The following is a 72,089-nucleotide window of genomic DNA, read 5'->3' as shown; positions in this document are numbered from 1 at the left end:
TATCACAAAGTACTCGGGGGAGACGAGACCGGAGCTGTGGCTCGCGGACTACCGGCTGGCCTGCCAACTGGGTGGAACGGACGATGACAACCTCATCATCCGCAACCTCCCCCTGTTCCTCTCCGACACCGCTCGCGCCTGGTTGGAGCACCTGCCTTCGGGGCAGATCTCCAACTGGGACGACCTGGTCCAAGCCTTCGCCGGCAATTTCCAGGGCACGTACGTGCGCCCTGGGAATTCCTGGGACCTCCGAAGCTGCCGACAGCAGCCGGGAGAGTCTCTCCGGGACTACATCCGGCGATTCTCGAAGCAGCGCACCGAGCTGCCCAACATCACCGACTCGGATGTCATCGGCGCGTTCCTCGCCGGCACCACCTGCCGCGACCTGGTGAGCAAGCTGGGTCGCAAGACCCCCACCAGGGCGAGCGAGCTAATGGACATCGCCACCAAGTTCGCCTCTGGCCAGGAGGCGGTCGAGGCTATCTTCCGGAAGGACAAGCAGCCCCAGAGCCGCCCACCGGAAGATGCCCCCGAGGCGTCAACTCAGCGCGGCGCCAAGAAGAAGGGCAAGAAGAAGTCGCAAGCGAAACGCGACGCCGCCGACGCGGACCTTGTCGCCGCCGTCGAGTACAAGAACCCTCGGAAACCCCCCGGAGGTGCCAACCTCTTCGACAAGATGCTCAAGGAGCCGTGCCCCTATCACCAGGGGCCCGTTAAGCACACCCTTGAGGAGTGCGTCATGCTTCGACGCCACTTCCACAGGGCCGGGCCACCCGCGGAGGGTGGCAGGGCCCACGACGACGACAAGAAGGAAGATCACCAGGCAGGAGAGTTCCCCGAGGTCCGCGACTGCTTCATGATCTACGGTGGGCAAGCGGCGAACGCCTCGGCTCGGCACCGCAAGCAAGAGCGCCGGGAGGTCTGTTCGGTGAAGGTGGCGGCGCCAGTCTACCTAGACTGGTCCGACAAGCCCATCACCTTCGACTAGGCCGACCACCCCGACCACGTGCCGAGCTCGGGGAAATACCCGCTCGTCGTCGACCCCATCATCGGCAACGTCAGGCTCACCAAGGTCCTCATGGACGGAGGCAGCAGCCTCAACATCATCTACGCCGAGACCCTCGGGCTCCTGCGTGTTGATCTGTCCTCGGTCCGGGCAGGCGCTGCGCCTTTCCACGGGATCATTCCCGGGAAGCGCGTTCAGCCCCTCGGACAACTCGACCTTCCCGTCTGCTTCGGAGCACCCTCCAACTTCCGAAGGGAGACCCTCACGTTCGAGGTGGTTGGGTTCCGAGGAACCTACCACGCGGTACTGGGGAGGCCATGCTACGCGAAGTTCATGGCCGTCCCCAACTACACTTACCTCAAGCTCAAGATGCCGGGCCCCAACGGGGTCATCACCGTCGGCCCCACGTACCAACACGCGTTCGAATGCGACGTGGAGTGCGTGGAGTACGCCGAGGCCCTCACCGAGTCCGAGGCCCTCATCGCCGACCTGGAGAGCCTCTCTAAGGAGGTGCTAGACGTGAAGCGTCATGCCGGCAACTTCGAGCCAGCGGAGACGGTTAAGTCCGTCCCCCTCGACCCCAGCAGCGACGCCTCCAAGCAAGTCCGGATCGGCTTCGAGCTCGATCCCAAATAGGAAGCAGTGCTCGTCGACTTCCTCCGCGCGAACGCCGACGTCTTCGCGTGGAGTCCCTCGGACATGCCCGACATACCGAGGGATGTCGCCGAGCACTCGCTGGATATCCAAGCCGGAGCCCGACCCGTCAAGCAGCCTCTGCGCCGATTCGATGAAGAAAAGCGCAGAGCCATAGGCGAGGAGATCCACAAGCTAATGGCGGCAGGGTTCATCAAAGAGGTATTCCATCCCGAATGGCTTGCCAACCCTGTGCTTGTGAGAAAGAAAGGAGGGAAATGGCGGATGTGTGTAGACTACACTGGTCTAAACAAAGCATGTCCGAAGGTTCCCTACCCTCTGCCTCGCATCGATCAAATCGTTGATTCCACTGCTGGGTGCGAAACCCTGTCTTTCCTCGATGCCTACTCAGGGTATCACCAAATCAGGATGAAGGAGTCCGACCAGCTCGCGACTTCTTTTATCACGCCCTTCGGCATGTACTGCTATGTCACCATGCCGTTCGGCATCGTAGACAAGTTCTACGGGCTCGAGCTCAACCACATCGCCCGGCGCTACAACGAGACTGCGGACGAGCTGGCTAAGATAGCCTCGGGGCGAACAACGGTTCCCCCGGACGTCTTCTCCCGAGACCTGCATCAACCCTCCATCAAGATCGACGACACGCCCGAGCCCGAGGCACCCTCGGCCCAGCCCGAGGTACCCTTGGCTCAGTCCGAGGCATCCTCGGCACGGCTCGAGGCACCCTCAGCTTGGCCTGAGGCACCCTCGGCACCCGAGGGTGAGGCACTGCGCGTCGAGGAGGAGCGAAGCAGGGTCACGCCTAATCAAAACTGGCAGACCCCGTACCTGCAATACCTCCACCGAGGAGAGCTGCCCCTCGACCGAGCCGAAGCTCGGCGGTTGGCGCGACGCGCCAAGTAGTTCGTCTTGCTGGGAGACGGGAAGGAGCTCTACCACCGCAGCCCCTCAGGCATCCTCCAGCGATGCATTTCCATCGCCGAAGGTCAGGAACTCCTGCAAGAGATACACTCGGGGGCTTGCGGCCATCACGCAGCACCTCGAGCCCTTGTCGGAAACGCTTTCCGGCAAGGTTTCTACTGGCCGACGGCGGTGGCCGACGCCACTAGAATTGTCTGCACCTGCGAAGGGCGTCAGTTCTACGCAAGGCAGACCCACCTGCCTGCTCAGGCTCTGCAGACCATACCCATCACCTGGCCTTTTGCCGTGTGGGGTCTGGACCTCGTCGACCCCTTGCAGAAGGCACCCGGGGGCTACACGCACCTGTTGGTCGCCATCGACAAATTCTCCAAGTGGATCGAGGTCCGACCCCTAAACAGCATTAGGTCCGAGCAGGCAGTGGCGTTCTTCACCAACATCATCCATCGTTTCGGGGTCCCGAACTCTATCATCACCGACAACGGCACCCAGTTCACCGACAGAAAGTTCCTGGACTTCAGCGAGGATCACCACATCCGAGTGGACTGGGCCGCCGTGGCTCACCCCATGACGAATGGGCAAGTAGAGCGTGCCAACGGCATGATTCTACAAGGACTCAAGCCTCGGATCTACAACAACCTCAACAAGTTCGGCAAGCGATGGATGAAGGAACTCCCCTCGGTGGTCTGGAGCCTGAGGACAACGCCGAGCCGAGCCACGGGCTTCACGCCGTTCTTTCTAGTCTATGGGGCCGAGGCCATCTTGCCCACAGACTTAGAATACGGTTCCCCGAGGACGAAGGCCTATGCCGACCAAAGCAACCAAGCTAGTCGAGAAGACTCGTTGGACCAGCTGGAAGAGGCTCGGGACAAGGCCTTACTACACTCGGCACAGTACCAGCAGTCCCTGCGACGCTACCACGCCCGAGGGGTCCGGTCCCGAGACCTCCAGGTGGGCGACCTGGTGCTTCGGCTGTGACAGGACACCCGAGGGCGCACAAGCTCATGCCTCCCTGGGAAGGGCCGTTCGTCATCGCCAAAGTTCTGAAGCCCGGAACGTACAAGCTGGCCAACAGCCAAGGCGAGGTCTACAGCAACGCTTGGAACATCCAACAGCTACGTCGCTTCTATCCTTAAGATGTTTTCAAGTTGTTCATATACCTCGCTCCCACACAAAGTTTAGTCGTCAAGGAAGGGTCAGCCTTGCCTCGGCAAAGCCCGACCCTCCCTCGAGGGCTAAAAGGGGGGGAACCCCCTCTGCGTCGAATTTTTTCCTCGAAAAAAGATCCTTTCTACCCGAATGTCTTTCGTGCTTTTCGACTACTTCAAAAGCGGATCCTGAAAACGACGGAGTACACGTAAGCAGCCAAGGCTGACCGAGCCGAGGGACTCCTACGCCTCCGGGATACGGATACCTCACTCATCACCTTCTGCGATAAGTAACTCACGCTCGGATAAGTGATTCCGCGGACCGAACAAGTCTTCACGTTCGAAAGCTCCTCTGCCGAAGCGGTTCTTCGGGCCTTCTCGACTGCGTCGGTGACAGAACCCCATGGACAGGCAAGAGCGCACGTAAGCAGCAAGGCCGACCGAGCCGAGGGATTCCTACGCCTCCGGGATACGGATACCTCACTCATCACCTTCCGTGAAAAGCAACTCTCGCTCGCACAAACAATTCTGTTACCGACGAAAAAGTCAAGATACTCGAAACAAGAGGAAAAGAAGCGCAGCTTTACAACACGGCGAGGGTGTGTTTGGGCCTCGGCGGCCGCAGAAAACACACACTACAAGACAATCCGATCCTGCAGGCTCGGATCTTGACGGTTGAAGGGAGCAGCAGTACCCTCGGCGTCGGCTACACCTTCGGCGAGGTCCGACCTAGCCTCGGACGGCGACGCGGTCTGAGGATCTACACTCTGAAGGACGACATCATCATCTCGCCCGGGCCATCGTTGCCAGGGTCTTCTCCGAGAATCCGGCCCGAGCAGGCGGCTCGACTGGTCACCCCGAGGCCTCGGCCAGCTATCCTCTGAGGACATCAGCCCGGCCCGAGGCCTCGGCAGATCAATTCCGGCGTCGGTCCCGCTAACGGACGACCCGGCCAGGCTCCGGCCGACCAAGTCTTCTTTTCGAGCCAACTCTGCCTCTGTCCATGCTGACACCGCTACCCCTGGCCTCGGCTCATCGAAGAGCGGCCGAGGGGTTCCCTTAACTAAGCAAGAGAAGCCTCGGACAGCAAGGCCGACCGAGCCGAGGGATTCCTACGCCTCCGGGATATGGATACCTCACTCGTCACCTTCGCACGGGGCGACTCACGCTTGGTTAAGCGGTTCAGACAACCAACAGGCGAGTCTTAGTGCTCGAAAATGAGGAAAAAACACGGCTCCGCGCCAAAAATACATACATGTTCAGGCCCCGACAGCCACAATGAACAAAAGATCGACACTCAAGGTGCCATTACAAACGGAACTCCGGTTCCACCTCCGCAGGTACAAACAACCCCACTCGATGGGGGGGGGGGGCCTGCGGAGCAGCAGAAGACCGACGAACGGCACACCGTCGCCTGCTCCAGCAGCGGCGACGACGACAACTTCTGCTCCGGGGGGCTGAACAGCGGCAGCGATGACCTCAGGGCGGATGCTGCTACTAGGGGGCCCCCGCCCATGCCCAAACTCGTGAGGCAAGGACGGGCAGAAGGCCGTAGAGTTGGAGGTCGGCCCGTAGGCGGCCCCGGCTATCTCGTCGGCGGAAGAGCCTCTTCCAGCTGTCGTGGCGGAAGCCGGCACCGAGAGCGGCTCCGAAGCCACTCGGGTCCGAGAGCCAGGCATGCGGCAGCTGCCAGCGCCACGGACAACAACCGCCCTCCCCCCCGATCACTGAGGGAAGGAGCGGGCCACCGCCCACGCGGGGGCCGACCCCAACTCGACACTCTCCCCTCCCCAGCACTGGTGATGAAAATCCTTGAGGCTGAGGGAGGGGCAGACGCCGCAGCCCGGCTCGCTTTCCCCCGCCATCAAACTAGAGGTCACCGTCTTGGGTGACCGCCGGCGGAGGGGTGCAGCCAGGCTGCATGATGAAAATCCTTGAAGCCGAACGATGGCTGAAAGGTACCAACTCCCACGGAGTTGCGTTCCTCCAACGACAAGGCGGAAGGACTGCGGGCATCCCCCCTCCGGGGGCTTGGAAGGTGGAAAGACACGATGCATGAGGGAGCGCGAAGACATGGTCGCCTTTCAAGGAGGTCACCCTCCTTTTAAAGGCGACTCTCCCTACTTGCGTGCCCAGCCGTCACGGGCTGAGTCTTCTCCAGCACGCTCCAAGGTCCTCCCCTACGGCGCGGGGGCTGGGCCCCACGCGTCATGCAAGCCGGCCCAGGGCGAAAGAAGCCAAACCGCCGCGCGCGGTGCATGCAACCGTCCAGCGGTTACAAGCGTCCCTCCACTTTCGCCCAGACCAGCGGGTGAAAGGGCGGACAGCCATGTAGGCGGCATGCAACCGCGCCAAGTGGGCGCACTTCTCCGACTTCCAGCGCGCCCAGCATGGAGGCCCAGGCCCACGTGTCATGCGACCAGCGCGCCGGATGCTGTGTGCGAGCAACTGCACCGCCACCCGCGCCACTGCCACGCCTCCTCGACTGCAGAACCAGTATCGCGACTCGAGGCAACCCTACGCACGACCCAGCGGCGCCAGCCTGGCGCGACGGTCAATGCGGCCAAAAATGGGCCGGCAGTAATGGCGGTGGCAGACGAGCAGGAGCAGCGGTCACGTCGTCAGCCAAGCTTACGTCCCATCCGGGGGCAGCGAGAGAACCCTCTCTCACGGCGGGAAAGACGACGCGCCCGTGTCCCGTTCCTCGAACGGCTCGCGCACGCGCAACGGCTACCCCACGAACCGCACGCCTCGTCGCATTAACTCCGCGGCGGGACAGGCGGCGCCCCTGGCAGGAGAAGCGAGCAACGCTTCGCCTTCGCCATAATGACCGCGTCAAAAAAGGTACGCCACGTCGTTCAATTTCGTATCCTTTTCCTTTTCCTCTTTCTCTCTCTTACAACAGGGACCGGGAAAGGGGGATACCCCGAAAAGGATCCTTCTCTGTGAAGGAACCAGGCTCCGAGCCTCCCTATTGATCAGAGGTTCGAAGGCTGGCCCCTCGAAGGGTTCAACAGCCGCCTCAGAGCGCGTGGGCTCCACACCCACTACTAGTCAGAGGTTCGAAGGTCGGCCCCTCGGAAGGGTTCAACGACCGCCTCAGGCTACTCGGGCTCCGCGCCCACTACTGATAAGGGGTTCCAAGGCTGGCCCTCGAAGGGTTCACAACCGCCTCAGACACAGAGCGAGGGATGACCATGGGTACGTTCGATACATAACCAAGGCTCGGGCTGCGCTCCCGAGGTACCCTAGGACATTTCCGAGACCAGCGGGAACGATCTTGTAACGAAATCCCATCAGAGGGAGGCATCGAGCCCTCGGACCCCGTCGACAGGGGACCGGGTCCGGCAGATCACCCACAGGTACTTTTGGGCGCGCCTCTGGGCCTCTAGCCGACCCCTAGCAAACGGGGCATGGACGTCCGCTCGGATTACCCGCCAGCAGCTCACCGGAGACACCATGTTCGGCGCCCACCGAGGGCAACATGGCGCTTTCCCCCCTCCTCCTTGCGGAAAGGCGACGCAGGGGAGTATGTAAAAAAGTCGAGTCTGTCCCTGACCGTCCTCTCGCCCTGTGCAGAGACTCGGGGGCTGCTCTAGCAAACCCGGCTCCGGCCAAACCGTTGACAGCGTCAACATACCAGCCCGAGAACTTGGGACCCGACCGTGCACCCGGGCTACGGCCAGTTCGCATGAGGGAACGACCAGACCAGCCAAAGCATTGCGCGAGGCATTAAGACCTCGGAGGAGTCAAACTACTCCTCCGAGGCCTCGGGGGCTACACCCGGCGGGTGCGCTCGCGCGCACCCACCGGAACAAAACGCAACCGAGAAAGGCTGGTCCCCTTGCAAAAAAGTGCGACGAAAGCCTCCAAGCGAGTGCTAACACTCCCTTCTAGGCTCGGGGGCTACTGTCGGGGACCATAATTAGGGGTACCCTCAAGTCTCCTAATTCTCAGCTGGTAACCCCCATCAGCATAAAGCTGCAAAGGCCTGATGGGTGCGATTAAGTCAGGGATCGTTCCATTCGAGGGACTCGATCACGCCTCGCCCGAGCCTAGCCTCGGACAAGGGCAGCCGACCCCGGGGATCTCCGTCTCGCCCGAGGCCCCCCTTCAGTGACGAACATATTTCCGGCTCGCCCGAGGCCCTGTCTTCGCCAAGAAGCAACCCTGACTAAATCGCCGCGCCGACCGACCAAATCACAGGAGCATTTAATGCAAAGGTGGCCTGACACCTTTATCCTGACGCGTGCCCTTCAGTCGACAGAGCCGAAGTGACCGCTGTCACTTCGCCGCTCCACTGACCGGCCTGACAGAAAGACAGTGCCGCCTGCGCCGCTCCGACTGCGGTGCCACTTGACAGAGTGAGGCTGACAGGCAGTCAGGCCCGGCCGCAGGCACCATAGGAAACTCCGCTCCGCCCGACCCAGGGCTCGGACTTGGGCTCAGCCCCTGAAGACGGCGAACTCCGCTCCGCCCGACCCAGGGCTCGGACTCGGGCTAAGCCCCTGAAGATGGCGAACTCCGCTCCGCCCGACCCAGGGCTCGGACTTGGGCTCAGCCCCAGAAGACGACGAACTCCGCTTCGCCCGACCCCAGGGCTCGGACTCAGCCCTAGCCTCAACTGACAGTCTCCGCCTCGCCCGACCCAGAGGCTCGGACTCGACCACGGCCACGAAAGACAGACTCGACCTCGACCTCGGAGGAGCATCCACATCGCCCAACCTAGGGCGCGGGCCGGCCACGTCAACACGAGGCGCCATCATTACCCTACCCCAAGCTGACTCAGGCTACGGGGAACAAGACCGGCGTCCCATCTGGCTCGCTCCGCCAGATAGGCAATGATGGCGCCCCGCACACTCCCTGACGACGGCAGCTCTCCGCCCCCTTACGGAAGCAAGAGGACGTCAGCAAGGACTCGACAGCCCCGACAGCTGTCCTTCCGCCAGGCTCTGGCGCTCCTCCGACGGCCACGACATCACACGAACCGAGTGCCAAAACCTCTCCGGCTGCCACGATGGCATGTACTTAGGGCGCTAGCTCCCCTCCGCTAGACACGTAGCACTCTGCTACACCCCCATTGTACACCTGGATCCTCTCCTTACGCCTATAAAAGGAAGGACCAGGGCCCTTTTACAGAGGGTGGGCCGCACGGGGACGAGGACGAGACAGGCGCTCGCGTGAGGCCGCTCGCTCCCTCTCCCGCGTGGACGCTTGTAACCCCCTACTGCAAGCGCACCCGACCTGGGCGCGGGACGAACACGAAGGCCGCGGGATTTCCACTTCTCTCACGCCCGCCTCCGGTGACCTCACTTCCCCCCTTCGCGCTCGGCCTCGCGCCGACCCATCTGGGCTGGGGCACGCGGCGACATTTCACTCGTCGGCCCAGGGACCCCCCGGTCTCGAAACGCCGACACTTAGCAATTAAACTAGCATTATCATCTCTAAGATTGGTAATTGAATCATCACATACATTGAACTCTCAACCTTAGCAATTAATCTAGCATTTTCATTTTTAAGGTTTGAGATAACATCATGGCAAGTGCTTAGCTCATTAGTTATTTTTTCATATTTTTCAACTTCTAGAGCATAGGCATTTTTAACTTTAACATGCTTTTTGTTTTCTTTAATTAGGAAGTCCTCTTGGCTATCCAAGAGTTCATCCTTCTCATGAATGGCACTAATTAATTCATTTAATTTTTCTTTTTGTTGCATGTTTAAGCTGGCAAAAAGAGTAAGCAAGTTATCCTCATCATCACTAGAGTTATCCTCATCACTAGAGGTTGCATATTTAGTGGAGGATCTTGATTTTACCTTCTTTTTCTTGCCGTCCTTTGCCATGAGGCGCTTGTGGCCGACGTTGGGGAAGAGAAGCCCTTTGGTGATGGCGATGTTTGCGGCGTCCTCGTCGGAGGAGGAGTCGGTGGAGCTCTCGTCGGAGTCCCACTCCGGGCAAACATGGGCATCACCACCCTTCTTCTTGTAGTACCTCTTCTTTTCTCTTCTCTTTCCCTTCTTGTCGTCGCCCCTGTCACTATCACTAGATAATGGACATTTTGCAATAAAATGATCGTGCTTACCACACTTGTAGCAAACTTTCTTGGAGCGGGGCTTGTAGTCCTTCCCCCTCCTTTGCTTGAGGATTTGGCGGAAGCTCTTGATGATAAGCGTCATATCCTCATTGTCGAGCTTGGAGGCGTTGATGGGAACCCTACTGGGTGTAGAGTCTTCTTTCTTCTCCTCCGTTGCCTTGAATGCAACGGGTTGCACATTGGGTGTGGAGGAGGCGCCTTGCTCGATGATTTTCTTGGAGCCTTTGATCATCAATTCAAAGCTCACAAATTTTCCTATTACTTCCTCGGGAGACATTAGTTTATATCTTGGATCACCACAAATTAATTGAACTTAAGTAGGGTTAAGAAATACGAGTGATCTAAGAATAACCTTGACCATCTCATGGTCATCCCATTTGGTGCTCCCGAGGTTGTGCACTTGGTTCACCAATGTTTTGAGCCGGTTGTACATTGCTTGTGGCTCCTCCCCTTGGTGAAGCATGAAGCGACCGAGCTCCCCCTTGATCGTTTCCCTCTTGGTGATCTTGGTCACCTCGTCTCCTTCGTGCGCGGTTTTGAGTACGTCCCAAATCTCCTTTGCACTCTTCAACCCTTGCACCTTATTATACTCCTCTCGACTTAGAGAGGTGAGGAGTATAGTAGTTGCTTGAGAGTTGAAGTGCTCGATTTGGGCCACCTCGTCCTCATCATAATCTTCATCCCCTACGGATGGTACCTGTACTCCAAACTCAACAACATCCCATATACTTTTGTGGAGTGAGGTTAGGTGATATCTCATCATATCACTCCACCTAGAATAATCTTCACTGTCAAACGTCAGTGGTTTGCCTAATGGGACCGAAAGTAATGGAGTATGTCTAGGAATGCGAGGGTAGCGTAGGGGGATCTTACTATACTTCTTGCGCTCTTGGCGCTTAGAAGTGACGGACACGGCGTCGGATCCCGATGTAGAGGACGATGAAGAGTCAGTCTCGTAGTAGACCACTTTCTTCATTTTCTTCTTCTTCTCGCCACTCTTGTGCGTCCTAATGCGTGAAGGGGATCCTTCCTTCTTTTTGTTGCCGGACTCCCTTGATGGAGCCTTCCCGTGGCTTGTGGTGGGCTTCTCGCCGGTCACCATCTCCTTCTTGGCGTGATCTCCCGACATCACTTCGAGCGGTTAGGCTCTAATGAAGTACCGGGCTCTAATACCAATTGAAAGTCGCCTAGAGGGGGGTGAATAGGCAAATCTGAAATTTACAAACTTTAAGCACAACTACAAGCCGGGGTTAGCGTTAGAAATATAAACGAGTCCGAAAGAGAGGGTGAAAACAAATCACAAGCGAATAAGAGGGGATGACACGGTGATTTGTTTTACTGAGGTTCGGTTCTTGCAAACCTACTTCCCGTTGAGGTGGTCACAAAGACCGGGTCTCTTTCAACCCTTTCCCTCTCTCAAACGGTCACCTAGACCGAGTGAGCCTTTCTCTTCAATCAAATAGGACACTAAGTCCACTACAAGGACCACCACAACTTGGTGTCTCTTGTTTTGATTACAAGTGAATTTAGCACAAGAAATAGAGGAATAAGAAAAGCAATCCAAGCGCAAGAGCTCAAATGAACACAAAAGTCTCTCTCTCTAGTCATTAATTTGGTTGGAGTGATTCCGGACTTGGGAGAGGATTTGATCTCTTTGTTGTGTCTTGTATTGAATGTTATAGCTCTTGTATGAGGTGTGAAGGCTGAAAACTTGGATGCAATGAATGGTGGGTGGTTGGGGTATTTATAGCCCCAACCACCAAACTAGTTGTTTGGTGGAGGCTGCTGTCGCATGGCGCACCGGGCAGTCCGGTGCGCCACCGGACACTGTCCGGTGCGCCAGCCACGTCACCCGGCCGTTGGGTTCTGACCGTTGGAGCTTCTGACAGCTGGGCCACCGGACAGTCCGGTGGTGCACCGGACAGTCACTGTTCACTGTCCGGTGCGCCTTCTGGCTCTGCTCTGACTTCTGCGCAAACTGTAGCGCATTAACTGCTCGTTGCAGACGACCGTTGGCGCTTTGTGGCCGTTACTCCGAGCGCACCGGACAGTCCGGTGTTACACTGGACAATCCGGTGAATTATAGCGGAGTACTTCCCAGAATTCCCGAAGGTGACAAGTTCAGACTGGAATTCCCTGGTGCACCGGACACTGTCCGGTGGCACACCAGACAGTCCGGTGCGCCAGACCAGGGCACATTTCGGTTGTATTTTGCTCTCTTTGTTTGAACCCTTTCTTGGTCTTTTTATTGGTTTATTGTGAACCTTTGGCACCTATAAAACTTATAATCTGGAGCAAACTAGTTAGTCCAATTATTTGTGTTGGGCAATTCAACCACCAAAATCAATTAGGAAAAGGTGTAAGCCTATTTCCCTTTCAGTTGGGAACGTCCTCTGTCATAGATATCGAGGAAGAATCGAGCTCAGGCGAGGCGGAGGTCCGTCCGAGGTTGCAACCAAGCCTTGTCTTGAGATTTGATGGCATGTGCCACGGTCGATGGAGTGGCCTTCCATGGGATTCACGGGGGCGCAGGTAGCCGAGGCCGAGTTCAGGCGAGGTGGAGCCTACGCCCGAGGTTGAGTTCTGCGTTAGGCGAGGTGGAACTTGCGCCCAAGGTCTTGGTCTGCATCTTATTGTATTATGCGTTCCGTCAAGGGCTGTCTGGCGGCGTGCACATGCATAATTATATTGGTGAATCTTTGAAAATACGGTGGTCCTGTTGAAAGATTGACCCACAACCGAACGTGAGGTAGGTGTGCGCATTGAATGCAGTTGTCTCCCAACGGCCCTCAGGCAAGCTTTGTCGTTATCGCCTGAGGCGGGCTCGGGCGAGGCAAATATGGCTGTCCTTGGGCGAGGGAGCCTCGGCCGAGACAGAGATTCTCCAGAGCTTACGTCCTGTCCGAGACAAGCCTCGAGCGAGGCGGAGTTTTGGGAAGACCCCTAAAGGGGACCTCGGGCGAGGAGGAACTTTGGGAAGACCCCTGAGGGGGATCTCGGACGAGGCGGAGTTTTAGTACCTTGACAGAGTCCTTAGGATTTTAAGCGCATTTTAGGGGTGTAATCTAGGTACCCCTAACTATCATACATGACAATCTTCATCCTCCTTGTCTTGTTTTTCAACTCCCCTTGATCATTGCCACCATCTTGATCTTCTTATCTCTCATCTTAGGTTGGGGGTTGACCTTGAGTGGAGAATGATTGATCTTGATCTTGTGGTCGCACCTCTCCAATGGATATGTTCCTCAATGTGGTGCTTGAAGCCTTCTCGTCATCTATCTCATCAAGATCAATGGCAAGGAGTTCATACAAAGTCTTCTTAAGGAGTCGGTGAAGATATAACCCATTGATGGCATGGCAACCGTGTTGATTGCTTCTGCCCAAAACCAATCCGATGCCTTTTATTCTTCAAGCATGGTTCTTGCCATATTGATCAAAGTTTTATTCTTCATTTCCACCATGTCATTCTATTATGGTGTATAAGGAGAGGACAACTCATGCTTGATCTATTCCTCCTCAAGGTATTCTTGAACTCTGTTCCATTATCGCTTCTAATCTTCTTGATTCTTAAGTTGAACTCATTTTGAGGTCTTCTCAAGAATCTCTTTAGCGTGCCTTAGGTCTCATTTTTGTCCTACAAAAAGAATACCCAAGTGAAGAGAGTATAGTCATCAACAATAAATAGACCATACTTAATGTTGGTTACTTGTTTTTGATTTTTATGAACCAAAAATAAGGCAACATATTGTTAGACATTAAGGACCTTCGTCCTTCAAAGGATTATCTTCTCTTGAAGATAATAATTCTTGGACGAAGGTGATGTTGGATATGTAACTTCACTTACAACCTACCCTTTCGGAGGAAGATTGTTTACAAGTGAAGTTCTCTTTGCTATGGCCTTCATGGCTGGGGCCTTCATGACGAAGGTCTCTTTGCTATGGTCGATACCCTTGTTAAGTATCTTGTGCAACATGTCACATTTCCTCAGCTGCTTCGTCAATTTTCTTTTGTAGCTCAGACAAGTGAAGCATCTTCTCCCTTCTCTTCTCCACTTGTTCGTGTATGGCTGCAAGGTTGCTGATCTCTTGATCCAGCTCCTCATCTTGTGGGGTTGGGCTAGAAGCCTTCCTTTTCTGGCTTCGGGCTTCTCTTAGGAGGATTCTGTCCTGATTGGTATCCAGAGGAGCAAGAATAGTCCATGGCACCGTTGTCTTCTTCGGCGGCATGACGAAGGTGGTCGTTGACGAGTTCACCGAAGGTGGACGCCAATGTTGGTCACTTGTTCTCAATTGCTATGCACAATAAAAAACAAGGCAATACAATATTAAAAAGATAATCAACCTTTGCCCTTAAGCAGTCATCCCTTCACGATAACTTATTCGAAGACGAAGGTTAAGAGTTACTTGAGTAAATCATGACTTAGTAGTATAAGTAGATAAGTATGTAAAGAGTGTAAAGGAGTTTAAACACGATAATTCATCTCAGATATATCAATAACACATTTATCCTCTTTCATATAATGAATTCACAGTCGTATCTTCGGCTTTACAAAGTGAGTTAAGACAAAGGCGCTCTAGAGAAAAGGTTACACATATCAATTATCCAACCCTTCCAAAGGTACCTTATGTAGGGCACCGTTCATCTATTTATAGAGAAACGTACAACCTCGTACGAAATTACATTTACACCCATAAGGATTACACAAAGGATTTACAAATATACAAGGGCAATATTGCCCTTTGCTTTCAGCATTCAGGATGACTCTTTCTCCTTACATTGTCGTCTTGTGTTGCCATGGCGAAGATAGTTTCGTCGCCCCTCCAATGTCCTGTATCGAAGATGTTATGGTGTCGAAGCTTCTGCAATACTTGGCAATCAATGGGTAAACGTGTTTTTGAGGACCTTCGGGAGACGAAGGCCCCCAACAATTAGTACACATTTATTAAACAACAAAAACATACAAGTGAAAAACTAAGTACGTTAAAATGACCGCATGTGTAGAAACAACGAGCAATGTGTCTGAATGTTTGGATTAAAATACCCAAGCCTACCTGCCACAGTCACAAATTAGGCATAGGAAGATCAGAAGAAATAGGGACATCCTTGCTAGACGCATCGAGATATAACTCTCGAGGATGACCTGTCTTATGTCACAACATGTCCCGATACATGTCTTCTATCTACGAAACAATTTTATATTAACACTACTAGACAAATACCAGAAATGACTTAAACTTATAAATAACATGACACTCATAGTTTCAGAACTCTAAAGATTTTAAGCCCACGGTTCACAAACTATCAAATAAACTGTAATCACCATATCAACCATATATCTTAGAAATCATAACTAATAGCAATATGTTCACCAAGCACAACTAATTAATCAAAAACCCAAGTAAACCATACTACACAATATACATAACAAATGAATCAGTGAGACAACATACCTTAGTCTTCAAGCTATATGGACCGAATCGAAGTTTTCAAACTCGAATACGAAGATTGAAACAACTCTCCACGGTATGGATGAAGAGAGAAACGAGGGAGATGAATGGCCGGGCGTAGCTCTCGGCTAGGGAAGGGGAGATTTATAGCACTTCATAGCTCGCGCGCCATAGATCTTGGCGCTAAGCTCAGTGTTAAGATCTGTGGCGTCGAGATAGATGTCACGTCGGCTGCCACCTTGGTCTGATCGCGCCAGCGAAGCAGGTACCTCGACGCCTTGGGACACACCGAGACATGTTACCTCGGCGCCATGTCCTATGCCGCCGATAAAAGGGTCAAAGTTTGAGAATACTTAAAAAGGCTAATGTTTGGCACCAAAAAGAGCCAGCGGACGGTCCGGCCATAGAGCCGGACGGTCCGCGGTCCGGACAGTCCGTGCCTGTGGGTCGGACGGTCCGCGCCTGCGCAGAATAGATTAGGGTTCCGAGTTTTGTGCTATGTTTGTTAGCTATATTCGCGGAATTAGCTCGGAATCTGGTCGTGTAAAGGTGAAAGGGAAATAGGCTTTAAACCTTTTCCTAAATGATTTTGGTGGTTGAATGTCCAACACAAATAATTGGACTAACTAGTTTGCTCTAGATTGCATGTTCTACAGGTGTCAAAGATTCAACACAAACCAATAGAAAGAACAAGACAGGGTTCAAAACAAAGGAGCAAAAAGAAACCGAAGTGCTCCCTGGTCTGGCGCACCGGACTGTCCGGTGTGCCACCGGACAATGTCCGGTGCACCAGGGAGGATTACCTTCAAACTCTTCACCTTCGGGTTTCTCAGGCGCAACCCCACTATAATTCACCGGACTGTCCGGTGCACCACCGGACAGTGTCCGGTGCTCCAGAGAGAAGCGGCTCCGAACTAGCCAGCTTCGGGAAAACGGGAGGCCGCTCCGCTATAATTCACCGGACTGTCCGGTGTAGCACCGGACTGTCTGGTGTGCCAGCGGAACAACGGCTACTTCACGCCAACGGTCGACTCTGACAGTGAACAGTGCGAAACAGTACACGCGGCAGAAGTCAGAGCAGAGGATCAGAGGGGCACCGGACTATCCGGTGTGCACCGGACTGTCCGGTGCCACATGAGGACAAAGCCTCCAACGGTCGACCAACTCCAACCCCAACGGATAGGATGACGTGGCTGGCGCACCGGACACTGTCCGGTGTGCACCGGACTGTCCGGTGCGCCCATCGCCAGCAGCCTTCTCCAACGGCTACATTTTGGTTGGTGGCTATAAATACCACCCCAACCGGCCACTTCAATGTGGGGGAGTCCAAGCAACATTCCAAGTCATCTAGTTGACATACTCAAGCCGTCCCAACCACATACATTCATTGATCCATCCTATACACAAGATCTAGACCACTACAACCAACACAAGCGCCACAAAAGAGAAAGTAAGCGAAAGAGAGCTACTCATTTGAGTTTAGCACTAGTGCCTTGTGAGATTCATTGAGAGATAGTGTGTGCTACATCTTTGTGTTCATTTGTGCGTGGAGTTTTGACTCCCATTGAACTTCCTCCAAAGTTTTGGAGGCTTGTACAAGCTAGCAAGAGACACCAAAGAGTGTGGTGGTCCTTGTGGGATCGAGAGTGATCCTTGAGAAGAAGAAGAGCTCGCCGATCCTTGGGTGATCGGTGGAGAGAGGGAAAGGGTTGAAAAAGACCCGTCCTTAAGTGGACTCCTCAACGGGGACTAGGCCTTCGAGGGCCGAACCTCGGTAAAACAAATCACCCGTGTCATTTGTGTGTTATTGCTTGTGATTTGTTTGTTTTCTCTTCTCTAAGTTTTCTTGCGCTATTCTTTGTCAATATCATTTGGTGTTGCTTCAAGTTAAATTCTCATTTAGTGAAGCAATACTTCGCAAGAAAGAAACTTAACTTATTGCTCTTCTCATCTAAGCCTTCTTGCTTTACTATCCATATACCTAGTAGTTGTGTTGATTATTAATTCCGCATTATTTCAAAGCAACATTCTTTACAAGCAAAGGACTTAGCTTTTATACTCCGATATTTGTTTATCTTGTTCTAACCACTAATCAAGGGATCTAGTTGGGGGATAAAGTTATAATTTTTAGGTTTCGCCTATCCACCCCCCCTCTAGGTGACTTTCAATTGGTACCAGAGCTAGGCACTTCATCTTGAGTCTAACAACTCGAAGTGATGGCTCGTAGAAGATCCCAAAAGAACAAGAAGACTCCTCTATCAAACGCAACTCAAAAGGAGGTAACTCTTGAAGTATTATTTGATGATTGTTCTAATTATGACTCATGGTCCTCTAGTGTGATAAATGCTTTTAGAACCATAGATCCACGATTAGAACAAATTATAGACAAGAGTATTTTTTCCTCTAATTTCAATGGAAAAATTAATTCCGAGGAGGATCAAAGATGTTATCAATTAAATTATCTAGCTTTTGACATCTTAACTAATTCTCTTAGTAAAGAAGATTATCGTGCCTTCATATCAAATTATGACGAATCAATCCATGATGCGTATGATATTTGGACTAGAATTAGAAGCAAATTTGATGAGTCCTATTATGATAGTTCATTTTGTGCTTCTACTTCCTTTGGTACTTGTGATACTAACCCTTGCAAGGAGGAAGATGAAAATGAACGATGGAGACCAAACGATGAATCCACCTCTCCAAAAGGTTTGTCTTTCCATTTTGATTCCCACATGTGTTGTGTGGCAAAACGACTATAGGAGATTAGCGCGTGCATTTGACAAATCTAGCATTGCAAATTTTTCATCACACGAGGTAGAATTAGGGGGTAATACGCGTAATACATCTGCTGTAGGTTGTCACAACCAGTCACAACCCCTTTATGGGATGCCGATGGACACGTACTCTGAGCAACCGCAAATCGGCAGCAAAACAGCCGATCTGCACATGTCTGGACCATCCGCGCGTGATCGCGGACCGTCCGGGCCAGCCACGGCCGGACCTATTTTTAACGAAGTACCCAGACACGCACCCAAGCCACCACATATGACACAGAACCCAAACTACCCAGTCGGACGGTCCGCATACAACGACGGACGGTCCGCATATAACCACGGACGGTCCGGGTACGTATCAGGACTGTCCGCGCATGAGTCTTTTGAGGAGGATTATTACCTGAATCCTCGCCCGTCCCAGCAACACTTCCCATCACACTATGCAATGCACCGGCCCATTAATTCAGGATCCAGAGCCCAGGAAAGCTTTCCGGCCCCACCTAGAAGACCGGAAAGAAACGATCAAACCTATGAGCCATATATGGCAAATGGAAACACACCACGTAGCTCAAACCAATGGGGGGAAAGACAACATACTAACATACAACCAACCCCACCTATGTTTGACCAGAGAGCTGGTGGTCTTGCACCGGCTGCCATTGATATAGTGAGGGAAGAAATAGTCGGGGCGTTCCGAGATAAGCTCGGAGTAAGCATGGTCCCTGGGGGGCAATCATATCGGAAACCTTATGACAGTCGATTTGATCACCACCCGTACCCACAGGGAACTAGAATACCCGAATTCGCAAAATTTTCGGGTGATCAAGGGAAAACACGCGTGAACATATAGGCCAGTTCTTAGCACAATTGGGAGAATTGGCCGACACAGAGGCATTTCGCGTGCGTTTATTTTTATTATCTCTAACAGGAACCGCGTTTGCATGGTATGCCACTTTACCTCCTAATTCCATATCATCATGGGGGGATCTAGAACAAAAATTTTATGATCATTTTTTCTTCGGTGACTATGAGTTGGATTTGGTAGATTTAGTGTCATTACGACAAACAAAAGACGAATCGGTTAATGATTACATCCGGAGATTCCGCGATACAAGAAACCGATGCTTTCAAATTCATTTAGCAGAAAAATAGCTAGTAGGATTAGCCTTTAATGGTCTACGATATTATTTAAAAGAAAGATTAGAACGCATCCAATTTTTTACACTAGCACAGTTACACCAGAGGGCTTTGGCTTGCGAAAGCCGGAGCAAAGAAACTGCTAAAACAATGCGTCACAACGTACATATAGTAGAATGCGACCAAAGTAGCTCAGATGACGAATCAGCAGAAGTGTATGCTGCTGAAATGGTTTGGCCAAAACAGGCCAAATCTTCGGCTTGTTCCTCCTTACAGCCGGTTCAAAAGAAACGGCAAGAGGAGGTTAAGTTCACGTTTAATGTTGGTAAGTGTGATAAAATATTTGACGAATTACTCAAAAATGACAATATTAAAATAAATCATATTGTTCCATCCGCCGACGAGCTAAAACGTCGTGCGTACTGCAAGTGGCATAACTCATTTTCTCATGCCACTAATGATTGTAATGTATTTCGGCGACAGATTCAATCGGCCATTAACGAAGGACGATTGAAATTTCAGGAAATGCAGGTGGATACAGAGCCCTTTCCGATGAACATGATCGACTTCGAGGGCAAGAAAGTCCTGGTTCGGCCAAATACAGCCGATAAAGGCAAAGGCAAAGAAACAATCATCGGCAATGCTAAAAAGGCCGATGGGGATGGTAAAGTTTCATGCAGGAAAGTGGTGGCCGAGAAGACTCCCGATGGAGGGGAGACCCTGAAGGTGACCATCACAGCCTCTAGCACTGGGGGACAAGCGCAGACAGGGAGACAGATGCGGGAACCCGTGCTACGCATCGCGGACAGTCCGCCACCCAAACGCGGACGGTCCGACGCTTATCCGGATGGTCCGGAGGACTCCAGCGAACGGTCCGGCCATGCTCAGGACTCGCAGCGACCATGTACCTTCAAACCACGACGACCAGAGATTGGTACGTGGAAAACAAATACATTTAAAGCAGCTGGTCGGCTGATCAAGCCTGGCCCGACTTTCGATCAATTGTTGTCTAAATACGTAAAAAAGAAGGTCGGCCCCAGTAACCGGCCAACAAAGCGACCCCGCTCACCCATTCATGAGCAACGTCAGGTCAGGCCGATTGGATCACCCCACCAATCGGAAGAAATGAAAGGTCATACTGTACAATTGAGACCTAACATACCGACATGGACACCTCCACCCCCTTATCCATCTATGCCATATCCATACACATACTTACCTCCACCATATGTTCCAAATCAAATGTGGGGCATGCCACCATATCCATTTGGCATGCCACAGTACCACGCCTGGGGGGCACCCCAAACATCCGTTTTTGACAGGTTGGCGCCACCAGTACAAGACCGATTGAGCGCTGCTGAATCCTGTCACCAGGCACAGGCCCAACAAGATTGCCAGACTACTCGGCCTCCTAGGCCGACCAATCCGGCAGGGGGGTATATGCCTGTAGCAACTCAAAGAACAACAAAAAAGGACATCATCAAAATAGGCACTGCAGATGTTGTCACACAGGGAGACAATAAAGGGCCGATGATTTTTGGTAAATCGGCCAACACAACCAAAAAGGATACAGTTACCATCAAAACAGCCGATCCAAAATACTCCATGCCTCGATGGTGCCCAGCGGGATTGACACGATCCCAAAAGAGAAAATTACAGCGCCTAAGAGTAAAGGAGAGCCAGGAGAAAGAGGCGGAAAAGATATTCAATGACACACATCCACTATACCCGCCACCGCAAAAGAAATGGAGACCAAAGGTCGTTGAGGAAAAACAAACGGCCACAGAAATAGAAAATCAAACAACACCTGCGCAGCACCTTGCAGGTATGGCAGATAGCACGGCCAACAAGGCTGGACAATCTGCACCAGGCGCGGACCGTCCGGCCTCTGCGCGCGGACCGTCCGTCCTTCACCAGGAAGCGTCTGGACAACCTGCACCAGGCGCGGACCGTCCGGCCTCTGCGCGCGGACCGTCCGGCCTTCACCAGGAAGCGTCTGGACAACCTGCACCAGGCGCGGACCGTCCGGCCCCCGCGCGCGGACCGTCCGCCGTTCACCAGGAAGCCTACAACGACACGACAACATCAATGGAGGAGGACGACCTGCTGGGAGAAGACCTGGTCGACTACGAGGCTTCTCCAGAACGCTCAGGTATGGATGTAAATATTATTACATTTTCCGCCGATTGTACTATTATCGGCGACGATGAACCTGTTGTTGCCCAGTTTGATTTTGGTCCTAAAGAAGCCGCCTTTACTAAACCAAAAGAATCGGTAAATCATTTAAAGCCGCTCTTCGTGCGTGACCACATTGATGGGATACCGATTGCTAAGATGTTGGTAGATGGAGGGGGGCTGTAAATCTAATGCCTTATTCATTGTACAGAAAATTAGGTAAACAAGATGACGAACTTGTCAAGACCAACATGACCCTCAGCGGTGTTGGAACTGATAGTTCGATCAAAGCCAGGGGAGTCACGTCCGTTGAATTAACCATCGGGACTAAGACCCTTGCTGCTGCATTCTTTGTCGCTGATGTAGAAGGAAATTACAGTTTAATCCTAGGCAGAGATTGGATTCACGCCAATCAATGTATACCTTCTACATTACATCAAATGCTAATACAATGGGTAGGCGATGACATAGAACAAGTACATGCTGATGTATCGGCCTGCATCGCTGTGGTCGATGCCCCTGTACTCTGGACTTATGAGACTGCTACATGTCTCATAGGAGTAGATTTTTCTGATTATCAATTCATAAGTATAGATAAGAAAGGTTTCATTCCTGTAATGCTAGAGCTGATGGAGAATCGGCTAAATCTTAAATAAAGTTTAAATGATGAATACACACAAAGTTGTTGAGTCTCTGGTCACGGACAGTTCGGCTTCCAAGGCCGGATGGTCTGATCTTTCACAAAAGGGTTCGGACTTTAAGACCGAACATATATCACAGCAAAAGGACAATATTACGGATGATCCGGTCCCCGAGACCGGAAAGTCCGCCGTCACACAAAGATCTTCTAATTCCTCTGTAGGGAACATGATAGAGGAATTCAGAGATCTTGATAAGCTAGGACAGGGGTTTACATCGGCCGATCCTTTGGAGGAGATTGACATAGGAGATGGTAAAACTCCAAGGCCGACTTTTGTAAACAAGACCCTGGAGACCGATCCTAGAGATGAGATGATCGGTCTATTGAAGGAATATTCAGATTGCTTTGCTTGGAATTATACTGAGATGCTTGGATTAAGCCGGGAGATCGTAGAGCATCGACTGCCTATTAAATCTGGTTTTAGACCATTCAAGCAAAGAGCTAGAACATTTCGTCCAGATCTTCTCCCACGCATCAAGGACGAAATCCACCGGCTGCTAGAAGCTGATTTTATCAGACCTTGCAGATACGCAGAGTGGGTCTCCAATATTGTGCCGGTGGAGAAGGAGTCAGGTAAACTTAGAGTATGCATTGATTTTCGCAATTTAAATAGAGCAACTCCTAAAGACGAATATCCCATGCCCATAGCCGACACATTAATCAATAATGCATTAGGAAATAGAATTATTAGCTTCCTTGATGGTAATGCCGGATATAATCAGATTTTCATGGCCGAAGAAGATGCGTCTAAAACGGCCTTTATATGTCCAGGCTTCATTGGTTTATTTGAGTGGGTTGTCATGACATTTGGACTGAAAAATGTTGGTGCTACTTATCAAAGGGCTATGAATTTGATCTTCCATGAATTGTTAGGAAACACTGTGGAAGTTTACATTGATGATATTGTAGTCAAATCGGCTGAGTTTAGTTCTCATATAGCTGATTTGCACAAAGCCTTTGATAAAATGCGTTAGTATGGTTTGAAAATGAACCCACGTAAATGTGCTTTTGTAGTGTCGACTGGTAAGTTTTTAGGATCTGTCATACATGAACATGGTATAGAGATAGACCCTGACCGAATCAAGTCTATTCGGAATGTGGGACCTCCGACCTGTAAGGTCGAGGTACAGAGGTTTCTCGGCAAGGTGAATTATTTACGAAGGTTTATTTCTAACCTAGCCGGGAAGATTGATGCGTTCACCCCTATTCTTCGGCTTAAGAATGATGCTGAATTCGCTTGGGGGCAGAACAACAAGAAGCATTTGATCTCATCAAAAAATACTTATCTTCGGCTCCCGTATTAAAAGCACCACGAGCAGGAGTACCATTCCGATTATACATTGCAGCTGAGGATAAGGTCATTGGGGCTGTTCTGACACAAGAAACTGAGGGGAAGGAGCATGTGGTGACATATCTAAGCCGGAGATTGGTGGATACTGAAACAAGGTACACTTTTATTGAAAAGTTATGCTTATGTTTGTTTTATGCATGCACCAAATGTAAATGTTATTTACTGTCTAGTCATTGCACTATTTCTAGTCAAGCCGATGTGATCAAATACATGTTGCATAACCCAATTATGAGTGGTAGAATTGGTAAGTGGGCTTATGCACTCATAGAATATGACTTGGCCTATGAACCGTTGAAATCTATGAAAGACCAAGTCGTAGCGGATTTCATTGTAGAACATCGGGTTAATGATATTCATAAACTAGACATGTCATACCTCACTATTACTCCTTGGACTTTATATTTTGATGGATCGGTTTGCAATGAAGGGCAAGGAATTGACATTGTGCTTGTTTCACCAAGTAATGTCTCCTTTGACTTCTCTAGCCGATTGAAAACTTATTGCACTAATAATCAAGCTGAATATGAGGCCCTCCTATTCGGCTTAGAACTTTTAAATGGTATGGGAGTAAAACATGTGAAGGTATTTGGTGATTCTCAGCTGGTTGTCCAACAAGTGTTAGAAGAATATCAATGTTTTGATGGTACTCTAAATAGTTACCTTGAGAGATGTTGGAACATAATCCATTCTTTTGACGAATTCAATATTCGGCATATCTCTAGAGTTGAGAATCATAGAGCTAACAATTTGGCACAAGATGCATCAGGTTATCGGATAAAGAGAGGGAAATTTCACAAAACTGAAAATCTGATAACCAGTGCAGAGCCAAATTCCCAGGTCGCGGACCGTCCTCGTGATGACGCCGGACCGTCCGGGGTTACCAGAAATGTTCTCTTAATCGATTCGGCTGACAATGAAGCCGATGCAAGTGATTGGAGGACACCTATACTTAATTATTTACGAAATCCCAATATCAGGACAGATAAGAACATTCGGCGAACAACTTTCAAGTATGTTTTGATGAGTGATGAACTTTATCGCCAAACAGTCAATGACGTCCTGCTTAAGTGCTTGGGCCCAGATGATGCTATATTAGCCATGGCCGAAGTACATGAAGGAATTTGTGGTACTCATCAATCAGCTCTAAAGATGAAGTGGTTGTTGCGAAGGTCTGGTTTTTATTGGCCTAGTATGATAGCTGATTGTTTCAAGTACTACAAGGGTTGCCAAGTGTGTCAAAAATTCGGCGACCTACAGTTGGTCCCTGCAGCCGAATTACATCCTATCATCAAGCCTTGGCCGTTCAGAGAATGGGGATTAGACTTTATTGGAGAAATTCATCCTTCATCTTCAAAGGGGCATCAGTTTGTGTTAGTTGCCACTGACTATTTCACCAAATGGACTGAAGCCGTTGCTCTAAAGAACATGACGCACAAGGAGGTAATTGAGTTCATAACTGAGCATATTATTCACAGATTCGGCATTCCCCAGACCTTGACTACAGATCAAGGAACTTCTTTTATGTCAAAGGAGGTACGTGAGTTTGCTGAATTATATAAGATTAAATTGCTTAATTCATCTCCATATTATGCTCAGGCCAATGGACAGGCCGAGTCTAGTAATAAGACATTGATTAACTTGATAAAAAAGAAGATATCAGAGAATCCTAAGCATTGGCATAAGATTTTGTCCGAAGCTTTATGGGCTCACAGGATATCTAAACATAGTGCTACTAAAGTGTCTCCTTTTGAGCTTGTCTATGGGCAGGAAGCAGTGTTGCCTGTGGAAATAAGTTTGAATGCTGTCAGGTTCGCCAAACAAAATGATCTAACCATCACTGATTATTACAATTCAATGATGGATAATATTGATGAGGTGACCGACAAGAGGGTGATAGCTTTAGAAGCAATAGAAAAGGACAAGATCATGGTAGCCAGGGCCTACAACAAAAAGGTCAAAGCAAAGTCATTTCAAGTAGGGGACCTGGTGTGGAAGACCATCCTGCCTCTAAGGAATAAAGACCGGAAGTTTGGAAAATGGTCGCCAAGCTGGGAAGGTCCTTATAAAGTAAAACAGGTTATATCTGGTAACGCCTATTTGCTACAAACATTACAAGACAAGGATTTACCTAAAGCTTTGAATGGGCGTTTCCTCAAGCAGTACCATCCTAGTATGTGGCAAGATGCTTAAAGAAAACCGATGTGATCACATCGAGTTAAGATGCTTTTGGTTTGCCTAGCTCCACCAAAAGGCAGGGGGGCATATGTTTGGCACCAAAAAGAGCCAGCGGACGGTCCGGCCCTGGAGCCGGACGGTCCGCGGTCCTGACAGTCCGCGCCTGCGCAGAATAGATTAGGGTTCCGAGTTTTGTGCTATGTTTGTTAGCTATATTCGCGGAATTAGCTCGAAATCTGGTCGTGTAAAGGGTCAAGCCCCCCTCCTCTATAAAAAGAGATGTCTACGGCCGATTTGTAATCATCAATCGAATCAATACAACTTCTATTTCACATTTTATCCTAGGAGTAGTTCTAGTCTAGTTTAGGTTTAGCCTCTTGATCCCCAAATTCTTCGTCTCTCTTCGACTCTACGCCGATTAGAGGAGTCTAGGTCGGCCGGCCCGAGCCTAGACAACCCCTAGGATTTCTCCTCCCTGACGGGGTCCCTCTCGGGAGCGAGATCCAGGCGCCGCCGGCGATCTTCCGCCGCCCCTGTGCACGCGCGGACCGTCCGGCCCCAGGCCGCGGACCGTCCGCACTTGACCAGAGAGCACCGCCGCCGGTTTTTCTTGAGTATTTGACGCTCCGAAAAGGCGTCAACAACTAAAATAAAAAAAAATTGGTATATGCAGGCGATATCGACCGCCATTGCAAGTTTGCAACATGTCTAAGGCTATCTCGATTAGCTTACTTATCTCTATACTGATATTTAAAGCCTACTCTATGATTAATATAATATATAGTGCAAAACAATATTTTGGATCAACTGATGATATTGAAATATAGAATTTCTTTGTTCCTTCCATCGCAACATATCCGAACGTCTCCCGTCTCCGTGAGAATCCACCCCACTTCCACAGCGCACCTGTTACTGCTGCACTTGCTGCTTTGCACACGCACTACTGCACTGCACTAGCCGCGCCTCGCAGGTCGCGTCAAGCAAGCGCAGGTGCAGTCCTCATCGCGAAGGGGCCAGATATGCTGCTCTCTGCGTTTCTCGGCGATTGCTTGTTCAGCTACCCGCCGCCGCCTCTTCTACCCGCAACAACGGCTGCCCCGAGACCGAGCACGCGTCTCCCGGTTCCCTTTCCTGCTCGCCTCAGGCCCGCGTCCCTCGTCGCCCGACGGCTGACGGCGGAGGCGGGGGAGGCGCTGAGCGCGTTATCCGCCGCGGAGGGCGACGACGAATACGAAGCGGAGCTCCAGGAGGAAGGGTTTCCGAGCTGGGCGGGCGGCGGCGAGGAGGAGGACTACGACCACGACCCCGAAATCGGAGACATTATGGGGGACTACTTCGACGACCCCAAGAAGGGCCAAACCCGCGTGGGAATGAATGGCTTTCCTCGTCTCCGTTCTGACGAATGAATGGCTTTCCTCGTCTTATTCCCTTGCTTCACTCACGCCCTCTGCGCTCGTGCAGATGGAGGATAGGATAAGAAAGAAACGCCACAAGATCGTGCAAACCAAGACCGGCTCTCCAAACCCCATGAAGGTCGTCTTCAACAAGTAATGTGCTTCTCTGACGCTGCCGTATATTTGTACCGTGTACAAAATCCAGATAGCTAGATAGGACTAATTTACACTGTGCGGTTTGAAACTGATGAGTCTCCAAATTTTCATTTACAAAATTGGCCTCCTAAATGGAATTTTCACTGTTAAATTATTTTACAATATTTTTAGATAATGGAAAATAAAAGGCCTATTGGTGAGACTATCTAAATCTACCATGTAAACAGTGCAGTATAAAGTGCAAAACAGTGTTTTGCACGACCATATACACGATCTACTGAGTATGGCCTGAGAGCTGTCTCACTTAGTGACTAGGCTTGCATCTGGTTATCTCTTCTCTGGACACTATATGATGCTGGGGTTGCCCTTTTTAGATAGTGGAATAGAAGTATCCTCCCAGATTCTTTAGTCGTTCTTATTTGGATAGTTGCACTTGCAGCAAAATCATCACAGTAGAAGAGAAAAATAGCAGCCCACACCCAACACCCTTATCATAGTCTATGTGTAAACCTCGATCCTGGGCCAGCAAAAACCTCTATTGTGGTGACCATGAAAGCCATTTCTGAGCACGTTTCTTTTACAATATATTGTTAATCATGATCTTATGAAAACACTTCTCACCATGAGCCCAACATCTTATGCGATGTTGGATCAACTATTAGTGAAAACTCATAAAGTTTAGAACTTTAGATCTCTACTACCTTATAATTAATGGTCAACAAAGAAGTAAAACTATTGAAAACCATTTGGTGATCTTTCTTAATTACTTAATGCAGTTTTGGTTGTTTCCTGTTCTAGATTTGACTTCTCCAATTCCTATATATGGTTCGAGTTCTACAATGTTTTGTTGCCAAAAGATGTTACGTTGATTTCTGATGTGAGTTCTTTCTCTTTATTATTTTCCCCAACAGGAAGTATTTACCAAACTTAGAAAAAAGCATGTATCAAATCTATACGCATGTTTGCTCAGGATTTTGCATCTTCCCTTTTATTGTGCTTGCAGTCTCTGCGATCATGGCATATAGTTGGCCGTCTTGGTGGCTGCAATTCTATGAATATGCAGGTATAATGGTCAGACCACATTTACACTTCTTGAATGTCATTTTTGACATTTTTGTATTTTATTTTCATATCCTTAGTGGATGAGACGATACTAGTCAGGGTAAGATATAATCCTTCTGGCCTCCATCCTTTTCATCAAAATGTTGGTAACATGAAGGATTCCATCAAACTTCTATGTTTTGCACTAAAGGACTTCAAAAGTACTTGTTTATTTTGCAGTTATCGCAATTGCCTTTAGATTGTAAAAGGCTGACTTATGATGCTCTTGAAGGAGCTAACGTCACTCCGACGTCCTTTTACAACATTGGTGATCTTGAGATTCAAGATAATCTAGCACGAGTATGGTGTGTAATATTTCTCTTCTAAGCCGGCTTTACAAACTGTAGACTGTAACCTTTTCATGTTGTTATGTGAATTATCAAAACTTATTCAATTCCCAGTCCTCTATTTTTTTTATTGCTATCATCTGTTGGACCATCATTCTGGATTACAGACACTAACTGTTCAAGCTTATGAAAAATACCATAAATATGAAAAGATCATTCACAACATAAATTTCTTCGATGTGGGTTTAATCACGACAAACCATTTTAGGTGACTTATGAATTTTGTTGTGCAGTAAGCCTGCTAAACCACTTTGACTGACAAATACCGAGTCCCTTTTAACACTAGTACACTGCAATTCTACGGGTTTCTAGAAAGTCGTAGCTCTCTCCGTGCGATTGTACCTTTTTGCACCATGTACTGAAACACTGATGCCTTTCAAACAAATATTTATTCCAGAGAAAATATGCAAATATACCTTTTCAATTTGTAATCACATTGATTTAGCCCATGACTCTTTATTTTGATATTATTAACTTGCACAGGGTAGACATTGGTATTCATGAGCCATTGCTTCTGGACATCCTGCTTAATGCCTTAACAACAATAAGTTCAGAGTAAGAACCAGACTTTTGAGATGCCAATATTTTGGTAATTTATTTACTGTGTATAATGTTATTTCTGCTCATTAGGATCTGGTCTCTAACATATGCTACACATGTATATCTATATCTTGCTCTGGTTTCATGTTTGGTGCCCCAAAAAATCAGAAGTATGTGATGTGGCACAATACAGAGCTACTGCAACCTGTCCCACAGGAATGCAGTATGCTTTACCGAACTGGCATGTTTGTGAGCCGTGTAGTTCACATTATACACTTTTCTTTTTTTATAGGAGAAACAAACTGAACCTTTTATTTTATCTGAAGGGAAGCAGTAACTACTGATTTGAAATGCAATTCTTGCTAGCAAGATGTTCCTGTAGTAGGCAGTGGGATTTGGCAGATCATTATGGAGGAACACACGTTTTTCTTGCCTCATCATTACTCAACATACCGTTGTTACTCATGAAAAATAATATTCCAGCTGCCTTTTAATGCCTCATTATTTTTTCAGATTAATTGTGTGTGCGTAGGTGGGTTGGGTGGGGGGGGGGGTCTTCGAAGCTGACATTGCTTAGTGCCTGTATTTGGTCATGTTATGAACAATTTATTACCATATTACTTTTTGGAACAATGCAATCTCATCCGTTTTATGTTTGTTTTTCTAGTCATGTTGGTATTAAGCAAGTACAGTTTGGAGGGTCAGAGTTTTTGAACTGGAGTGAGGACTTGAAGACAGAAGAAGTTGGATATAGTGTGTGCAAAATCTAAATAGCACAATCCCGAGATTTGCAGAAGCAGCTACCTTTTTAGCTAAACGCAAATGCAACATCTGGTTCGAAGTTAGGGTTTTAACCACCTTGGTCCTGCAAACGAGAAGAAGAAAATGGTGACAACACGATGAAAAATTGACGTCCAAACATATTAACTTCTGCTTGAAAAGAGGTTGCCGTCCTTACAGGACTCTGCTAGCTACACATCAACACATCATTGGTAATCCTTCTGCATACATGTAATAATATAATATAACTAGATTGTCTGATGTCCAACGTGTATTGACTCTACTTAGGGCTGAACATAATACTTATGGCTACTTATGGCTCGTTAGTTCGCTTGGCTCGACTTAGTTTATTTTAATTTTGTTACGAGCCGAGTTAGTATTTTAGCTCGGTTTGTTAACGAGCCATCTCGTTAGCTCGAACGAGCTATCATTTATCAACAAAATAAAGCCTTCACTTATGTTGGATGAACTAATAAGTGATTAGTTATATTAATTTGGTGTTGAATTCATGTGGTATGTTACAATTATGAGTATTATTACTCTTTTCTAGTGCTAAATGGGTCTAGAATTAATTAGCAATTGATTATATTGTTTTTTTTTGTGTGTGAGCATGTCTATAACACTATACCACAATCTGGCTACAACGAATTAGTTACTGTCGGTATAAATCTTTTATAACAACGTACTATCAGTCGCTATCGAGTTATACTAACTAACTCTTTCTGACGCTATAAGTGGCGTCAACATAAGCTTATAGCGACATGCATGTATACCGACGGACGGTTAGACGCTAAAACAATATACCGACTAACATATTTTTCTTGTCTGATAATTTGCGACCATATTCCTTGCTGGACTGTTGGCAAGGAGTGTATTGCTTATATATATAATGTATGGTACATGGCTATATGCCTAGAAATTACATAGGACGACTAGGGACGATATGAAGTCGACCAGGACCGATTAGGCATCCTAATCGTCACCCTAATCGTGATTAGGCGCCTGGTCGGTCCTCTGGGACGAGTAGCTTGTCGCCCGACTTGAAATTAGTGGTTAGAACTTATACCGATGCACTGTTTAATGAGATATACGTGTTTTTATTGACTAACAATCTAACGCTAGGGATATATGAGCCTACAAAAATATATAACTAGTAGTTTTCAATTATCATCAACATTCAAATACTAGTTATATAATCTCACATTCCACATCAGATATAGATTTGGTTAAACATAACTCATGTCTTGTCGTAATAAAGATCAAAATAAGCAACAAAACACTAAGTTTGGCTTATAAAAGCTTAGAGATACTAGTTAATAGAACCACGTGTTTGCTTCACAAATTTTTAGTTCACTTGCAAATTTCCTTTTTTCGAGAAAATACAAAACAAAATAGCTAGCTGCATCCATCCAAAAGAACTTTTGATCTTTCTTGTTGTAGCATCTATAGGCACCACCACGATCTACTTGCTATTGACATCATGAAGTAAACAAGTGATTGACTACCTCTAGGACCTCCCTCCTGACAAAATTAAAACCCAAATCATTAGTAGACTATTTAGAAATCTATTCCAAAATTATATGAACAGACCACACTTGACAGGACACCTTGCCGCATATGTAGTTAATCCTATTGTGGCACATGTAGTTATACATATATATGCACTACTTTTACAAAAGAAGAAGGGGTGAGGACGCCGGTAAATCATATGACGTCATAGTAACTTGTGAACATACCACACTTGAAAGGACACTTTGCTGCTACTCGAAACATCAAACCTAAGAGCAGCAACATCTATCGTTGATCCATGCAAACAACCCTTGAGTTTTTAAGGAAGAAAACAACATGCTATGGAGATCATTTGCTAGCTTTAGTTTTTAGTGACTAGTAGAGCTAGACTAATATAGATATAGCCATTCAATCATAACTAGTAGCAGCTACATACCTACTAAAATCAGGAATATCTACTAAAATCAGCTACATATATAACCAGTAGCAGTCATAACCAAGAATCTCTACTAAAATCAGTAGTAGCTTGCTGCCAAAGCTAATATTCACTAGCATCATCATCAATACAGGATGAACCATCAGCTAAAAACTTTGAATTGTGTAGATGCCACACAATAGAATTGTGGTACATTGTCAATCATATATATACTTGTAGCACTTTGAGATGATTTTGATGTCTTGCTCACCTTCAGCTATATAATCATAGAAAACATTGGTTAGAAAGTATGCACTCACCATATATGAAAAAGAATAAGGAGATAGCTTATTACTCTCTTGTACGGCCATGCGATCGACATCCGATCAATATCACCCATCTTCTCCAAATAACCGTATGGGTGAGGTAGAAGGGCGTCCCTTTTTAGCACAACATTCACAACAACCTCACAATATTGCTTTCCTAGAGCAACTCCTCCAAGCACGGTGCTAGGATTAGTTGAAATAATTGTTCCCTTAGCCATCGATTGATCTCTCAACATTGCATATAAGATCACATTCTTTTCAAGATGAACTAAACAATGAAATTATAAGAATATAATAAATGTATAGAACCACTAGCAAATGAGAATTAGAAACTGTGAAAGATGGATGATAAAATTACAAGTTCAGTGTGAAGAGGCAGAATTGCTGGGGTAGCTCTAATAGTGTTGCCTTGACAGGGCTGCACTGCTACGGTCGCATTGGCATGGTTTCCTTGAGATGACTACACTACTGGGGTAGCATTGGTTGTCTGCATTGCTGGGGTACCATTCATAGGGTTGCCTTGAGATGGATGTACTGCAGGGGTAACACTATCATGATTGCTGCCAAACAAGTTTTCACCGCCATCAGAGAGTTCATCCTCCACATAAGCTTCGTCTTCATGAAACTGAGCAATGTTATGTGTTTCATCAACATGTTGTCCAGACCTCGTGTCCTAAAATAAATATAAGGGTAATAAGTAATAAATATGCTCTAGATTTCGAAATGACTCTAAGATGTTCAACTAGTTTACTAGATGGTTTCGTGTATTAGAACCATCATGCGAGATGATTTCCACATCTCTCATTTCATGAGCCATCCTTTGCTCCTGCATTTTCTCCTCCATTTCTGCTATGCATTGTTCTAGAGCAGCTTTCTCACGTTCAGCCTTTTTGCGGGCTAGTACTTCCATTTGGAGTCTTGTGGGTGTGTAACTTCTTAGGCCCTGGGTACTAATATTTTGGGGAGTTAGTCCTAGACCCAAAACTCGGACACATCCTCTTGGCTCTTTCTCTCCACAAACAACAACAAATGCATCCCATTCTTGAATTGTTCTTTCCTTCAACTTTGGATGGGCCTAAAAAATTTCTTTAAGTTTGTTCTACACAAATTGAGTTGCAAAGAAGAAAGGTTCAGTCCCTACCACTATAGGAAAAAGCAAATGTGATGCAAAAAGTACCTTACAATAAATGTCAAGTTCACAATACTTATAATAACTGGTTCAGCAAGTCTTGTTGGTACTCCATTTTCGCGTATGTGTTTTGATATAGAGTTCATCTCTTCGAGGAGGGTGGCCTAGTTCCTTAGACTGCAAAATGTGTTAATGTTTATAGTTGAAAATGATAAATCATAATGTAAATTCAACAATCAAATTGCTTCAAATACCATTTCATGGACAGAGCGTGCAAAACTCTTGTTGCTTGATGTATGAAGTACCCCCAACCTTTGAACGACTAAATTTGAATTTTTTGTCCTTTCTTCACATTCAGGAGACACCCAATATTTAGAAAGAAACTTCCAATCCTCATCATTAACCCTTCGACTATGTTTGTCCTTTAGGTCCTCTTATGTTAAATTCTCATTAAAATATTGCGCCTTTAGGGTTGACTTAAAACCCTTCCATTTCCTTCTAGCAATGGTTAGAAACCAGTTAAAGGCAACATCATCTACATCGTAGACTTTCTGATTTCCCAAGCAAAAAATGATATTCACAACTTAGGTTAATGGTCTAATGTTCAGAAACAAATTCAACATAATAAACGATAATAATGTACTTAGGCAAATACCTTTAGGTCAGTCCAGACTTCATACTTCTTCTCACCATCCACTAGCCTCCAGTCAACACTGCTAACTGGCAACTTCTTTCTCACATGACCACCTAATAGCACTAGAAACCTTCCTTGAATTGTTTCCATTAGGTTGACCAAATTCATTCAGTTCTATCTTAATTTTCCATCTCAGACCCTCTTGCAAATATGTAATCCAGTTTTGTAATACCCCTTCCTTTTCTCGTCTTTTGTGGACTATGGGATTCTATTAATTTAAACACATGAGTTGTACTATAGCAAGGTTAAAAAAGATATGCAACAACAAAATAATTACCATCATTTTCACACAGAAAATCTCCAATTGGATCACAACCAATATTTGCATCAATCTACTCATTTGCATCCTCAGATAAATTTGTTTGTGTCCTTGGGCGCATATTATGACCTTCAGTTGCAGCACCACTGGTTTTGTGAGTTCTCTACAAGAATGAAACATGGTGTAAAATGAGTATATGTAAACTATATTATAATGAAAATGAAGGTCTTCTAAAATTATACTGAACCAGAGGAGATACTAGTTCATAGAAAAGATTTAAAATGAAAATGAAAATTGAAGGTCTTCTAAAACTGTATTGAACCAGATCCGGAGTTATGTCGAAAGTACAAGAGGGTTCACAAATATCATTTACATACCTCCATTTTCAGAAGACCTTCATTTTCAGACCGGATCTGTACAGTTTTAGAAGACCTTCAGTTTCAGACCTCACAAGTGACTAAAGGAGAATGTGTAGAAGTGATTAATAATAATGGTCTAAAATAGTCATGCTGCACAACTGTAGAATGCTGCAATTTGTACAGCTGTAGAAGACCTCCATTTTTATATCAGGGGTCCGAAATGGTCATGCTGCGCTACTGCACAGCTGTATAATGTGTACAAGTGGTTAATAATAAGTTGGGGTGAAGTTAAAAAATAGCTTTTTCACATATTCATAATAATAAGTTCTTTGTTGCACTACTGTACATATAAAAAAACATGTTGCACACCTGTAGAATGTGTACAATAGGATTAATAATAGAATGTGTACAAGTGATTAATAACAAGTGATTAATAATAAGTTCTTTGCTGCACAACTGTGAAGGAATAACAAAGAACTACTGCACTAGAATACTCCTTGTCCCAACATATGTTACTTAATGAATATGTAATTCAGTCACACGTGCCATTTATTTACTAATGAACCACGCTGGCTATTGGCAAAGATGCAAATGACTTGAATATGGTGTCTTCAAACAATGTTTACCAATGAAACAAAATGTACGAATTTGAACTAGACTCATAACTAGTTACCACAAAGATGCAGAGTAAGTTAATAAGCATGCATTTTCTTCCTTCTTTTTAGATCTAGAAGGATTAGTTGGAGTTATTTCTCAAAAATAAACATGCATTTGAACTACATTACCTATTTGGGGCTACAAAATTTTCCACAAAATGCATTTGAACTATGTTTGGGGCTAATAAACATGGATTTGAACTACATTAGTTAATAAACATGCATTTGAACTAGACTCATAACTAGTTACCACAAAATGTACTTTCTTAGTTTTCCCTCCATAATTTATCTTCATGATTACTCTCATTAAGTCAATCTGCTACGTAAAACACCCACCATTTGTCATTGCACTACATTACCTATCTGGGGTTGTTTCTCGAAGAAACATTGTTCTACCTGGCCAAGACAGACATTAACTTGGGCTGCTCAGAGGTGACCGACAACCTTTAATTGAAAACAACTTGTGACTCTCATGTTGTCGGTGTTTTGGGTCCGACCGCACACCCGGGGTTGCCCCTCAAGGTGTTTTTAGGAGTAGGACGGTGTCGACGACTGTAGCAAAATGGTTCGTGCCGATCGCACGAGGGACAATGGACAAGATTTACAGGTTCGGGCCGCTTAGAAGTGCGTAACACCCTACGTCCTGGTGAGTATATGAGCGTGGTTACAAGAGGATTCTCTGGATAGAGGGCGCAGAGAGTTTTTGTGGGTGGTTAAGTAGAATAGGGTCGATCGATCTGAAGGGGTGCCCCCTAGGCCTTATATACTCGGCCGTGGAGCAGTACATGTGATATGATAACAACAAGTAGCTAAAAGATAGTGAACCTCTTGAGTTTATCCCTACGTGACCTTTGCCGACTTATCCTCGCATGGCTCTGCTGCATGAGGGCTTCAGCGCGGGAAAGTCGGGTCTCTGTTGTGATCCATTCGTTCGACGTTGTGGGCCGCCTGTGTTTGCACTAATCAGTCTCACGTCTTCTTTGTTGGTTGTCTTTCCCTAGGCCCACGAAAGAATGACCTTACGAATTATTGGGCCCTTGGGCCTTTCGTGAGGCCTTTTACTTCTTTAGTGGACCCAGGGGATATCTATCCCCCACAAGCCCCCGATCTTTGGGTTGATTTAGAGGTAATCAACTCAAAGATCCAAGGTCCAAAAAATGATTCCCTGCGGTCTTCTCTGGCTTTGATCACTCGTCCGACCAAAGTTTGGCTTTGTGCTTGTGCCTTAGAGGTCGGCATTTTGGATTGTAAGACTCCGGAATTCATTGGGTGCACCGGAGGTGCACCCAATGGGTGTAGCCCCCGACCTTTGAGTAGATTTTAGAAGATAATCTACTCGAAGGTCTTCTTCCAAAGGTTATCTCCATTCGCGCTCCTGCATCTCGGTTGAGGATTAGTCTTTTCAATCTTGCTCTACGCCTTAGAAGTCGGCACTGTACCGGTTTAGAATAATATTCCATGGGGTGCACCTCCGGTGCACCCAATGGGTGTAGCCCCCGACCTTCGAATGGATTTTTTAAGGATAATCCATTCGAAGGTCTTCCTTTCTCTTGCGGAAACTGGCATGAGGCTATTTGGCATTATGCTTTGGAGGTCAGCATTATGTCATCAATATTTTGCTGCCAAGGTCAGCGTATATTTTGTCTTTAGCAGCCGAGTTTGCAATCCATCCATATCTTGCTAGGTAGTGCAATTTATTTGCTTCTGCGATTGATTGGACGTTTGACGGACGTTCTCTGTCTAGTCTTCACGTCGCTTCTGTCGGCCATATCTTGTACTTTGCTGGTTATATTTGGCTTTCCTCTGATCCTTACTGATATCTCATTTTTGTCTTGAGGTATTCACTGCATGCCCTGCACGGATGTGACCGTTTGAAAAATATACTGATAATTCCTGGGCGTCCCCCCCCAATGGGTGTGGGCAAGGGACGGCTTGGTACGCTGAGTGTTTTAGCCGGTTGCCTCTGAGTAGTAATGCGATGGGACGGCTAGTGTAATCATATCCTTTGCGCTGTTGACTGGAGTCCCAATGGGTGTAGTGTTGCATGAAACGGCGTCCGCCGTCTGACGTGTCTTCGGGTGGGTGGAAGTGCTTATTGAATGCCTTGCGACTGTTCAGTGACCGCGGTTAGAAGTGAGCGGTTGCCTTTCCCTTCTATAAATAACCTCTTTGCTTCTCTGGTTTCTTCACATCTCTTCGCTGCTCCTTACTGCCTCTTCCCTTTCTTCTCTCCCAAAGCTTCAACCATGGGCAAGAACAACAAGCGCAAGCGTGAGCCGACTCCTCCATCGGAGGAGTTTGGTGACTCGGAATACTCGGAGGAGGAGTTCTCCTCCGATCCCGAGGGGTCTCCGGCTCTCGTCTCTCCCCCGGCGTCGTCCGATGACTCGGACGACTCCCAGGGGATAGCCGCGGAGGTCTGGACATACATCCGGGCCGTCGAGCGCGCCGGGCTCGAAGGCTCGGATGAGTCGGAGTACTCCTCGGATGAGGAGGACTCGGACGGCGGTGACGAGGGTGAAGACGACGACGACGACGACGACGACGACGACGACGGCGACGGCAGTGGCAGGGGCGGCGGCGACGGCAGCAGGGACGGCACCAAGGGCGACAGCAGCAGGGGCAGCACCAAGGGCGGCGGCGGCGGCAGGGGCAGGGCCAGTGGCTAGACGCCACTGGTCTTCTTAGATATTAGTATAGTTTAGTATAGCTAGAATAATGTAGTAGTAATTAGTGTAATTTAGTAGTAGTAGTGATGTAGAGTAGTATATTGTAGTTTAGTAGTAGTAGTAATGTAGAGTAGAATTAGGGAAGTACCAACTCGTAAAGAGTTGGTTTGTAAGCTCGTTAACTTCCCTTTAATGAAGTCTGTCGTTTATCCCCTCTTTTTGATGACTTGTCATTGCTTTTGCTGAATGTTGAACTGATTCTTTTGATATAGTGGAAACAACGCCGATCGATGTGAAGATTGACATCAGCGTTTTAGAAGTAACACTGAGCAATCAAACACAAGACCAGCGTTTTAGAGGCAATGCCGAATGATAGAAGGTCGGCATCGGCATTTTAGAAGTAATGCCAAGCGACAAAATACGCGGCTGGCATTTTAGAAATAACGCCGAGTGATTAAATGTTGGCATCAGCATTTTAGAAGTAATGCTGAGCGTTTGAACACGTGGTCGGCGTTTTAGAGGCAACACCGAGTGATTGAAGGTCGGCGTCGGCATTTTAGAAGTAATGCCGAGCGATTGAGCACGTGGTCGGCGTTTTAGAGGCAGCGCCGAGTGATTGAAGGTCGGCGTCGGCATTTTAGAAGTAATGCCGAGCGATTGAGCACGTGGTCGGCGTTTTAGGGGCAGCGCCGAGTGATTGAAGGTCGGCGCCGGCATTTTAGAAGTAATGCCGAGCGATTGAGCACGTGGTCGGCGTTTTAGGGACAACGCCGAGTGATTGAAGGTCGGCGTCGGCATTTTAGAAGTAATGCCGAGCGAGTGAGCACGTGGTCGGCGTTTTAGAGGCAGCGCCGAGTGATTGAAGGTCGGCGTCGGCATTTTAGAGGTAATGCCGAGCGATTGAGCACGTGGTCGGCGTTTTAGAGGCAGCGCCGAGTGATAGCCAGCTTCTCAAGTTACTTTGAGGAAAATGACCGAGTGATGAGGTGGCACATTGGCTTTCTTGGAAATAACTGTTGGATATCCACGTGGCATGCTGGGATTTCGGAGATGACCGCCGGGTGATGACTGGGCACTTTTGAAAAGGTATCTGGCTCAAGAATATCCCTTAAGAGTCGCGCTTTTAGCCGCCTTTGCTTTCCGTGCCCTAGTTCTTGCATTTCTGCATCTGAGTTTCCTCTGCCACTCGCCTCCTGCTCTGTTTCGCCAGCGAGAAGCAAAATTGCGCCCAAGAGGAAGACTGCGAACTCGTCTGCCGCAGTGATCCCCGCCATCGACCCCAACAGTCAGTTACCCTTCGCAGGTAACCATATGTCTGTGATTTCTGAAGTTGAGCTTCTCCGCCTTGTCTCCATCGGTGTTCTCCCTCCACGGGAACTCTGCTCTTGGCGTGCTTGCCACGGGACTACTGTCCCAACCGAAGATACCCACGAGTCAGTGGTTTACACTCCTTTCCTTCTTCGCGGCCTCGGCCTTCCCATATCTCCTTTTTTCCGTGGCATCCTTGATTTTTATCACATCAACCTGACTCACTTGAACCCTAACTCCATTCTCCAAATCTCTATTTTCGTTCACCTTTGCGAATCTTATCTTGGCGTGCTGCCGCATTTTGGCTTATGGAAGTATCTGTATCACTGCCGTCCTGGGATGGCCGGGGGGCAACATCAATTGGTCGGGGGTGCTAGTTTAGAGATGCGCCGGGGGCGGAAGACCGAGTATCTCGAGATACCCCTCAAAGACAGCATTAAAGGTTGGCGTCTGGAGTGGTTTATAATGGATAATTATGGAAATTCTCTCCCTTCCCGCTCAGGAAGACAGCCGGATGTTCGTACTCCGAGTTGGACTGAGTCTCCCACGGACCAAGAAGTGGCCGAGGCAGGCGTGTTGCTTACTGAAGTTGGATTACTGAAAGAAAGAGGTCTAACTGCCGAAGCTGTGGTCACATATTTTGTTTTCAAAAACATTCAGCCGCTGAAGGACAGGGCCTATCCGGCATATCTTTACCGAGGGCTGGCCGACTCAACCCGAGTTACTAATAGGAGAATTCCTTCTGTTGATTTGGTGAGCCGACTCGAAATGATCCTCAGGGGTAAAGTTTCAAACGTTGGAGCTCCAGTGGCATACTCGGCTTGGAACCTGCCTTCTCCCAAAGATTTCACTCTTTTTGTGTCCAATCCGCCCGTGACAGATAGCAATTTGGGTCTTAGAGTGCGACCTTCTGCTGAAGAAGTCCGTTCCTTAGTTGCTTCGCTCGGGGAAATACCTGATGATGAACGGCAGGTTTATTTTGAAGTGCCCCTGAACCCTAGTGATGCAGACATAAATGACATGCTCGATCTGCTAGCTGAGGATTCATCTGATACTACTCCTGATGGTACATTGGCAGTGGTGCCCCTTCCAAAGGTTGATGCGACCTTGGATGTCTCGAAACCTGTCAATACTCGCCCGAGGCGTCCTAGCCGAACCAGTCAGCCCGAGCCTTCTGCTGATGAGCAGAAAAAGAAAAGAAGACGCCTCCGGCGAGTGTCCAGCTTTGACGAGGATGCCAGCACCTTAGCTCCTGCTGCCGAAGAAATGACTGCAACTGGCCTTGCTGACATTGATCCCAATGGGTGTGCTCCGCCTGCTGCTGACCCCAATGAGGATGCTGTTTGTGCTGTTGCTGTGGAAGATGAGGAGGAAGAGAATGAAACTCCATTAACTCGGAAAAACAGTCGGCAGTTCGTCGCTAGCGGTGGTAGTAGTGGGGTTCCTTCTCTTGCCTTGTCTGCTCTTATTGGTCTGCAAGAACTGTCCATGGCCAATTTTGATCAAGCTCTAGAGGATATGGTCCCTGAGAACTTGTTGTTGGAACCTGCAGACGTTGATGCAACAGAAACTTGTGCAGCCGTGCCAGATGCTGGGTTGAGGTCGTCCCGTGCCTCGTCGACCTTAGAGCACGATCTCGAGGGTCGGGATGACGATTTGGATCGTCCTGATCCTATGGAAGTAGCTGAAGGCCCGTCAACCTTAGAGGTGGTCACGGCAGAGAGCTTGGATCCCTTGAATAGCGCTGACATGTGCCCAGCCCCCAAGGGTGTCGCCGGGGAGGACTCAGCTCAGGTGAGGAGTGTAGGCCACTACCTAGCCCCCGAGGGTGTTGCCGGGGGTGACCCGGCTCGAGTGGGCAGTGCCAACCTTGACCCAGCCCCCGAGGGTGTCCGAGCGAGGTCTCCCTCCTGCACTTCCATGGATGTTCATGTGGGTTCACCTCCACACTCTGGCGGCATGATGGTGGCTCAAACTCCGGATCAGGGGGTCGCTTTGGAGGGCAGCATCCCCACTGGTCTGGCGTTAAGCTCTGCTGAATGTACTGAGCTTGTTCCTGCTGGTCTGCTGCAAGCTGCTTCGAGTGGTGGTCTGGCACCTGGTCATCAGCTGATTTCTCCTGACTTGGGGATCCCTTCGCTTTTCTCCAACCTCCAGGTGCTGTGCTGTGCTTTAGTTTGATCTTTATGTTGCATGAATTGTTGCCATTATGCTCATCCGCTCTTCTTATCAGGCTTTGGTGGATGGAATGGTCGGCCAGCTGAAGTCGCAGGGTGCTTCCATCCCGGAGGTGGCTTCATCTCTTGAGCGTTGGAATCCGGTGTTGCTTCGGGGTCGTGTATCTGAGTTGGAGGCCACCAATGCTGGTTAGTGTCCTTTCTTCTTCTTCTTTGTTCTTGCCCGTGGGTTGTTTTACCTTCTGACCTCATTTTGTTTGAATACCTCTTGATAGGGATGACTCGGCAGATCACAGTTCTTGAAGAAAAACACTCTCAAGATCAAGCTGAAATGGCTCGACGATGCGCTGACTTCGAGGATGTGATACCCGGTTTGCAAAGAAGAGAAGTTGAAGGTTATTCTTTTTGTTTGTTTTTTCTCTTATTCGGGTGTCGCGCTTTGGGGATTTAGAATTTATGGAAAACATTCACCAGTATAGCAGTAGAGTGGTTGGTCGGGAGCTGTCGTGCAAGCGAGTTGGGCCGCGAATCGCAATCCGGCCCACTAACCCTCCCCTAACCCTAGCCGCCCCCCCTTTTTCCCCCTTGGGTTGTTGCAGCCGCCCCTTCCCCTCCCCTTTCTCTTGGACGCCCCCCCTCTCCCATCTTCTTCCTCCTCAAACCTTTGCAGCCCTCACCACCCAAAACCCTAGCCGCCCCCCCATTTCTCCCCCTCCTCCAAGGTGCAGCCCTCCCGTGTGGTTCTCCGTCGTGTGGCTGCGATCTCAATTGGAGTTTGGAGGGAGGAAGAAGGAAGGAGAAAGGGAAGAACCTAAGGTGAATTTGTGATTAACTTTTGTTGTTTTTGTGCTGCAATCAATTGGATTATGTGTTTATCTTTGCGAATCGGTAGAGGTGCTGTCCAGGAATTTTGTGAGTGGGTGAACAGCAGTAGTTCTAGGGATTTCTGGGACTTTTCGTGGGGTAATTAGTGGGAATCAGTGGGATAATCATGTAGAGCTTTGTCATACCTTTCCAACGAGTACTTATGCGCTCGATTCGGAGTTATAATTTAGGAGATATCGTTGTTTGAATCCGGGTATGTTGCTGTCCAAAAAAAACAGATTTTTCAGGTGGATGAACAGCAGTAGTATTAGCAGTTTCTGGGAATTTTTCGTGGGTAATTAGTATTAACCAGTATTATAATCATGTAGGGCTTTGTCTTATCTTTCCAATGAGTACTTATGTGCTTGATTTGGAATTATATTTTAAAAGATATCGCTGTTTGAATCCGGGTATGTTGCTGTCAAAAAAAAAACAGATTTTTCAGGTGGGTGAACAGTAGTAGTATTAGCAGTTTCTGGGAATTTTTCGTGGTTAATTAGTGCTAACCAGTATGATAATCATGTATGGCTTTGTCTTATCTTTCCAATGAGTACTTATGCGCTTGAATTGGAATTATATTTTAAAAGATATCGCGGTTTGAATCCGGGTATGTCGCTGTCCAAAAGAGAAAAAAACAGATTACAGGGTTCATCTTGTGAACTGTTTTGGGCTAATTAGATGTTGGAATTTAATTATAAATTGTATACAAAACTTGTGGGGAATTTTATGTAGATGCCTCTGGAGTTTTTGTTTGTTACCAATGCTGTCATAATTTTGAAGTTATGAAATTATTAAGCAGCGCCGCTGCAGTTTGGTGGGTGTGGGGAGAGATGTAACCCGCGGCGGGGTTTGAGTTTGTGCGTAGGTGCGGCGTCGTTTATGAGCCTGGTTATGTGAAATTGGTGCACTAAGTTGTGTGTCAAAAACAGGTGGTGGACTTCCGGATCGTACTTAGGGATTTGCCCAAACTTCCGGTAAAGGCAAGTAAATACAGTGGTGGTTGCTACCGTTTGGTTTGCATCCTATTCCCTGTCATTGAGTATGCATAAGTTTTAAATATGTTAATCATTGAATTCTATGATGAAGTTTATTTGTTCGAAAGTATTAATTCTCAATTGTCTAATATTGTGGATGATCATGATTTTGTAATGATATATGTGGTTGATTCCCATCATGGATGGAGTTGAAGTATTTTTTTTGAATCACGTTATATGAAGTGTTGTAGGCATGTCATGCACATTGCATCATCCATCTTGCATTCTGAAGTTATGTCGTGATCTTATGGTCCGACTGTACCGGTACATTTTTAGCATCGTACGTTGCCCGAGGAGGGGTACGATGCGGCTTCATATCCTTAGAGGTATGAAGGCAGAAGTCATCCTTGCATTTGCAGACATTTGCACTCATGAGGTATATATGAAGTGTGACATTACTATGTTACTATTGTGGTTTCTACCTGCGAGGTGTGGTGACTAGGTGTGTTGTACGTTGTATACGTGCTGCACCTTCGTAATAAGAAGGTTGTGGAATCAAGTGGTGGTAAAACAATGTTCTTATGTGGTTAAACAATTTGATATTATTTTACTTGCTGAGATGTGTCATCTCACTCTTGCATTACTCAATGCAGGTACTTGATACATGTTGGGAATGAGGGGAGTAGCAGCACGTCCACTTTCACTCTCACAATAGCGCTGCCCAGGCGCAGCCATGATTTAATTAGAAATTTATTGTCAAAGGAAGTTTGTTTTTTTAACTAGTCGTGCGCACTAGTTAATTTAGTTCATGTTGTATGTTTAACATCTCTTTGCTAGCCGATTAATAATACTTAGTATGTTCTTGTCATGATATATGTTTATACACTGTTGCTCCCTCATTTATGCAATTTTGCAAAGGGGATGCTGCCGAAATTTTATATATAGATGTCAGAAGTGTTGTTTAGTATCATTCCGGGGTGTTTGTGGACCTCGGGGTGTTACAGTTGGTATCAGAGGATAGGCTTTAGATTCTACGCAATTTGAAGATAAATTTGACACACTTGCACATATAGGAAGGGTATGGGTTCGTATATCTTTCATATTAGTATTTTATTGTATAGATGACTAGAACTTCCTTACTCCAAATCCCTTTATGGTTTGATGGGGTATGTCGTTAACAACGTAATGCTTGACATGATATGTTACTTCTATTTAATATTGGTTTCTTGATGTGGTTGTTATTGAAGATATTATGCAAGTGAAGCTACTAATGTACTTGTTTTATATACATATCGTCATGATGTTTTTTTTGGAATGTAATGCTTTCAAATCTCTGAGCTATTACCATCATATATTTCTATATGCTTGACTGTGGATGTTTTTTTCCCCAAAAGGATTCTTGGGTCCTTGTACTTATAGGACCTATTGTTTATTGAGCTTGTGTATAGTGGGTCTAATCCGACTTGGTGTAGTGTGAAAACACTATATAATGTAGTTTTATGGTGTTGTTGAGTTTGGTTGACTGTTGGGTTACAACCCAACTTATCAATGTAATATTTCCATGGGTGGAATGCTTTGCGCCTCACTTTTTTTAAGCTAGTGTGGCTACTTGATAACTTGATCTTAGTATAAAATTGGTTTGTCTCTATAGAGCAGAGGCAGCGTTGTAATGTCTATGAATTCTTTAGACTGGTAGAACTCGAGTGAATTTGTGAGATGACGTAGATTGATAAGTCCAACCATGTCTACCTGATAGATTTTCTTATTATGTACAACCTTATTTTTAACAATAAATAGGGTGGTTTCAAGTGGATTTTATTTCATGCATGTTTTCCTTCTATGGCTTGTTTCAATAGCCATAAAGGCTATGCATAATTTTTAGTTGTTGCAGGCTAGTCACGTGGGCGATATTGACAACCCATTTTATATTTTTTATTTTTATTTGCCAACATTGTACTACTTTGAATGCATCCTGTGATATCACGAGGTACAAATTGTTCTAGTGCAGTAATAGTAGGTTTTGTTGTATGTGAGGTTAATCAAGGTAGTTTGGTTATGTGGATTGTCTTATTGACGTCCAATTACTCTTGTTGAGCATAGTATCATGTTATTATTTTAGTATTGAAAGTAATATTTATGAAGCTTTTGCATGAGTCGGTGTCAAGAAGTACATTAGTTTTTCTTGTTGTTATCCCTCCATTGCTTTATGAGTGTTGCAAATTTTATCTCTTTTGAGAGGAGAAAAAGACGTTATATGACATGAGCACTATTTGCTTCACGTCAACAGAATAGTTGTGGAGATCTCTAGTAGTTGAATTCTAGTGTAATAACAACCGTGTTTTATAGTGCTAGAGACGGTATGTCACGTGTTTCATACATTGTCGCTACGTGGATGTTTGACCTTAGTGGCATTAACAAACGAGGTTGTTGAATTTGTTGATTGTTATGCTTAGTGTTCTCACCTATTAGGTAAAGTGTTGTTTAAAGACTTTGGGGAGTTGCATCCCCATTTGGTAGTGGGAAATCCTAGTGTTGATTACACCTGCCAATGCCTTTGGGTTTCATTTTATATTGTTTTTTTATTGTGGTTAAGGTGTTGCTTGGTTTTGGGAGTCATTTTAAATTAGTTGGAGGCTGAATCAGGCTTCACTTATCTAGAATGTTTTGTAGTAGGTTTCTTCATGTTTGCATATGATGCTTAATCACCCAGTTTGGTCTAAACATTTGAGAGTTATGGGTTTCCTATAACAGTCTTAATTTTGTACGGAAGAATAGACCTTGAAGATGGTATAATTTGGTCTTTGTTGGATTATGAAAGTTTTAGTAATTTCATGATCTTTCCAAAGAGTATTGGTTTGTAATTTTCATTGTATATAATTGGAGTTAGGCTGCTCTGAAGTTGTTGCACCGTTGTGTCTGAACTTTAGGTGTCGTTATAACCACCAATAAATCGACTGTGTTTTGATAGTTTCATAGCCCAAATTTGGGAATTCTCTTTAAGCAAAACTTTAGTTCTTCTCAGTACCTTTTAAATGGGTATTTACTTGTAATTGTCTGTTAAATAGATTGGGAGAGGTGGTTGTCCGGTTATAAGTCGAATCTCCAATGTGCAGTATCACGGGCTGAGTTTAGCTGTAGGTCATGCAGAGTTGAGGGCTATAAAGATAAATTTGGGTGCAACTTTATTGCAAAAGTCGTGGACAATTTTCAAACTTTTCCAACGCGTGTTCGTTGTAGTTTTAAGTTGAGTATAGGAGGAGTTATAGGTTTTTGAATTTTAGTTGTCCATTGTTTCCATCCTATCAGTTTTGCAACAAAAGAGTTGCATTATTTTATCAGTTTGAAAACCAATTTCGAGACACTCATTATAATAAAAGTTTTACAGAATGTTATAATCTTTTCAATGGGTTTATATTTGCAAAATTCTGTTAAGCTGCAGGGAGTTATGATATTTTGAATTTATGTGTCATGTTTCCTCAGTTTCTGGTGGCAGATCATGTATGTCGCCTTACAAGTCAAATTAAAAATGGTAGATGAAAAAAAATTGTTTATCCTTTGAATACGAAAGTTGTAGATCATGAAGTTTAGATGATTTTACAATATTTCATTGTTACCATTGCTTTTATAGTGAGAGGTAGAAAAAAAATGAACATTTGTGCCATTGATTGTCAATTTTCTACTTAGTGATTTTTTTCATGGGAGTTTGGTTTAGTTGTGGTGAGCTCTTTCGCAATCCATGTTAATTAAGTTGTATGGTGGGAGGGAATAGACGTAGTGATTGGGATGGTTATCTTGTTTATGTATATGTGGAGCGTGGGCTGAAACACAGAGATAGCAAGGAACGTTTGAATAGGCCAATACGTATTTTTGTGAAGCCACGTTTTCTTGTATTGGCGTGATTGCGTAAGTATGAAATAGTTACGTCATGTGAAGTCTAGGTTGAGATGCAATTTGTCTAAGTTATTCGATAGATATATATGTATAGTATAATTAAAAAAAAGAGAATTCCTATATGGGATGATATAATGTATAGAATGTGCTTGGATGAATATGTGGGCAGGCCTAACATGCTTAAACAGATTCCTGTTTGCATGATGTGAGATTAGGCTTAAATGGTTTAAAAAGTTATCATATTGCCTCTATACTTATATTTGTTCTAAGTATCTCGTAATGAAGAACCTAAAGTTATTAGTCTTTCGATGAACGCTTAATCTTAGAAGAGTAATGAACCTGAATAAAATCTATTGCTTGTTGTTGGGACTGCATGACCAGTTTTAGTTATGCAGCTAGTTCAATGAAGTAAACCATTGTTTCTGTAGAGATGTTATATATAAAAGTTGTAGCCAACTTCTTTATCTTACTTGTGTAAAAAATTCATGACCATAGGTCTAGTAGTTTGAGAGTTATGATTTTCTCAAGTCCAGTCTTGGAATCTGTGCAGATTCTGTATAGGTTTCGAAACTGACCTTGTTTGCCCAATTTAAACTTCGAATAACTTATTATAAATTATAAAGAAGTTGTAGTACCTTTCTTAATCTTTTCAACAAATTTTGGATCACCCTTTTTGGAGATCTATAAGTAAAGTTACAACTGTTTTAAGTGTGATCTCTGAATCTGTCTAAATTTGGACAGCAGAGCCTTTCTCATGTCTTTTGACCTTGAAATGCATTGAATTAACCTGATATGTTTATAAACGAATTATAGACAATTCTACTAGCTTTCTAAAAAGTCTGGGAGCACCTGAATTGGATGACTGAGACTCCAATTATGGATTTTTGAAGTGAGTAGTTGAATTCTGTCCAAGTATGGATAGAATTTACGTTTAGCATTGTTTGACCTTTATAAGTGTCAAATCTTGCTATGAAGATAATACCAAGGGTATAGTGGACTTTATAAGCTTTCCATAAAGTCCTAGTTTATTATTTTTGGATGCTTATTTTATGAGTTATGAACAAAACAATTAACCGCTGTGCTGCTATCCAGAAATATGCAAGCATTAAGTTGCTCTCTTGAAGTTGCTCTTGTTTGGCTAAGTTTGGTTTAGGCTATAGGAACACTATATGCAGTGCATTCATATATACGTTCCTTGAAGTACTTGCATATGTCAATGATTGATTTGGTGTCAGGAAAGCTTTATCCGAGGTATATAGGACCGTCTACTATCTTAGCCGAGTTGGCAGCTGGGCTTAGCATGCAATTGTCGGAATCTATGATCAGAGTACGCCATGTATTCCATGTCTCTATGTTGAGAAAGTATTTGCGGAATCCATATCAATAATCGAGCTAGAGTCGATTCCCATGTAGCAAGACCTGAATCTAGAGTGTCGTCTGCTGCGTATCCTAGAATCCTTGAAGCTCGAGGAGCTGATGCGGCAGAAGTACCCCGAACTTTTCGTTATGGGGTGAGTTTTTGTTGTCGCTGATCTTTCCTTGTCGTTCCGATAGAAGCGTCGGAATTCGAGGTCGAATTCTTTTTAAGGGGGGTAGAGTGTGATACCCGGTTTGCAAAGAAGAGAAGTTGAAGGTTATTCTTTTTGTTTGTTTTTTCTCTTATTCGGGTGTCGCGCTTTGGGGATTTAGAATTTATGGAAAACATTCACCAGTATAGCAGTAGAGTGGTTGGTCGGGAGCTGTCGTGCAAGCGAGTTGGGCCGCGAATCGCAATCCGGCCCACTAACCCTCCCCTAACCCTAGCCGCCCCCCCTTTTTCCCCCTTGGGTTGTTGCAGCCGCCCCTTCCCCTCCCCTTTCTCTTGGACGCCCCCCCTCTCCCATCTTCTTCCTCCTCAAACCTTTGCAGCCCTCACCACCCAAAACCCTAGCCGCCCCCCCCATTTCTCCCCCTCCTCCAAGGTGCAGCCCTCCCGTGTGGTTCTCCGTCGTGTGGCTGCGATCTCAATTGGAGTTTGGAGGGAGGAAGAAGGAAGGAGAAAGGGAAGAACCTAAGGTGAATTTGTGATTAACTTTTGTTGTTTTTGTGCTGCAATCAATTGGATTATGTGTTTATCTTTGCGAATCGATAGAGGTGCTGTCCAGGAATTTTGTGAGTGGGTGAACAGCAGTAGTTCTAGGGATTTCTGGGACTTTTCGTGGGGTAATTAGTGGGAATCAGTGGGATAATCATGTAGAGCTTTGTCATACCTTTCCAACGAGTACTTATGCGCTCGATTCGGAGTTATAATTTAGGAGATATCGTTGTTTGAATCCGGGTATGTTGCTGTCCAAAAAAAACAGATTTTTCAGGTGGATGAACAGCAGTAGTATTAGCAGTTTCTGGGAATTTTTCGTGGGTAATTAGTATTAACCAGTATTATAATCATGTAGGGCTTTGTCTTATCTTTCCAATGAGTACTTATGTGCTTGATTTGGAATTATATTTTAAAAGATATCGCTGTTTGAATCCGGGTATGTTGCTGTCAAAAAAAAAAAAACAGATTTTTCAGGTGGGTGAACAGCAGTAGTATTAGCAGTTTCTGGGAATTTTTCGTGGTTAATTAGTGCTAACCAGTATGATAATCATGTATGGCTTTGTCTTATCTTTCCAATGAGTACTTATGCGCTTGAATTGGAATTATATTTTAAAAGATATCGCGGTTTGAATCCGGGTATGTCGCTGTCCAAAAGAGAAAAAAACAGATTACAGGGTTCATCTTGTGAACTGTTTTGGGCTAATTAGATGTTGGAATTTAATTATAAATTGTATACAAAACTTGTGGGGAATTTTATGTAGATGCCTCTGGAGTTTTTGTTTGTTACCAATGCTGTCATAATTTTGAAGTTATGAAATTATTAAGCAGCGCCGCTGCAGTTTGGTGGGTGTGGGGAGAGATGTAACCCGCGGCGGGGTTTGAGTTTGTGCGTAGGTGCGGCGTCGTTTATGAGCCTGGTTATGTGAAATTGGTGCACTAAGTTGTGTGTCAAAAACAGGTGGTGGACTTCCGGATCGTACTTAGGGATTTGCCCAAACTTCCGGTAAAGGCAAGTAAATACAGTGGTGGTTGCTACCGTTTGGTTTGCATCCTATTCCCTGTCATTGAGTATGCATAAGTTTTAAATATGTTAATCATTGAATTCTATGATGAAGTTTATTTGTTCGAAAGTATTAATTCTCAATTGTCTAATATTGTGGATGATCATGATTTTGTAATGATATATGTGGTTGATTCCCATCATGGATGGAGTTGAAGTATTTTTTTTGAATCACGTTATATGAAGTGTTGTAGGCATGTCATGCACATTGCATCATCCATCTTGCATTCTGAAGTTATGTCGTGATCTTATGGTCCGACTGTACCGGTACATTTTTAGCATCGTACGTTGCCCGAGGAGGGGTACGATGCGGCTTCATATCCTTAGAGGTATGAAGGCAGAAGTCATCCTTGCATTTGCAGACATTTGCACTCATGAGGTATATATGAAGTGTGACATTACTATGTTACTATTGTGGTTTCTACCTGCGAGGTGTGGTGACTAGGTGTGTTGTACGTTGTATACGTGCTGCACCTTCGTAATAAGAAGGTTGTGGAATCAAGTGGTGGTAAAACAATGTTCTTATGTGGTTAAACAATTTGATATTATTTTACTTGCTGAGATGTGTCATCTCACTCTTGCATTACTCAATGCAGGTACTTGATACATGTTGGGAATGAGGGGAGTAGCAGCACGTCCACTTTCACTCTCACAATAGCGCTGCCCAGGCGCAGCCATGATTTAATTAGAAATTTATTGTCAAAGGAAGTTTGTTTTTTTAACTAGTCGTGCGCACTAGTTAATTTAGTTCATGTTGTATGTTTAACTTCTCTTTGCTAGCCGATTAATAATACTTAGTATGTTCTTGTCATGATATATGTTTATACACTGTTGCTCCCTCATTTATGCAATTTTGCAAAGGGGATGCTGCCGAAATTTTATATATAGATGTCAGAAGTGTTGTTTAGTATCATTCCGGGGTGTTTGTGGACCTCGGGGTGTTACAGAGGAGAAGTATTCTCAAAGTCAGATCGAGTTGAGTCAGGTCTCTGCGGCTTTGGATGATGCCAACGCTCTGAGTTCTTCTCTTCATGCTCAGCTTGACTCTGAGAAGGTAGCTTTCGAACCTGTGCTTCGCCTTATCATGCTCTTGGATTCTGAATGAGTTGATTTTTGCTTGTAGGAAGAAAAACGCATCCTTGCTGCTTCTCGCGACAACTTGGACAGACTGTACCGAGATTCCAGCAACTCGCTGACCATCTTGGAGAGGAGCCACCGTTTTACGATGGAGGAGCTTGACAACCAGCGCCGTCAACTGCAAGAATCCTCGGATGAAGTGGCCCGCCTTACACAGTTGCTATCGGCAAAGGATGCCACCATCAAGGGACTCCGAGCTTCTAAGAAATCCATTGCTCAGGAGTTAGAAACTGCTCAGCAGGCTGTTAAAGTTGCTGAAGAAGCTGCTGTCACTTTCAAAGCTCAACGCGATAAGGCCCTGGACAAAGCCATTCGGGCGGGACGAATCTTGATGAGAAGACCCGGCGTGGTTGTCCCTGAAGATATAAAAGCCGATGTGAATGCTGCCCCTGATTCCTCGAATCGCCCCTCTTCATCAGTCGTTCCTGAAAGAGACATTGGAAAATAAAGAAACAGTTCGCGTGCTCTGAGCGCGCAGTTGGCATGATCAAGTACTCGTTAGAGGTTATCGGCTTATCATTCGAGTAACGTGATTACTCCCTTATTGTATCAGAATTTATTAGTTTGCAAGTTTGTGGTAACGCTGCACGATGATTATGAAATTTGTTTGTGGGATATGGAGATCATCCCTTGAACTGCATAAGCGCGAGTCTGCTATCTCTACTATACCTTAAGGGTACAACGAGGGCGTCCACAGGCACCGTGCCCCCGCCGCGGTGCCCCCGGCCTCCCTCTCACTGCGCGTTCGCATTCGCCAATTCCGCCGCCTCCTCCTCCTCCTCCCCTGTGTCCGAGATCTCGCATCCGCTCCATCTATGGAAGGCCACCACACGCCGTGCCCAGCCATCCTCGGATTCCGCCACCCCATCCTCGGATTCCAAGCGTCGTCCACCCCACGTGCCCCTGCCCGACGACCCCGTTCCTCGCGGCGCTTGGCTTCAGCGCCGCGACCGCCGCGCCATCCCCACCCAGCACCCATCCGCAAACCCACTCCCATGACTGCCCCCGCCTGAAGACCCCGTTCCCCGCGACTTCGGTGCCGCGACCATCGCGCCATCCCCACCCATCCGCAACCCCGCTCCCCCGCCGCGCCATCCCCACCCATTCACAACCCCATCCCCTGCCGCCCCTCACGTGATCACCCATTCGCGACCTGCCCCCTCCCCTCCCCCGATGGGACAGGGAGCAGCAAGGTCACCACCGGAGACGACCTCGATGGGTGGCGGCGCCGAGGACGGAGGTGGTGTCACAGTCTATGGGAGGAAGGAGATCATGATGGGGGAGCAGTGCCAGTCGATGGACTTCTCTGGGGTCATCTACTACGACGCTGAAGGCCACCACGTCGCACAACCGCCGCCGCGGCGCTAGCCTGATGCCCGCCTCCGTGACCTCGCCGCCAATGCCCACACCGCGCTCGTCTTCAGTGGGCTGGACAGTGATACCCCGCGACGGTGGTGTAGTGGGAGTGGGACGGCGAGGAGGTTAAGGGCGGCGACGGCGAGGTGCAGAGCTCCTACGGGCTCCGCCATCAACACTATGGATACACTCCAAGAGGCCCCTTCAGGTGAGCTTCAGTTTCTCCACGGGCAACGGATCTTGATCGGCCTTAGCAGCTTAGGCTAACTACAGCGGCCCCCTCCCCTTCCCCCTCAGCTCCATTGGAGGCTACAGCTGCCCTCTACACTATACAGTTTACAGTATATTTCTTCTTCTCGGAGGAGGATGAACAGATTTCCAGCACCCTGTTTTCAACACCGAGGAGGATGAACATTCTACGAAATCAAAAGGACCCCTTAAGTTCTACAACTCGGAGGTGTGTATTTTTGCTGATTTCACTCCTTTGCATTAGAACTCAAGCTGTTTCCTGATTCTATTCTATTTCTATATTTTCAGATCCACACGACATCATTCTGTTTGTCCTCTTTTGCAAAGAGGGTAATTGAGTCAAAGGCAGTGTACCGAGGCACCTCCCATTGGAATGGCGAGTGCTGATCTGAATGGGAGATATTTCTATTACTGAGATTCAGACTCCAATACAATATAGGTATATTTCGCTCACACCATACTGCCTCAAATTATATGGATCTACGTAGCTTTACCTCTATTTATGTGTTAATTGACATTGAGACTCCAATACAGACTTATTTAGCTTTTAGACTGCTGCAAATTGAATTAATAGGCTTTCTAGGACACTGCATGGCCTGAGCATTGCCACAGAAATAATATCAATAATTTTTTTCCTAATACCCATAGGTTTTACACATACAAAAGAATATTTTATACCTTTGCAACTAAGAGATTAATCGAAAAGCAGGATCAGGTTTACACCTTTTCACCTCCCTTGCAACCACTGGCAGACTGTATACACTTTACTACTACATGTCTGCATCATCACATTTTTTGTAGTCTTCACCTATCATTTTTTGGTAACTTAATATTTCCAAAATGTATCAACTCCAATTTTTATTTTCAAGTCATCGGTCCAGAGTAAGGAGAAGACTGAAGAGCATAAACAGATGCAAGCTAACTTATAAACATATACTAAGCAAATAAGGACACCCCTTTATAGACAAACATTCATGTCAACCTGATATTGTTTCTAATTTTTAAGAAATTGGAACCGACGAAAGGACACTAAGAATAGATAGAAGATAATGTTACTCCCTTAAAATATTAGAAATTTCTACAAATAAATCCATAGTCTCAAACGAATTACTAATTAGAATAAAAAGACAAAAACATGAGTATATAAATTGGTGATTGTATAACTACATCCCCTAATCTCTACAAACATACACAATAGGAGCATGTCTGATATAATATAATGGCTCATGGATTCAAATAGAAACTCCAATATTATCAGGGAGTCCTTTGGATAGGCATAAATCAGAAGAGATAGTCATAGCAGATAAAAATACTTTGACAAACCTTTAGAAGTAACGAAGGTAGATAATAAAATTAGCTACAAATGTAATTAGGAGAAGCATAGTGTACACCTAATCAGTCCATACTTTGTAGTTACTTAATTCGGAGCGGTGGGCGGCCGCTCCCTGCCCCCGCTCCATCTCGCCAGAGAAGGCAAAGATCTAGCTGCCAAGTTCTCTCTGTGTGAATCAAACGATACGTCCAAGTATGGATCTGAGTCCCTAGATCTACATGTATAGGTTCAGAGGACTATGTTCTATATTACAGCTTCTGCTCAACGCCAAGTAGATGTATTGGTGGGCCTGCTTCTTCAACATCATCATCTCCTCACCCGATGCTGCTTACCTCTCCTCAGTCCTCACCACTCCCCTCATGGTGAATGACCCTTCTGGCAGTTTTCCCAAATCAAGTCTGAATCGAGCACTTCAGTTGAGAGTAGTCACTCTGGAGTAGAGCAATGGAGAATTCATTTGCACCTCTACATATTTTTCAGTGGCACACATTTCTCTTAATGTCAACAAATCACAAAGAAGGGGATCTTGTTTATGTTAGTGGTAAGGTTGGTGAATAACCCTTCTGGCCGTTTTCCGTAATTATGAAGAATGCATGCATGCCTTTTTGTTCTTTCTTTCTTTCCCTCCATTCGCATGTCAGTGAGTTATTTTTCTTTTGAGCTTTGACAGGTGGGTGTACCAATTTACTTAGAAGGAACAAAAGCTATGGAAGAGGCAAAAATCAAGAATATTGAAAGGTGGGTGTACCAGTTTACTTAAGACAGCCTCCAAGCATTGTTTCTGCACCGATTTATGAATAACTATAATATTATATCTATGCAATTGCCAATATTAAGAGTACATCATTTGCATCTGTTATGATCCCTTCTATTTTCTTATCTATGGTTTGTTTATATATTGTGAGATTGACTATTGCGAGAGCATCAGATGTTTTCTAAGTGAGAAAGAGAGATTTCTCATGCTTGTATGTTCAACTTCACGGTTAGTTTGTTTTCGTCCTTCCCTTTGCTTGAGCTTGGACGGATGGATGAAGCTGAGAGAGCTGCTTGATAAAAATGACTTCTGGTCACAGCATAATGTATGTCCTTGATGTGGTTGTAGTTAGTTTCAGTAGTTAAAAGCATCTCATAGCTACCTTTGAGCAGATTTAGTCTTTAACAACCAATCAGGCACCAATTCTAATTGTTTCTATGTTCTTGAGGATGGGGGTTGTGTGATTTTACCTATCTATTGTGTTGCTTTAGAAGTAGATGTGATTTTGTGTTTCTTCAAGAATGCTCATACAATGTAGGAACTTATTCTTACATGATCAAATGTTTACAGCTGACTGTACCAGAAGGTTCTTTTTGCAACCTCAATTTGAGATTTAAGGTCGGATTACCACCAGAGGCAGTATACAATATCATAATCGAGGCGGGCAACAAGGGCTTGTGGATGCTGGACATCCTCAAGAAGTTGCTGATGGCCCCCAACATCGCCACCAAGGTCGTGCGCACCCTCGTGGCAAGCGGGCTTCTCAAAGAGGTCAGCGACGTGCGCCACCGCAGCAGGAAGATCTTCATGGCCACCGACTTCCAGTCCTTCGCCGAGATCACCGGGGGCACCTGGTACCACGACGGTCGCCTAGACACCGACGCCGTAAGCACCGCGCGCCGCTGCTGCCAGGCGCAGGTCGAGAGGCTCGGCGCCGCGACCGCGCAGATGATCCACCACGACATTCTCAAGGAAGACCCCAGGGCCGGGTACACTATCGACAAGGTCAAGGATATCATCAAGACCATGGTGCTCGAAGAGGTCAAGAGCACCGGCACGCGGGATTTTAGCGCCGTTATGGCCGGCACAATGTGCTATCGGCTGGTGACTGGGGCTCCGCAGGGAGGGATGATGGAGGGAATCCATTGTGGGATTTGCCCCAGGACTCATGAGTGCTCGCCGGAGGGGATCATCTCACCCAGCACCTGCGTTTACTACAAGAAGTGGTTGCAGATGGACTTCTAGGCGGTGACGATGAGCCCTCTTCTGTCCATCGCGATGGGGTGTTGGATTGTGATACTCATATTAATAATCATCTCTATAGTTATTTCTACTTAGTCCTTTTAGCTTGGTATAATCATTCATATGTATTTATTCCACCAAGTTTAGATGTCTTTACTGAGTACCATATCAACTTCCTAAATATTTAGGTAATCGGCAAACCTTTCAGCTCTTCTATCTACTGAAGTCATGTATTGAGCATGTGAACCCAAAGTGTTTCTGTTCGACTACAGCCAAAGGGCCAACAAAGATGCGCCTTCTACTACTCTATGAACATAACATGAAGCAGAGACAATGCTTATATGACCATGTCTATAACTTCATCCTGTGCTACTGGTACATAGTTGGTGAGTGTTTCATGTTCTACTAGAAAATGAACATAACATGAAGCAGACAGTTCAGTTTTATTTTCTTAGAGTTAATTACCGGTTCACCATGAAGTTATTGTTATTTATATATTCCAATTTTATTTTCTTCTTGGAGCGAATTACCAGTTTGTCTGGAAGTTACTATTATCTATAACCATGCTCTCATCCGTGTTTTCACTTTCTATATACCCTCTATCCCAATGTGCTCCATATTCTATCAAACCAAAACAACAGTATGATATTATATCCCTTGCAACGATCCAAGATCTCTATGATATATGACCATGCTCTCATTTTTATTTGCATTTTGTAATTATCTATTTCAGCTTTATGGACAACCAGCGCTCGCATCATCGTGCTCGGATCCGCCTCCGAACGGGGCCAATCTCAAGGACACCGTCGCAGTTGAGGTGGCGCGGGCCAAGGGCCTCTGGATGGTGGGGAGGCAGCGGTGGCGACGGTGGGGTGCAGCTCACTAACAAGCTCGAGATCTTCAAGATCGACAACTTCGATCCCCTCCCGTGATCCTCGCCCCCGTCCCGTCGCGATCCCCTCCCCACCCCCACTCCCACCCGCACAGATGATTGCCCCCGCTCCCCACTGATGGTCCGCGTCTGTGCCCCCGCCCGCTCCCCCACCTTCAATACCAGATCGGTGTCCTCGCGTGGTGACCGATTAACCAGTTGAGGAGGATTCTGAAGACGACATGCACCACCACGCGTAGCCGTGGAGCAGGGTGTTGTACCAGACAACGTCGAACGGGTGGGCGCCCTATCGAACACCTGGCGGGCGTAGGCGAGGTGCACGGTGAGATCGACCTTGACGATGACGGCGTGGAGTTGGACGAGCGCGCACCACCGCTCGACCATAGCTGGGTGCTAGAATAGCGCCTCCTCAACCTCCAGGTGCACGACGCCGACGCGCTGGTGAGGAACCAGCTGTCCCGTCCCACCGCGATCCCACCCCCACCCCCACTCCCACCCCGCACAGATGATTGCCTCCTCTCCCCACTGATGGTCCGCGCCCGCGCCCCCATCCCCTAGATCGTGGGAGAGCGCGCACCACCGCTCGGCCATAGCTGGGTGCCAGAATAGCACCTCCTCCACCTCCAGGTGCACGACGCCGACGAGCTGGTGAGGAACCAGCCGCCCCCGTTCCTAACATTTCTATTCACAATTCTAGCAATGAAACTGTCCAATGGAACTTTATTCTTGCTTCATCGGTATAGTTGTAAGTTTTCTTCTTATTTGCAATAATGTGTTGTTTGTTGTTGAGTATCCTTTTAATTGAGTCCATATATTTATAATAACATTACATATTTATATTATCAATATAATATTAGTGTCACAGTGATATTTTACTACGGATTTTGTATATCATAGTGACATTTGTCGTTATGTATTGATGTTTTATACTCACGTTGTTTGGTTGTTGGACTAGCGTTCGGCTGCTTCTGCAACAGTAGTTACTGCTGCTACGTCACATTATATAAAAAGTAAATATTGTAGCATGTGCAGTTGCTACAACCCTTAAACCATCACCGAATAAGTGGACTAATTTTTAACTTACGTAGCGAAGCACGGGCACATACCTAGTACTGGTTTAAGCCGTCAGTGACTTTTAGCCGGTAACTTCCGTTAGTCGGGTATAGTGGTCACCCTAGGTAAAGTAAGCGTGAGCATGTTGCACCGCCTTAAGTCGTTGCGGACTTAGGTCGATTGCTCCGTTTGTAGGGCATAGTGGTCACCCCGAGTTAAGTAAGCGTGAGCATGTTGCACCGCCTTAAGTCGTTGCCGACTTAAGTCGATTGCTCCGTTTATAGGGCATAGTGGTCACCCCGAGTTAAGTAAGCGTGAGCATGTTGCACCGCCTTAAGTCGTTGCTGACTTAAGTCGATTGCTCCGTTTGTAGGGCATAGTGGTCACCCCGAGTTAAGTAAGCGTGAGCATGTTGCACCGCCTTAAGTCGTTGCCGACTTAAGTCGATTGCTCCGTTTGTAGGGCATAGTGGTCACCCCGAGTTAAGTAAGCGTGAGCATGTTGCACCGCCTTAAGTCGTTGCCGACTTAAGTCGATTGCTCCGTTTATAGGGCATAGTGGTCACCCCGAGTTAAGTAAGCGTGAGCATGTTGCACCGCCTTAAGTCGTTGCTGACTTAAGTCGATTGCTCCGTTTGTAGGGCATAGTGGTCACCCCGAGTTAAGTAAGAATGCAAGTCAATCATAAATGAGCCAAGTATCTTTGAAATCTCTCTTTATTGATGACGTATTTCCATTATACAGAATACATGGTCGCTCCGACTGTTTTGAAATACAGCTAGGGGTAGAACTTTCGGAGGTGCTCTATGTTCCAGGAGTTCCCAACTTCCGTGCCATCCATTTGGGTGAGGCGATATGATCCGGGACGAGTGACTTCTGCTACTATGAAAGGTCCTTCCCATAATGGTGATAACTTGTGCCGTCCCTCCCCCGTTAGAATTCGGCGGAGGACGAGGTCTCCCATCGAAAAGAAACGTTGCCGCACAGCTTTGTCGTGGTAGCGCCTTAGAGTCTGCTGGTATCGTGCTGATTGAATCACTGCATTCAATCGTTCTTCCTCAAGTACGTCAATATCCTCCAGCCTAGTGGCTTCGGCTTCTGCTATGCTTTCGAAGATCAATCTTGGCGCCCCAAACTTGAGATCAGCAGGTAGCACTGCTTCCGACCCATAGACCATGAAGAAAGGAGTGTTTCCATGCAGGGCCCGGCTAGGTTGGGTTCTCAAGCTCCAAACAACATAAGGCAATTCTCTTATCCATTTTCCTGCGAATTTTTCATTTTTATCAAAGACCCTTTTTCTAAGTGCCTCCAATATCATTCCGTTGGCTCGCTCAACCTGCCCGTTGGCTCTTGGATGGGCTACAGATGCATACTTGATCTGAATGCTTTTTTGCTCGCAGAAGTCAAAGAATTCTGAACTGGTGAAGTTGGATCCCAAGTCAGTGATGATACTGTTTGGTATCCCAAATCTGAATATTATGCTTTGTATGAATTCCACGGCTTTAGCAGAGGTTAAAGAGGCAATGGGCTGGAACTCTATCCATTTAGTGAATTTGTCAATTGCCACCAATACATGGGTGTATCCTCCTTGAGCTTTCTTGAAGGGTCCAATTATATCCAATCCCCAGCATGCGAAAGGCCAAGTTACTGGTATGGTTTGTAGCTGCTGTGCTGGCATGTGCTGTTGCTTTGACAGGTATTGGCAAGCTTCACATCTCTGAACTAACTCGGCTGCGTCATTCTTCGCCGTCGGCCAATAGAATCCTGACCTGAAAACCTTCCCGACTAATGTTCTGGATGCTGCGTGTACTCCACACTGCCCTGCATGGACTTCCTCCAGAAGTTGCTTCCCGGTGGACGGGAGAACACACTTCATGAGGACGCCTGACGCGCCTCTCCTGTATAATACCTCCCCAATGAGTGTATAGTGAGCTGATTGTCTGGCAATGCGCTCTGCCGAGTTCTTGTCGTCTGGCTCTTCTTCATTCTTTATATATTTAATAATCGATTGCCTCCAGTCATCAGAGTCTGACTCGGGTTGATCTATGATAATGCACTCTTCTATTTGATCCGTCGAGATGCTTGGCTGGAGAATTTCTTGCACGAAGACCCCGGGCGGGACTTGAGCCCGACCGGATCCAAGCTTGGACAGTACATCAGCCGCCGTGTTCCGATCTCTTTCTATATGATGAAACTCCAGACCTTCGAATTTATCTTCTAGCTTTCGGACGGCGGCGCAGTATCTTCCCATTGAATCACTTGAACAATCCCATTCCTTGTTTATCTGACTGATGACTATCAGAGAATCTCCGTACACCATCAGTCTCTTGACACCCAGTGATATAGCGATGTTTAATCCGTGTATCAAAGCTTCATACTCGGCTGCGTTGTTAGAGGCCGGGAATAGCAATTGGAGAGCATACTTGAGGTGTTCGCCTCCAGGTGCAGTGAAGAGAATTCCTGCTCCTGCTCCCTGCAGCTTCAGCGAGCCATCAAAATACATTCGCCATACTTCTGCGGTTTCTGGATTATCCGGCACTTGCTGTTCTGTCCACTCTGATACGAAGTCGACCAGTGCTTGAGTTTTGATGGCAGTGCGAGGTCAGAACTCGATATCATGGGACCCCAACTCGCAAGCCCACTTGGCTATTCGGCCAATGGCTTCCTTGTTGTGAAGAATGTCCCCTATTGGAAAACCGGTAACTACTGTGACTTTGTGATCGTCAAAGTAGTGGCGCAGCTTGCGGGCAGTTAGAAGTACTGCATATAATAGTTTCTGAACTTGAGGATACTTTTTCTTTGATGGGCCTAGAACCTCACTGATGAAGTAGACAGGATGTTGTACCGGGTAGGCATGCCCTTCTTCCACTCGCTCGACTACCAACGCAGTGCTCACCACGTGAGTCGTGCAAGAGATATATAACAGCAGATCTTCAGCCGGCTGAGTCGGCGTAGCTCGCCGGGGCGGTTTCAATACTGGCGGTGTTGTCAGGAATTTCTTCAGTGCGTCTAGAGCTTCTTGTGCCTCTGAAGTCCATTGAAACTTATCCACCTTCTTCAGCAGTTTATAAAATGGCAGACCTTTTTCTCCTAGCCTGGATATGAATCTGCTCAGGGCTGCCATACATCCAGTGAGTCGCTGAACCTTCTTTTGCGATCGAGGAGCTTCCATCTTCATGATAGCTTCAATCTTATCTGGATTAGCTTCAATTCCCCGGTGGCTGACAATAAATCCGAGTAACTTTCCTGCTGGTACCCCGAAGACGCATTTCTCAGGATTGAGCTTCCATCTATATCTTCTCAGGCTGTTGAAAACCAGCTGTAAATCTTCAATGAAGTTTTCCGGATTCTCCGTTTTAATCACCACGTCGTCTACGTAAGCCTCCACACGCTTGCCCCAGTGATCGGCTAAGCATGTTTGAATAGCTCTCTGATAAGTCGCTCCAGCGTTTTTGAGGCCGAACGACATGGAGGTATAACAGAAAGCACCAAACGGGGTGATGAACGCCGTTTTTTCCTCGTCTTCTTTTGCCAAACTAATCTGATGATACCCGGAATAGCAATCTAAGAAAGACAGCATCGAACATCCAGCGGTGGAATCCACCACCTGATCTATCCTCGGGAGCCCGAAGGGATCCTTCGGACAGTGTTTGTTGAGATCAGTATAGTCGACGCACATGCGCCAATCCACTTTATTCTTTTTGAGTACAAGAACAGGGTTGGCTAACCACTCGGGGTATAATACTTCTCTAATAAATCCGGCCGCGACCAAGCGGGCTAACTCGGCACGAATGGCCTCTCTCTTGTCGGGCGTGAAACGACGCAGCTTTTGCCGTATCGGCCTCGCCTGAGGATAGACTTTCAGTTTGTGCTCGGCCAACTCCCTCGGGACTCCCGGCATATCCGCAGGTTGCCATGCGAATACATCTCGGTTATCTTGCAGGAACTGGACGAGCGCGCTTTCCTATTTGTCATTTAAACTGGAGCTGATGATGGCCGCCTTGCGCTCATCAGCAAATCCCAAGTTGATCCGCTTGGTGTCCTCAGTCGGCCGCATAGAGGTCGCGGCCTGAGCTTCGTTTGTCGGCACAGCGAGGTCTTCTTCAGGCTTAGAGTTCGCCGGTGTAGAAGGAACCGCTGACGGCTTGGTGGTGAGGGCTGCTTGGATGGCCACTCGGAAACATTCTGCGGCGCCTTGGAGGTCGGCGCGTACAGTTATGATTCCTTGCGGCCCTGGCATCTTCAGTATCATGTACGTATAGTGTGGGATGGCCATGAATTTGGCCAGCCCCGGCCTCCCGATGATGGCGTTGTACCCGCAGTCGAAGTTCGCCACCTCGAACCTCAGGAACTCAGTTCTGTAGTTATCCGGAGTCCCGAAGGTGACCGGCATGTAGATGTGGCCCAGCGGGTATTCCCCTTCCGTCGGCACGATGCCGAAGAAAGGAGTGTCTGACTCGCGGAGCTCTTTGAGGTGAACTCCCAAGCCTTGAAGCGTACGGGGGAAGGTGACGTTGATGCTGCTCCCCCCGTCCACTAGCACCTTCTTCACCCGGCTCTCTCGGATCACCGGATCGACGAGGAGCGGGTATTTGCCCGGGTGGTCGAAGTTGAGCCATTGATCCTCCCGAGTGAACGTGATTGGGTGCTCCGACCACCGGTACGGGGCGGGAGGGCCGGTGGTCGCCACCAGTATCTGGCGGTCGTTGAGCTTTTGTTGTCTCTTGTTCTCCTGCGACCCATGTCCGCCGAAGATGACGTTTACCTCCCTGTCAACGCGCGGGAAAGCTCCTCCTCCCCCCTCCTCCGGCTGATGGGGCTGTCGTGGTTCATCTGGTCCTCCCCTCGGCGGAGGAGGTGGTAGAGGTTGAAAGGGTCGGCCATGCCCGACGGAGTGCTTGAAATCCCGGCAGTTGCGGAGAGTGTGTCGCATGTCCTTGTGGTACGGACACTGGGCGTCGAGGATGTCGTCCAGCGTGCGTTCGCCTCCATGAGGTCCTCCTCGGGCGCGAGAGGCGGGTGGTCCGGCGGCGTGTACCTCTTCGCGAGGCCTCTTCTCCCAGCGCTTGTCGGGCGGCTGGTTCGCGTCGCGTCGTGGTGCCGCCGGTGCAGACTTTGCTCCTCCGATGAGGTCCTGGGCCCGCTCGTCAGCGGTGATGTAGAGGTCGGCTTCCCGGAACAGCTCCTCGGAGGTAGTCGGCGCCTTTTGCAGTATGGCTCGGACGAAAGCCGAGTCGTTAGATCCTCTGTAGAAGTCCTCGATCACGGCCGCCTCCGTGACCTCGGGGATGCGGTTTCTCATGGTCTGGAACCTTTTAAGGTATGACCGGAGAGTCTCATCCCCCCGGCGCTTGATGGATTTGAGGTCCCATGGTTGCGCTGGCTTGTCGAAGAGAGACTGGAAGTTGGCGGTGAAACGTCGACTGAAGTCTCCCCAGTCGTCGATGCAGTGTCGGGGTAGATGTCGTAGCCACTGCAGCGCGTCTTGCCCGAGGACGATGGGCAGATACGCAGTCATGACGTCCTCGGATGCCCCGGCAGCCCGAGCAGCGGTGGTGTAGACGGCCAACCAGCCCCCTGGATCCTGCTTAGGTTCATATTTGTCGACATTGGATACCTTGAAGTTGGGAGGCCATTGGATGGCCCTAAGGCGCGGAGTAAGGGCAGATACTCCGCACGTGTCCTCCTGTCGTCGAGGATGTCGTCTGTCCCGGGGAGGGGAGTGGCGGTGGTGGTTCCTCGACCGTCCCCGGGTGGTTCCACCAGTTGAAGCTGTTGCCGACTCAGTTCGGGTGGCCTGGCTTTGAGTCGGGAAGCCATGATCTCGGTCATACTCCTCCCGACGGCGAATTTCGTTCTCGTGCCGCCGTTCGCGCGAAGCATTGATAGAGCTCCGCGCGTCTCGGCGACTGTTGATGGCGTGTCGCAGATCGTTCGGCGGGTGAGCGAGCGGTAGAAGATGGTTGGCTGCCTGAGTGAACAGGCGCCGGTATCCCTCGGCGTCGGGGGTCCGAGGAAGTCCGTCAGCTATCCGGGCTAGAACGCCTCCGACCTCGCTCGGCGTGTTCATAGCTCAGGCGAAGTCAGGGTTCAAGTTGCGCCCGAAGAGCGGATTCTCGCGTCGTTGCCTTGCATCTTGCTCGGCTTGCTCCTGAGTCCGACGGCGATCACGTCGTCGGGAGTTCCTTCGTTCCCTGAAGACGCGTTCTTCCGGAGTTTCTCCTATCTCTGAGACCTCGTCTCGCGAGACAGGCTGCTCCGGATCCCGTTCTCCAGCTGCGTGATGTCGTCGAACGTTTCTGTGTCGGTTCCTTCGTCGGCGGGATTCTCGCTGAGGCGGTTCTTCTCCGGGCGCGGTCGGTTCATCGTCGGAGACGGCGGGCGACTCTGCCCTCCCGATGAAGAGGACGTCGGGGTAGAACGGTATTGCTGCCGCGGCGACTTTCTTTCCATTCTCCTTTGAGGTCGGAGGAACGGGAAGAACGACTGGCCTCTCCCTGATCTCCTTCCTTCTCATGACCTGTGTCCATTCTTTCGTCGGGGAAGTAGACAGCGGAGTCTTCCGGGTCGGCGAGCTTCTAGCTCCAGCCTCCCCGGAGACGATCTTGTTCCGAAGAGCCGGAGGTAGCGTTTTTCCAGCATTTTCGGAGTTTGTTGGAGGAGACTTCTGTTTCGGCAGATCCGCGAGGCGGTGTAGGATTCCTTCTTCGTCCGCCACGGATGAGATTGTCCCGAAGCAGAATATGGATCCGGGACGCATGGTGATCTTGCTGTGGAAGGTGACGGCCATTGAGCTAGCTTGGATCGTCGACACACCCCCTACCTGGCGCGCCAGCTGTCGGTGTTTTGGGTCCGACCGCACACCCGGGGTTGCCCCTCAAGGTGTTTTTAGGAGTAGGACGGTGTCGACGACTGTAGCAAAATGGTTCGTGCCGATCGCACGAGGGACAATGGACAAGATTTACAGGTTCGGGCCGCTTAGAAGTGCGTAACACCCTACGTCCTGGTGAGTATATGAGCGTGGTTACAAGAGGATTCTCTGGATAGAGGGCGCAGAGAGTTTTTGTGGGTGGTTAAGTAGAATAGGGTCGATCGATCTGAAGGGGTGCCCCCTAGGCCTTATATACTCGGCCGTGGAGCAGTACATGTGATATGATAACAACAAGTAGCTAAAAGATAGTGAACCTCTTGAGTTTATCCCTACGTGACCTTTGCCGACTTATCCTCGCATGGCTCTGCTGCATGAGGGCTTCAGCGCGGGAAAGTCGGGTCTCTGTTGTGATCCATTCGTTCGACGTTGTGGGCCGCCTGTGTTTGCACTAATCAGTCTCACGTCTTCTTTGTTGGTTGTCTTTCCCTAGGCCCACGAAAGAATGACCTTACGAATTATTGGGCCCTTGGGCCTTTCGTGAGGCCTTTTACTTCTTTAGTGGACCCAGGGGATATCTATCCCCCACACATGTACCCCCGTTATGAAAGGCAAAGCTCGTGCCATGTTCATTCCAGAAAAAATGGCAAACATCAATTGCACATACAACAAACAAGTTCATGAATTAGGCTTCTTAAAGCATGCTCTCACAAAAAATAAGTTGGGGTGAAGTTAAAAAAATAGGTTTTCATAGATTCACCTCCATTTGTGGGTTTTGTGAGAGCATGTCTTAAGAACATGGCGATATTTGTTTGGGAACTACTGTACATATAAAAAATACCTTTGTCCTTTCTTAGGACCCTGGTGCTGCTGCATATCACTCAAAGTTTGGATATTTAGAGCATCTAACCGTTTTTTGTTGTGTGTAATGGTTGCAAGTCGTTGCATCTCATACATGTTGGACACAACTTCGTTAAGCTTTATTCTTGCGTTTGCCATTTTTTATTCTACAGAGAATAAAGAAATTAGGAGCTCCTTGAAAATAAGTACTCAATACATACGAGCTACTTTGCAGAAATGAAGAAAAGAACTTACTTTGTAGATTTTGTTTTAGATGTTTTAGGATCAACTAGGTAACCATCTATGTCTCTTCTAACAACAGGGACAATCCCATTAACAATATCAATAGTCACATTGCCATTTAGGTCAACTAGTGTGGCAAAAAACTGATTGTCATTATCTATGTGCTCATTCTCCAAATTATCCAGGTCATACACATATCTTGCTTTAGATTGAACAACAACAACCCACTCAATATCAATTGGATAAGGAACATAATATACTTGGACCGCTTGTGATGCTAGAATGAAAGGATCATTTGATAATTTTTCACATGTATTAAACAAATGCTTAAAGTTGACAGATGTGATACCTAACTGGTCACTTTTCACCCATTTGTTCCGCACACGGTTGTCAACCCAATCACATTTGAAAAGCACCATAGTACCTTTGTGGTTATAGTTTATCTCAACAATTTCATTGACAATACCAAAATAGTGTAGGAAACGGCGATGCCTAAGAGGGGGTGAATTAGGACTTCTAAAAACTTCTTTCTGAACTAGGCCACAAAATAATCCCTAGAACAAAACCTATGCAAATAAGCAATCTAGAATATGCAAACTAGGTTTTGTTTATGTGTTGCTATCTCTACTGCAAAAAGGAGTTATGCAACATAAGTTCCAATCCTATATAATCTACACTAAGACTAGTAATGATTGCAACTTAAATAGATATTTTTACCGAGGTATCCGAAACCACGCAAGGTCCTGACTAATAATCGTTGGTGCCCCTACACAAAGGGTAGCCCACGCAAGGGCCAAGCACCACGGCCGAGTAACTCCGTAGAGAGCCACGGGCCTTCTACACGCGCAAGTGCTGCTCCGCTTCCGTCTCCTCTCGGACGCTCCCCATCGTCTCCACTGTCAAGCTTCCGGTCGAAACGTCGTGGGCCTCGTTCCCTATGGTACACGGTGGCGACCGTGACACAAACTCGGTTGTCATGGTCTCACAAGACTCACGCCTTACTCGGTGCAATTACAATGACTCACACAAGAGCTAAGGTTTTTTTGGTTTTTTCTAAACTCACTGAACTAACTAGGAACAACCTAAAGCAAGCGCATAAGCGGTCTAACTAACCTAAGCACTTCGCAAAGCACCTACGCTAATCACCGAGTGATTCTATAAAGCACTCTGATGTTTGAGCACTTGGAAATGTCTATAACATGTGTTGGAAGGCGATAATAAATACGGAAGTTGCGGTCAATAAGGTAGGGATCATCAAAACACCGAACCATCCAATGTAAATACAGTTTTCGGTGCTAGTTATCCAGTTGCAGAAGCGACCCCACAGGCTTGTACTTTCGCGTCTCTCTAAAATTGCAGTCATGGTAAGATCTTGGTTTATTCAAATTGCAAGGACTCCCAAGCAGTTGCTTGGACTGCCACCCCTTCAAATGGCCGGTTGGGTGAAATATATATAGGTCCCAACTCGAATATAGCCATTGCAGAAAAGCTACTGCTCTCTGCAACACACCGGACAGTCCGGTGGTGCACCGTACAATTCAGTGGCTTTCCTCCACTGTGCCACCAGGAACTAGGTGTTGGACTACTATTTCTTGGTGCACCGGATAGTCCACCGGGTGGACCGGACTATCCGGTGAGCCATCGGACAATCCGCTGCACTTGGACAGATGGTTCGCGAGTGGCTACACTCTCTTCATGTCTTGGACTTTGCTTGATACTTTTTGATCTTCACATATGGTTTCATAATATCTTCTTTTGAGGTGTTGCTTCCTCAGTGCCTTAGTCCAAGTCACTTTAACATCCTATGAACTACAAATATAAAAACTAGCAGACACATTAGTCAACAGATTATGTTGATCATCAACCACCAAAATCATTTAGTTAAATGGGTCGAGGTCCATTTTCCTTACAACCCCCTTTTTGTGATTGATGACAACACAACCAAAGCAAGCAAATATAAAAAATATTTTGATAAAAATATGCAATCTACTTGCTAGGATGCATGAATGTCCCCACAACGTGACATTATGGGCTTAAGCCTCCCCTAACACCATAATCCACATACTTCCTATTTTAGACCAAAAACACTTGTAGAACCAAAACTGCTTGTAAGCTCAAGTTTTTAAATTTTAAATTGGGTGGTGTTTGATATTTGATATATTTTGAATTTGCTTTGGTCCCTAAAACTTCGCCCCCTTTGGAATCAAACACCAAAAGGAAGACATTAAAATCATATAGGAAGCAATCAAAGACTTGCCCTCTAAAATGATTACTCCCCCTAAAAGAGAGCTCACCCCCTTTGAAAGAATATTCTCCCCTTTTGTATGAAAGAAGATATACTCCCCCTGTCGGAGATCCTATATTTAGGAAAAGCACATGAAAACGAGATGAAACAAGACATGATTGTGCACCGGACTATCCGATGTGCCAGCCACGCGCCCTGCTAACGATCGACCGCGCGATCAGCGGGCGACACGTGGCTCAGCCAACGGTCAACATGCAACACTGGACTGTCTGGTGTGACACCAGCCTGTCCGATGCGCCGTGGGACCAGTGGCTGACAATGGTCGTCTTGCCAAATAAGGAAGGAAATCACACACTGTTCATTGTCCGGTGGTGCACCAGACTGCGTCCACGGATAGAAGGCAACCAGGGCCTTACAAATGGGACGCCAACGGCTCCTAGCTGCCTTGGGGCTATAAAAGGGACCCCTAGGCATATGGAGCATTACACCAAGCACCCATTAAACATCTTACAATGCCGAGAATCCGCAAACACGCATTCGTTTCATTGTGATATAGATTTGAGCACTTCTTTGAGCTGTAACTCCGCTGTGTTGTTTCGTGTGCTCTTTCTTGTCTTGTGTGTGTGTTGCTGCTGCAACTCTCGCTCTTGTGTGTGTTTCTATTCCCCCTTACTCTTGTGTTTATTTGAGATCATTTGTGTTAGGCGTGAGAGACTCCAAATTGTGGAGATAACTCACAATGGGGTATTGTTGAGATAAACAGAACCGTGGCATTCAAGTTGACCTTTGGATCACTTGAAAGGGGTTGAGTGCAACCCTCGTCCGTTGGGACGCCACAACGTGGAGTAGGCAAGTATTCTACTTGACCGAACCACGAGATAAAAATCGTTGTGTCACGTATCCTTATCCTACTGCGATTTTCTCTCTATCCACTTCACTTACATTATTGCTCTAAGTTTAATGCTCACATAGTGAAGAGCAATTAAGTGAAGAAGTTTACTCCGCTCATAATCCTCATTCGAACTTGGCTCTTGCTTCCACTAATTCAATATTAGTCCAAGTTTGTTTTGTTGAGCTGTTTTTTACAGGATCACATATTCACCCCCTCTAGGTGCTCTCAATTGATATTAGAGTTGTTCTCTTCATCAAGGGACTAACCACCCGAAGAGATGGATCCTAAGGGCAAGGGGATGGTGATCAACGACAAGGAGAAGGAGAAGGAGACTCTCTATTTTGATGAGCCAAAAGGTGACAAGCCCACCGACTCAGACTCAACCAACAAAAGGAAGGATAGAAAGAAGAGGCGCATCAAGAAGAACATCTACTACGACAACAACACCTCTTCTTCTTCACCAATGGATGACGACGACGAAGACTCTTCATCGAAAAAAAACGATTAATCAAAACTATTCTTTTGATTATTCACACATCCCTTATAATTCGAATGCACATTTATTGTCTATTCCACTTGGAAACCCCCCCACTTTGATGGAGAAGATTATTCTTTCTAGAGTCATAAAATGTTTATTTTCTCCCCATCCTAGTATTTGGGAGATAGTGGAAAATGGAATGCATTTGATAGTAGTGATAATCCCGTACTTATCAATGAACTACAGGAAGACGAAGAGCGAGGCGCACATTGGCAAAGAGTGGGACTCAGATTGCTCTTCATCCGACTCCGACGATAAGGGACTTGCTGCCTCAGCCTTCGACAAGTCCTTCCTCTTCCCCAACGAGCATCACACATGCCTCATGGCTAAGGAGAAGAAGGTACGTACTCGAGATACCCCTAAGTACACTTCTTCTAGTGATGAGGAATATGATGATGATGTAGACTATAGCGATATCTTTAAAGGTTTAGATAGATCTAAAGTAGATAAAATCAATGAAGTAATTGATGCCCTTAATGAGAAGGATAGATTGCTAGAGAAACAATACGATATTCTATATGAAGAACATGATAAGTGTATTAATGCTGAAAAATCTCTAGCTGTTGAAATTAAGAAAAATGAATTACTTTCTTCTGAGTTATCGTCTTGTCGTGATTCTATTTCTAGTCTTAACAATTTAAATGCTAAGCTAGAAAAAGTAAATGTTGCTAGTTCATCTATGGATCATGTTTCTATTTGCAATAGATGTAAAGAAATTGATATTGATGCTTGCAATACTCATGCTTCCACTATCTCTAAGTTGAATGATGAAATTGCAAACCTTAATGCCCAACTTAAAACTTGCAAGAATGAGTGTGATGAAATAAAATTTGCAAGGGATGCCTACACCATTGGTAGACATCCCTCCATTAAGGATGGACTTGGTTTCCAAAAGGGGACCAAGAACTTAAGCCAAAGGGCCTCCAATCTCATCAAGGAGAAAGGGAAGGCACCTATGGCTAGTAGTTCTCATTCTTTTCATGACAAAAAGAACCATGCCTATTTGTATGCTCATGTTAAGAATGCCACTAATGCTGCTCATCATGATGGTTGTTATAATCATGTTGTTTTACCTGTACGTCATGATGCTGCCTTTGATTCACATGCCATGTTTGCATCCTCTACCTCTTTGTATGTTCATGGTAGGAGTAGACCTAGGCGCCATACTCATCATGTTGTTTCCCATGCGCCTAGGAATGCATCTAATGGTCCAACTATGTTTTATCATACTTATGATGCTTCATTTGTGCTTATGTGTAAAAATGAAAAAGTTATTGCTAGAAATGTGGGGCCTAAGTGCAAGAGAGGCAAAACTTGTATTTTGGTTCCAAAGTCTTATGTGACTAACCTTGTAGGACCCAACAAGAGTTGGGTACCTAAATCCCAGGCTTAAATCACCTTGCAGGTTTATGCATCCGGAGGCACAAGTTGGATTATTGACAGTGGATGCACAAACCATATGATGGGGGAGAAGAAGATGTTCACCTCCTACGTCAAAAACAAGGATTCCCAAGATACGATTGTCTTTGGAGACGGGAATCATGGCAAGCTCAAAGGTTTGGGTAAAATAGCCATCATTACTGAGCATTCAATATCTAATGTTTTCTTAGTAGAATCGCTTGGTTACATTTTGCTTTCTATAAGTCAATTATGTCATATGAGCTGTAATTGTTTCTTTACAAATATTGATGTATCTGTCTTTAGAATAAGTGATGGTACATTAGCTTTTAAAGGTGTATTAGACGATAAGCTTTATTTAATTGATTTCATTGAAGAGGATGCCGATCTAAATGCATGTCGGGTAAGCATCTCTACTCCATCAATACAAACTCTACTCAAATCTATATTCACCCATCCACCACCATTCCTGACCACTATAAAGAATTTTAGTTGATATACTTGCTGGTTTGTATGTTTGCTTATTCTTGCTGCATAGTTATCGGAGCGTTCGTGATGTCCCATGAATGCCAGTTCCGCAAGTCCATGCCAGTCGGTGAAGCCAGAAGCTAGTACAACAAGCTCTCACCCTTTCGCTAGTTAAGGCACGACAAACCCACTAGATCTCTTTGATGTATAAATTATCTATGCTTTCAAACACATCACTCAGCCTGTTATTTTATGCATTACATTATTTTGCTACTAAGAGACATGTTAATATGGCCACCCAACCTTAGAACTTTGTC

At 46.8% G+C, this 72,089-nt stretch overlaps 2 protein-coding genes across 7 annotated transcripts; both read left to right on the top strand.

Annotated features, from left to right (window-relative positions):
* The first annotated feature begins 26,479 nt into the window (after positions 1-26,479).
* On the top strand, positions 26,480-30,365 carry LOC100274170 (Ribonuclease P protein component 3). The gene is made up of 7 exons (NM_001148544.1): positions 26,480-26,944; positions 27,042-27,127; positions 27,929-28,007; positions 28,134-28,193; positions 28,412-28,536; positions 29,062-29,133; positions 29,786-30,365. Exons 1-7 carry the CDS (start codon positions 26,600-26,602, stop codon positions 29,886-29,888), a joined length of 870 nt encoding a protein of 289 aa, NP_001142016.1. The 5' UTR covers positions 26,480-26,599; the 3' UTR covers positions 29,889-30,365.
* Positions 30,366-52,092: 21,727 nt separating this feature from the next.
* Positions 52,093-56,640, top strand: LOC100382351 (DNA binding). 6 transcript variants are annotated; one of them, XM_008656997.4, is made up of 6 exons: positions 52,093-52,966; positions 53,056-53,215; positions 53,296-53,446; positions 54,595-54,886; positions 55,011-55,078; positions 55,665-56,640. In XM_008656997.4, exon 6 carries the CDS (start codon positions 55,776-55,778, stop codon positions 56,337-56,339), a length of 564 nt encoding a protein of 187 aa, XP_008655219.1. In that variant the 5' UTR covers positions 52,093-52,966; positions 53,056-53,215; positions 53,296-53,446; positions 54,595-54,886; positions 55,011-55,078; positions 55,665-55,775; the 3' UTR covers positions 56,340-56,640. The 6 variants fall into 6 exon arrangements, with proteins under 6 accessions (XP_008655219.1, XP_008655218.1, XP_008655217.1 ...); XM_008656996.4 differs by having other exon boundaries at positions 54,567-54,881; XM_008656995.4 differs by having other exon boundaries at positions 54,567-54,886.
* The last annotated feature ends 15,449 nt before the right edge of the window (positions 56,641-72,089 follow it).

The sequence above is a fragment of the Zea mays genome, chromosome 8 (genome assembly GCF_902167145.1).
Source record: "Zea mays cultivar B73 chromosome 8, Zm-B73-REFERENCE-NAM-5.0, whole genome shotgun sequence".
Taxonomy (NCBI): Eukaryota; Viridiplantae; Streptophyta; class Magnoliopsida; order Poales; family Poaceae; genus Zea; species Zea mays.
Note: the sequence above shows the minus strand (reverse complement) of the source record. Positions and strands in the feature narration are given on the sequence as shown.

Excerpts from the sequence above, each read along its gene's own strand:
- LOC100274170 (NM_001148544.1), top strand. The coding sequence starts at position 26,600 with ATGCTGCTCTCTGCGTTTCTCGGCGATTGCTTGTTCAGCTACCCGCCG. Across the intron at positions 26,945-27,041 it reads CCAAGAAGGGCCAAACCCGC|ATGGAGGATAGGATAAGAAA; the intron begins GTGGGAATGAAT and ends GCGCTCGTGCAG. Across the intron at positions 28,537-29,061 it reads GATAATCTAGCACGAGTATG|GGTAGACATTGGTATTCATG; the intron begins GTGTGTAATATT and ends TAACTTGCACAG.
- LOC100382351 (XM_008657000.4), top strand. The coding sequence starts at position 55,776 with ATGCTGGACATCCTCAAGAAGTTGCTGATGGCCCCCAACATCGCCACC.